Raw genomic sequence first — 72,089 nt, 5'->3', positions numbered from 1 at the left:
TAGCATTTAAGTTCATTCTGACAACAGAATTTTATATTTGACAAGCATATATATGAGAAAAAAAATGTATTAATGAATGACTACGTGAAAAATGCACACTGGGCTTAGTTCCCATTTCCTTTTACCGATGTGTACCCTAATATTAACGTGTTTGTAGCTTTATTTATTTATTTATGAGGGTGCTGAAAGCCCTCAGGCATTAGAGTGCCAGGAATTAAACACAACTTAAAACATAGAGTAACATAAAGAAACAGCACATCCTCTCCAGCAACACAATAAATACAACACAATAAAAGATAATCTTAATAGAGCCTTCTCAACAAGAGGTACAAATCCCAAGAGCTAGTCCACTGTGAGTTTCAGGTTCGATGAGCCCCTGGGCAAATACTTGCAGTTACTAAGTTAGATTGGATAGTTACTGGCCCCATATCCAACCAAAACACAGTCCCTGTTTTCCTGGGTACACCACTCGTTAATTTCAAAGCTACGAAAAATTCTCAGATCTGTGCATCTAACCACCCCTGGCCCAGTTCTTTGACAGAGCCAAGCCAAAACTTTGTTCCCTATTACATCTACCGGTTCTTTCCCAGCTGGCTTCTCAATGTCGGTGATAAAGAAATACCTATCATCCATGACAAAATCTCGTAAAGTCTTGGGCCTTAGCCCTGGCATTGAAGACTTCCTCATTCAAATGTTTTTGAGGATAGATGAAAAAGTGCAACCTTCCACAGGTCGACCCGCGCCAGTAGGGCCTACCGTGGACTTCCTAATATTCATCAATAGTGGAGGGTTTAGACCTCCCAGCCTCTCATCTACTTCAAATAAGATGAGAGCCAGTAACAGGACACGCATCATTAGATGTTAACTGTGCGATTAATGGAGCCCGGTCCTCTTCATCGATGGAGAAGCAGACTGGCCAAGGATATCCGGTTTACCTAGATGTTGCTGCATCAACGCAGGGATTAACTGATCTGTTTCACAAAGTGTATCCACCTTAATCATGTGACAGTTCCCTACACAATTATCTAAGGAGTACATCCAAGTACTGAAATCAGCAAAGTTTTGACACAAGTTAAATTCTTTAATTATGTTGGCCTTTACCAACAGCCATTGCTCAGGGGTGGTTGGCTTCTGGGAGATATCATCCAGGTTATCCAATGCTGAAACTGCAGGACGGCATGGGTCCCCAGATAAATCTCAACTCCCTCTGTGTTTCATGGATATTATGGACGGGGGAGGCACATGAGTCTCCCCTGTATTTGTTTATGGGTTTACAAAATTGGCAACCTCCTCTATTGTCAGGCTAACCATGTCACAAGCCAGCTCATTACTTCCTTTATTCAAAGCACTGGTATAGCTGACATCTGGGGACAAATCCACCCTCTCCAAGCACAGGTTTTGCCTCCTGCGTATGCTCAGTGCCCGAACCTTGGATAAATGGTTCCCCTGAAGAACCATGGGTGAGGCCCTAGGAGTAACCACTATGGTTTCCATCACCCTAACCCCATTTCCAACTGGGGAAGAATGGTTGGGGATACATTTCCCAAGACCTGCCTTGGGAGTGGGGGGGGGTCATAGTACATATACCATTAGTCAGGAATGCTGCTGGAATTTTCGGAATACCCTTTTTCTTTCCCCTGGGCATACTATGTTAAAGGGAAAAGAACACTTACTAACAAGCTCTCCGTTACGCACAAAAGGACTGCCTAACACATTTTCGACAGATATCAGGCAGCTGATTGTCGGCACACTGTCCTGGGCAAGACCCCCGCCGGCCCACGCACCCAGCTTCCCCTGGTCCTCCGACACAGCCCCCAGCAGCCACAGCCATTACCCCCGTGCTTAGCAAAATATTAGAGGAAAGGACCCAACGGTTGAAGTGGAAGGCATCAAGCTGCACTGCTGCCTAGAGCAACAGCTGCCTCTGATGCATGTAATTCAAAGAACGATTCATTCCTATAGCCTCAGTATTTGGGTGCAAGGATAAGGTGACAGTGACAGCTGCTTGTACCTCACTGGGTTTGGGAGCCCTGAATAATTTAGGAATAGGAGGGGCTCAGAAGGGGAGCCAGGCCTCATGGTAAGGTCATTGGTTCTTTTATGGGTTGTATGCATGTGTGGTCCCCAATGCAGAGACAACTGATTTAGCATTTAAAAAATGTAAAATTCAATGGCAAGTTTATCCTGGTACCTGTTAGAGGTATTTTGGTGGTATTTTTGATTGGTGGTATTTAGGTATTTCGTGGTTGGTGTTATTTTGTGGTATGGTGATGTGCCTAACATAGAGTACCACCTAATAATTGTTTTTATACCGGGGCCACTAATGGTAATCAAAGACTGGACTTAGTACACTCTAAATAATGAATGAATGCCCTTGCAGTATTTTATTTACAATTCCACATAGGGCCCTTTTGGCTTGCATCTCAGAATACATTACCATGTACATGAAATACTATCAATCACTCAGAGCCCGAGAGAAGAACCGACTTCACAGTGATCAGTTTGTTTTATTTTTTAACACATATGATAAATGAATTTCCGCCTGCGGTAAAATAAATGTATCACCTGCTCTGTATCTATCTGTATGCTAACCCAAAAAACCTGAACACAGAATAAGTGCACTAAGGCTATTTCACTTTTTTCTTGGTTCTTTATCAGAAATTAAAATATTCAAAATACAGAATGACATGTGCAGCGCACGCTATTCACATTACATTTTAAACCTGTTTCAATGATGAAAAAGGAGCATATTAAGCAAATCTCATTTGCAGATACTTTCCCCTTGATGAATGATGGGCTTCAAAATGCTCTGCTGTATAAAACTAAGCCTTTCTTGCAATAGGTTTCAAAACATTCTACCAACATTAGCCTTGAACTTCGCAACTAATCTTGCCCGAGTACGAGCTTCTGTCACATCTGAATTTTATTGCATTAATGGTGAAACATGAACACAGCCATGTACGTTTAAAATGTACAGTGCAGTACCTAAAAGAAAATGAGTTACCTACCCTACATTATCTGATGACAAATCATTCCCTCACCTCAATTAACTGAAAAATAAGTTGATTGTGTGTGTGTCCTGAACTGCTCACAATCCCAGTGTTGCTACCGGACAGAAGAATTCTTTATCTGGTTCACTCACTCTTTCTGTGCTTGGAAAGAGCCCACAGAGTTCTCTGCCAGCCTTTCTGCCACACGCTTCTCCCGGAGCCAGCCAAAGAATAAGAGTGCCCGTCACTGCAAACTCTTCTGAGACAACTGCAAGTCCTGGAACCCGAGAGAGCCTCCTCCCTCCTGCAAGCCTTTTTCAGCTCTCCCAAAGCCAGCCCATGTGCATAAGATGCACCAATATGACATGTAAGCATGCCAGCCTTTTTCTGTGATGCAAAGTGTCAGTCAGAACTTCATCTCTTGAAACTCAGCCAACCCTATCAAAGTTATCACTGTGTTCATCCTCATTGCTTAGAATGGTAGCAACGGAAGCAAACAGCTACATCTCAGTGCTGTTTCCAGCACTGACAGTCTTTTAAACAATAAACTAGTCTTTAGCAGAATGGATTTCACGTTCCACAATTATGGCTTGTCACGTCTTCATTCAAACACAGCGCAGCCTTAATTCTGCACATTTTATTTATATCATTTCCAAGTTAATTTTGCACAGCCCAAATGCACTGCATACTGGATAATCAATCTGCACCAAATTTTTTACACAGCAATCATGAACTGATTTTCTCAGAATGTCGCTAGGAAATATGTTATAAGTTAGATGGATAAGGTACATTAGATGTTAGTCTTATGGCCCACAACAATTCTGTCCATGACTGTGATGTGGAGTAAAATCCATGGTGTGCATTATCAATTTCAAATTCATCTTTTACCTGGAATGTGCTTTATGTATTCACAGTATTGACATCTACTAGATTCAGCATATGTCTCACACATAAGTCTCACACTCTTGCTCACCACAGGGACCTATCTGCCACACTTGCTGAAATGTGGAGCACTAGCTAAAATGTGTAGTCACCACTGAAATTCAGAGTCACCTCTCCCTACATATTTCACTAAAACCATGTGTTTATGAAAGGTCAAAATTTAGAAAATACTTAAATAGTTAACCATTAAATTGGAGTAAAGAATTATGGTCAGAACATCTTTAGTTCTCTGATGATTTGATATTTAGAAACACTTAATTTCACACCGACAAGTGAAAGGGGAACCTTCATCAGACCTCAGGTGTCTTGGATTGTATTCCTCCTTCACAGGGCCCACCTGCACTCTCTTTCTGTGGTATGCAGAGATACAATTTAGATATGTATTATTCTAAGCATGTTACATGGTAAAACATCTTGTAATTCCAATTTTAATCTGTGAAATCCGCTGGTTTGTCAGGGATTGCAAGATCAGTGCTTCTGTGATGGCTTGGATTATTAATCAATATTTTTCTGTCTACGTAGGTAAATACCACCAGAATGTATTTAGATTCTAAAGGGATGTACCATTTAAACATTTGGCAATTGCCAGTTTTAGTCAAAATTAATCAAATTTTTTAAGATGAATCACTGGGTTATTACTTGTGCCATGCAATGAGTTTTTAAGATGTGGGTATTAAGATAACCTTAATTGTATTCTTTCAGATTTTTAATGGCTAGTAATAAACTTGAAGAAAGTTGTAGCCCCAATGGATCACTCTGTTTATGTTTTCAGTATCTCCTCCACTAATTTGTTGAGTAAAGATCTTTAATACTTTCAGTGCACTCCACACGTTGCATACATTGCTTGAAAGAAAAAAGAAACATCAAAACATTACTTATTTTTGTTCTTTAAATTAAATTTTCCAAAAGTGACTTTATACATGAAATGGTGATGTTCCATTAGTTTCAGGAACGTGTAATTTAACTCAAATGTACAATATTAAAGGACTTCATTGTACATAAGATCCCTAAAACCCCGCTGGAAACCTACCTCCATGGTCCGAGGCTAACCATAAATATTTGTACACAAAGGAGAAAGGGTACACAACTTTTAATCTATCAGATTGCTCATCTGTCTGGACGAAGATGATTATTGATAACCCATACCTATTAGTCCTGAGAAAATGGACTTGGTGTATAACACAGATGTATAGATTGAACCATTTTAATTTTTATATTCAAAATTCAATAAGACATTATTAAAACAACTTGTTTTAAAAACACATTGCGTAACCCAAGATTATGTCCCACATAGTGGGTATAGCACCAATCTGATGGAATGAAAGTAAACCACAACATTTACAATAAATTCACAGACACAACAATTAACATCCACTAAACATTAAACAAGGTGTCGATTAACAACATACCCCGACATGTTTCAGTTCTTCAGGCTTTCAAATGCTAGAACTTTCTTCAGGGGAGAAAACCGTTTTTTTATCAATTTTCACCACCATGTGATCCAGAATCAAGGGGTACGGTAATCCAACACATGGGTAACCTAATAAAAAATAACAACCAACATCACCATATCAGACAGTGAGCCATAAGATTTTCATAATCACAAAAAAGACTCTGTACACCATAATATTGATGTCCAAAAGACACAAAAGCAGGTCTAAATTAGACCTGCACCAAAGAACAAAGCTACTATACCTCTATGAGTGTAAGTACGTAGCGCTAAGGACACTGTCCAATTGATTAGCAAAAACTTCTTCAATCAAGTTTGTTTCAATCGTGGGATAATTCAAAGTCATACTCCTGGTTCCAAAACCTGCACATCAAATTAAACAGAAACATAACATCTAATAACTAACACAGCACCTTGTTGATACAATTATTCTATCCTACCAACGAGATGTATACTCCACCACGTGCCTTAGGTTTGTATAAAGTCGAGCTAATACCAGTGTAAATCGCATGCTATCACCAACATCACAATAAACCAATGTGTGTGCCATCACCTTTTAATATACCTCTGATCTTTATTGTGGCAAAAACCCCATCAGAGTTTCACAATATGAATCTCATGTTAGCCAAAAAAAACTCGCGACCTTGCCTCAATGCTACACATAAGGGAGAAGAGAAAGGAAGCAATATTATAAACACGCGGTCACTCGCTAACCAAGACAAGTCACAACATAATTCCCATACTGATGGCACACACATTGGTGTATTGTGATGTTGGTGATAGCATGCGGTTTGAGGTTTGAGATAAAGATGAAGCATAAGTGGAGAAATTGGAACTCCTTGTGGAAGTCTACAACTCAGTGGTCAGGGGTCTGAAGCAAAAGGTAGAAATTATACTGATTGGGCTTGTTTGATTGAGTTTATGAGATACAACTTAAACCTGAGCCTTGTATGCCATGGATATATGGACAATTCAGGGCATTCTGGTGATCAGTGATGTTGAAGGCCCATGTCAGCTATTGGCTGCAGCTGTATCAAGAATGACTGAATAGCTTAATTTGGGACACTTTTTTCAAATGTGCTTGAACGGCTGCTTGCTCCTAAACATCTGGAACCAGGCTGGAAGAGTCAGAAATATTACATATTTCTCAGACACCGAATGCAATACACAGTGTGATTGAGGGGAAGATGCTTGGCTCACATGGATTCAGTGAACTTACTTGTTACGTACCACAGTATGGCATTAGGGTAGAGATGGAAACATGTCCCTTATGTATGGAGTATTACAGTTACAGGTGGATTTGGTAATGGGATTATGACCTGTTGCGTGACTTAATCCTAGACAAGGGGTGCACACTCTGGCCTTCGAGGGCCACAAACAGATCACGATGAAACAATATTCAGCATGAATATCCATGATACACATTTGCAAAATGATGGCAATCATTTACATATTAAATGGTTATCCTGAAAACCTGATAGGTTTGTATGCTCAAAGGCAAGGTGTGACCACTGTCCTAGCCGACTCATCCTTGCATGTAAAACTGATTTAGAGCAATTCATATGGTGGAGGCTTGAAGTCAGCACTTGTCCAACATCCTGTAATATCCCTATGAATTCTAGCCCATCAGAGATTATTTGTTGCTATCCAGAGCACTCTTTGACAGAGTATCTCAGAGAGAGCATTTATGGGGGTTTATTTCAGTTACTTCCCACTGACACTTCAGTTTATTCAACTGTTACAAAGGAATGTGAGTTCATGAAATTGACAGCAGTACAGTATAAAGACTTCTGGGGTCATATCAGAGATGCAATTGTTATTTCAAGCAGAATAAAGGGATGATATCACCTAGATATACCTGATTTGAAGCATTTAGATGTGCTAGACATGGGTATGCATGCATAAAGTGCATGTGGTTAGGAAAATGATGAAGTACAGATTTGAAATGAATAATTATTACACACACTAGTCCTGTTGCTTAGATAACTTAGTATTCAAGAAGGCTGAATATGTGTCTTCACTACACTAGGAGAGTAAAGACAATTACAGCAAATACAATTTTTGCAACATCAAGAAGATGACATGGCAGGCAGAAGCACACACGGCTACTCTCTAGGGATTTGGTAACCACCTCTCACCCTGAGATCTCGGAAAGTGTGAGAGGTCACATGATGACCCACGAAGACATTACTCTGCAGTTTGTCAAATGCAATGGTGAGTTGTGTTCTGCCAGATTAGGGGGTTCTAATGATGAAATAAATAAGTTCTTAGCATTAAACTTTGAAACAAGGAAACTGCTGCCATATCATCACTAAATATGTGCACAGTATGTGAATACAGGGCATTGTATTCCATCGCCCTACTGTTCCATTGTAGCACCCATCTATTAAATGTATAAAATATATAGTGTGAGGCACGTGTGTCTGGGGACTTGACCTTTCAAGCTGGGGTCCCTTATGGCGCTTATTCTAAACCCCAGGATGTTACAATTCTATCTCCAATTCTAAGCCATGGATTGCAGGCCGTACCACCTGCAATTATAAGGCCAATGCAGAGTCATTCTGGGTTGGGCATGTCTTCTCTTTATACAAACTATTCAAATTACATTACTGCAACTGGCAGCACCAGTGTATGACAGAAACCGCTATGTAGGACACTGAAAATGCATTTGATTTCTGAGATTGGTCATTCATGTTTCATGTGTTGATGTCTATGGGATTGTACCCTCATTAGGTACCCTGATTTGGTTCCTCTGTGTCACCATCTGCACTGATTGGATGAATTAGGGGGCTGTCTTGGTCATGCTGAGCTAGAGGTATGGATCCCCACCAGCATATTCACATACTCACAACCCTATCATTCAACAAACAGATACCGGACACTCACATAACACTGTCACACATTGTAAATGACCACACTCATACAATCATCACACTTCACACATCCAAGTCAGAAACAATCAAGATATATATTTATATAATCTGATTGAAGACATTAAGAAGATTAGAAGAAACACCAAGACTTGGTACATGGACAATCTCTCTCGAAAAAACAGAGGCATTTTAAGTGAGTTGCACAACCTTCCGGAATGTATTATAAAACCCCTCTGACAAAGGGAGAAACATTGCTTTAATGAATAAAAAGGACTACATCTGAGAGGCTGATAGACAATTGAAGATGCAACTTGCTATGAAAAGTGAACGACAAGTCCGATGAAAGAATTGGAATGTACATTACAAGATTTCATATAAGAATGGAAGAACAAAGGCCTTTTGGAGGAAGATGATGCAAAATTACTATAACCTCTACATTCTGTTGTTCCCACCAAATATTTTCACCCTAAGCTCCATAAGAGTACAAACAGACCCCAGGGAGAGCAATAGTCACATTGGTGGGATCTTTGTTGGAGAATATGTCCAAGTATATTGATGAGACTATGTTCCCATTTGTTAATTCCCTGCCATTTTACCATAAAGGCACAAATGACGTTTTACATAAAAATTGATGTCCTTCAGGGGGAACCATAATATATTAACAACCATGGATGTTGTGTCATTATACACATCTATTGAACACACATTCAGGAATCAGGCAAGTGAAAATGTTCTCAATACACGGTCCTTGAAATACTTATGCCATACAGAAATGATTTTAGCTATGATTGATTTATGTCTAAAGAATAATGTATTTTTATTCAATAACAACTTGTTTAGACATTCTAAAGGAACATCGATGGGCTCTAGGTTTGCTCCTGCATATGCTAACTTGACAATGGGCTATTGGGTGAAATTCATGGTATCGGCGTAGGCTAATCACGTTTTTACAGATACAACTGTGCTGTGGGTTTCCTACATAGGTGATTTTGTTATAATCTGGAAAGGTAGTGAACGGGAATGGATGAGTTTTGTTGAAAATCTAAAAAAGTAATGATAACAAGCTTAAATGTACAGAAACGCACAGTAAAAACTCATATCAGAAGGCTGTCGGATAATAAGTGAATAGTACAGAAAACCCTATGGCTCAGACACTCCATTACATGCCACAAGCAGTCACCCCAAAAATGTTATGTGGAGTATTCCTTATGGGAAATTCTTAAGACTGTGTAGAAACTGTTAACCATTGAGGCTTTTGATAGAGGGAGCAACATTACAGTTTGGGGTTTTCAGCAACAAGCATATCCCAAAATGATAATTGAATGATCAAATATTAAAGGTTGTCTGATGAACAGAGAACATCTACTAGAAGAGAAGAGAGGAGCTTTGGTCAACAAACAAGAGAACGGGGGTACACGCCTCATCCTTACATTTGGAAATAATTTGCAGCAAATTCGAGATGCCTTGAAAAGACATTGGCGAATTTTAAAAGTAGATAAGGATTTGAATGCCATTCTTGGTAATTTTGCAGATGTTAGTTTTCGTAGATCATCTTCTTTTAAAGATTTCATAGTCTCTAGTTTTATGGAATGTGATGAAGGTACTAAAATAACCAGTTCTCTCACAGATTCAGTAAAGGGATTCCATAAGTGCACCGAATTCAAAGTATGCAAGTATGCAATTAATGGCAGTACTCACATACATCCCATCTTAGGTCACTCTGTCCGCATTCCTACCAAAATCACATCTGATACTGAATGGGTAGTGTATGCTCTCACTTGCCACTGCAGTATCGGTAGCACAACATGTAAATTAAAAGTGCAAGTTCTTCAGCATGTTAGGGATATAATAATTTGGGACGCAAATTACCTTATGGTTAAGCACTTTTATGAGTTCCGCAATGGCAAACTGGATGGATTAGGATTTTTTGGATTGCACAAGATAGTAGTGGGACCTAGAGGTGGGGATAAAGAATGCTTGCTATGACAACAAGAGATACAATAGATTCTTGATTTTGAAACACAATGGGCACAATGTTGATGAATAATTGTATATTATTTTGGGGACGTAAGCAATACCTACCCAAACCTCATCCTTTTGCTTCTCTCTGATACAGATGTAATGCAATGGTTTTATGCAATATTGTGAACATGAATTTAGTGTATAAGGTTTGTTTTTTGGGAGCAGTTTATCGTTTTATAGATGTTGGTTTTAGTATGATTGAGCACTGGTGTTGGATGATGTTGGAGGGTGTTTTTTTCCATTTATGGTGTACCCAATCACCCGCCATTTGCCCTGTTCGAACGTTTGATTATATGTAATGAGGAATCATGGTGGTTCTACATTTTTGCTTCCCTTTCTGTTGCACAGCACGTTTTACTTTATGATTGTCTAGTACACCATAGTTTGTTTACAATCACATTATTTGCACAGCATTTAGCACCTTGACGTTGCCTATCCTAGTGGAACAGATGATGTGGATTTCCACAACCAGAATGGGATGGCAGAGTATTGCATACAAATGTATTTTATTCCCATCCATTTAGTCTTTTGCTTCCCCTTCTGTTGTATAGCACTTTATGACTGTCCAGTATAATATAGTTTGGTTACAATTGCTATATTTGCACAGCACTTAGCACCGCTGTGGTATTTATCCTAGTACAACAAAAGATGTGGATTTTTATAACCAGAATGCAATGGCAGAGTATTGCACAACACATAGCACATTACTGGAGTATGGGTTTACATGGGCAGTGCCTAATAAAGGTCTATGATTATCGCTATTTGTAGCTGATAGCATTATACTGGCACTGAACATTGTAAACTAAATTTATATGTGTGCTACTATGATTGTTGAAGGTTTTTTTAAACATTGTTTTTCATTTCTCTTCTTCTCCTTTTTTACTGCTTTGTATGTTTAATACTACGTACAGTATGGGGCACTCCATACATAATATACTGTGATTTTCCTATACGAAGGGGACTGTGACTAGCTGATAGAGCAGTTTCTGATTGTGTCTTCAGATATGTATTGATACTTGTCAATATCGGATTACAGCATTGTATTGGAAATAGTTGTGTACCTCTGTCATGGCTTTTACAATGGTATTATGTTTCGCAGTGTGCAGCAGATTATGTATACAAGCTGTGGTCCTAACTATATGTGCATATCATCTTAAATGCAATGTGTAACAACAGTTGGCCATTATGTCCATTTAACATGTGAAAGTATAATACATTTTCTATTGCTAGGAATGAATGATGGAATGTTCGGCTCTGCACTTTCAATGTGGGTTCCCGGTTAAATGTTCGCAAACATATTTTCGAAATGCCATTTAGTTGAAATAAATGTGCCAACATTTTTGTTTTAAATGTTTTTCTTTGAATTTTATGTTTTATTTTTGTTTCGTTAGTAAAAAAAAAGTGTCAATAAAAATAAAAACAGGGGGTTGGGGGAATCACCCCATTTCAAATACAAAATAAAATAAAAAAAACATTCGAAAACATTTTTTTTGCCAAATTTTTGTCGACAAAATGGCATTTCGAAACTATATGGCATTCGAAAATGTCACTATAAACCTTCAATGTGAGCTTGATTTCAAAGTGTTGTGTATTATTCTGTGCAATAAAAAGAAAGGGTATCTGGGGATTTCATGGCCCATCTATGTGTCCCAGAATGGGCCTGAATGTAGGTGCTATTTTGTAAGTGGCCATGTGAGCATTGCTGCTCTATTCCTAAGTGGGGGAACTTCTGTTAATTTGCATAGGTTCCGTATTTTGTAAATCTTGGCACACACCTTGTTTGGTAGATAATAGGTTATAATTCAATTTTGTCATCGTAATGTTTGCTTTGCTTTCTTTCACATATGCGAGTGACATATGCCAGAAGAGTACAAAATTAAGGAGCCCTCTAAGTGAAAGCATCTGTCTTTACAAATGGCTGGTAGGACGTCACAACTTGGGACATATGTGGGCTGTCTATGCCCTGGACACATGGAAACAAAGAAAGGACAAACAAAAAAATATGTGTTTGCCTCGTATAAAAATCATCATGTTTTTTTAATGTAACTTTATGTGAACAAGCAACTATGAAGTTGTGAAACGCGTCATGAAGCCATGACTGATAGCCTGGGCAATGGAATTTAATAATAGTGGAATTTTATTCATAGAATGTGGCTCCGGGTATAAGAATTGTGTTATTGGTGTCTGCCGATTGGAGTGCAATTTAAAGTTTCCTGTGTTCGTTCACATGGATTACTGAAAGGATATGTATGTATATATATATATATATATATATATATATATATATATATATATATATATATATATATATATATGTTTTATGTTTTATTGTGTTTTGGTTTTCACATTTAAACCGTACACAAATGCAAAGACATTTACATAACATCTTCCATTAATAAAACTCACATAATAAAATGTAGCAAAATATTAATTTAAAAATAGAAAAGGAAAAGATGAAAAACAGTTCCTATTCAGGGTTCCTAACAACGAAATCTAAAATCCTTTAGCAGCATTAATTAAACTTTGCCCCACATATTGCCCTATTAAATACTCAGTTATAAAGTGCATTTCTTAAACTACAATTCATGCATCATTTCTTCATCTCCATAATCAGCAATTTCAAGATTCCATCAAATTTATAGAAAACAGTTTTAGGTTAGTTTACTTGCAACATTTCGAAAAGATCAATAAAACATCTATAAAGTGCTAGCAAAAGTTCAATGCTGTTCCCTTCCATCAATCGATACTAGTCCAACAGCCTATACCTACGAATGCAGGAACGCCTATTAAAGAAACGTCAGCATATCAAAAATGTAGCCTCGAGACTGCTGCTCAAACTACCACGAAGAGAACAGATTACTTGAGAGCTGAAAAATCTACACTGGCTACTGATAAAATAACGAATAAGGTTCAAACAATGTGCATTACACACAGAGCAATCCACGGCCAAGGCACAGAGTTCCTAAATGTGAAAATGCCAATATACCACCCGGCAAGACCACTCAGATCAAGCAATGACATTCGCCTAGAACCAAAAACATACAATTAAAGAAAATTTGATGGATCATTTTTCTCTCACCTAGCATCAAAAACCTGGAATATCTTCCAAAAAAACGTACGCAACACAAGGGACCGCATGGAATTCAGAAAACTACTCAAAACATGGCTTCAACCCCGAACCAGAAGGAAACGATTATGAAACACACCGAGCTGGAAACAGGAAGCCTAGGGAGGGATTCATAATTTCAAAACCAGGATAAAGCACCCCCACTAGATGGCCAGGGAAGGACCTTAATAATCCCCCAACCTAACCATCCAACCCCAGGGAGAGAACAACACACCTCCATCACCCATCTCCACATACCACGAGAAGTCTACAGAGGAAAACTACCATTCCACAACAGGCATGCCAACTAAACTGCCAAACAAGATTTAAAAAAGAGTTTGGTCATTAATGTTGAGTGCAGAAACCCAATGCAAAGAAGAAGGAAAAACCTGCTAACCCAACTCTAAAACCTCAATTTTCGACATACCGTTTGCATACAGAAATTCACACACCCACCTGTCTGCACACCAATCCGTCCGTACTTCTCCACACTGCAACAACATACAAACATCACATAACCTGGCACAACAGCACATGGGAATCGCACTGACAAGGATACCGCACCTATGCTCAGCGAACAGTGAAAACCAAACTGAAGCTGCCAACAGCACACCACATCTCTCACTTTTCTATTCCCAGTATACCCTACTAACCCCCCACCACCCCTGTTTTCACACCCTCCTATCAGATCCACCAGAGCACCTGGGGACCACTCCAGAGGTGATGGTGCGCAGTACAAATACCCATTAACGTTAACATTAACTTTCACAACCTTGTTCAAAGTTGTAGTATACCAAAGGATTAAAATGCAAAGAAGTGGCGTAACAATCTTGATAAGCCATCCAGATTGTATTAGTCATCAGTGTGGTCAATTTCCATATCCATTTTTGTATTGGTGTTTATAAAAATTGCTTCCATTTACCTGAACTTGCAAAACTGTAAAGAGCCTAGAACCCTGCTAGCTGGCACATCCTTGTGTCTGGTCTGTCTATAGGACGGCATTATCCTTCATTGGTTCCCAAATTAAAGTGGCTACCCGCAGTTTGGGGCATTAATGATGCTTAATTGACTAGAACAAGATGGAATGTCCCCCTAGCAAAATGAGAGCTGTTAACAAAAGGTTGATGCCAATTAAGTCCTGTAACATGACAACCTTCCCCCTTTTTAAACACTTGGTCAGGCGCTACCCCATCTCTTCAATGAGTCTTATGGGTTTAGTCTTTGCGTGCACAGGGCGGCTCACCCTTGGTGGTTCTGGGCTTTGGGAAGGTGGTCTGTTCACAGTCCACTCACCGTCATCGTCTGCAGCTTCACCACACAAAACATCTTTGTCTCCCCAGTAAGGGTCGTCGGAATCTTCGCACGGTGTCACTCTGCCCGAGCACTCCTTGCAGTGGGACACATTTCTTGCCTGTCCCTCATCGTCCACAGCTGTGACCATGTTGCCTTTTACTTTTATGACTGTGAGAAGGATGTGTGCGTAACGGAGTCTCCCTTTCTTCTCTGGATCTGACACACCGGCACTATGTCCCCTTGCTCGAAGCTGAGCTCTCATGCTTCTCTCCTCTCGTCTGCGGCAGTCTTCATTTTTTACTTCTCTTCCACATTCCTCTCCCGAGGTTCCTGATCCTTCCGGGTGATGTTGCCCTCCGTGGGTCCTTGTCGCTGTCAGGTCCGTAGCTTGCAGCCAAATAAGAGGTCAGCTGGGCATTTGCCCGTGGTGCTTTGAGGGGAGTGCCGGTAGTCACATTGAAGTTGGTACAACATTTGCTCAAATGTTTTGTGAGACAAGTGCACCACTATAGTGCTCTCTTCAAGTTCCCCATAAAACGCTCAGCCACGCCATTGGCCTGGGGCCAGAGAGGCGTGATTTCTCTGTGTTTGAAACCTGTGTGCTGGGCAAAGTTAGCAATGTCCAAGCTGGTAAACGGTGGGCCATTGTTGTACTTAATTGTATGGGGGATGCCATATGCCATGAGTATGCAGTCCAGGGCTGGAATGACCGCTATGGCTGCGCTAGACGGCACTACTTGGACCTCGGGTACCTCGAGTACTCGTCGATCACATGGCAGTACCAGTCTCAACTCCTTTATTAATCTAACAGACACCTGTCCCGAAACCTTGTCACTTCCTTTCCCCATGGTCCCACCCCCACCCTAACCCGCCTTCCACATAGCGATGTGAAAGGAACATTATCTGAACTATAACAACATGATAGGTCTCAAGAGGTATCTGCTCTTTGGATGTCATGTCCACGCAGGGCCTCCACTCCTCAGTTTCTTCTGAGCTGATGGCCTAATTGCTTGCTGTCACTTGCCACTTGCTGGCCGTCACTTATTGTTTATCTATTCCCATGTACTGCACTGTCCCCACCCCCTTCCCACGCACTTGCGCAATCTGAATGACACCTGGCCTAGTAGGATCGTTGTCCGTCCTCCCTTGTTCCCCTCCTTTGCCTCATCGCGCCTTGAAACACTTGTGTATAGGCGCGTTATACATGCCATATCATATCATATCATTTCAACAAGTCTTTTTCGTGCTTTCCATTATTGCGTGAAATGTAGGTCTCGATGGACAGGTACTGCACTTACCGGTCACCTTTTGTATGTTCTAGTGCATGTGTAGCACATTATGATTGATTGCATTGATGTGCACGTTGTGCTGGCTGCTGTAACCACAACAGGTGGGGGTGGTTCTATTGCTATTGGGTGTTTCAGGGGTTTGCTCGTGGATCTCATCAGCAGTAAAGTGTGGTCTTGCATGTAGCCATAAGCTCATATCTAGAGCCCGGTGCTCATTGCCAGGTAGTGGTTATTGCTGTAGTATATTGCATTGTTGCAATACTGACTTGGCAAAGATGGCATGGCTGGGAGGTTGTGTGCCACTGGTCCTGAGACTTCCGAGCATCTAGTCCCAGTTGTCTTGCAGGTATAAGAGATACAGTGATGTGTGTTTGTGACCAAGGAAATGTTGTTGCATGGTCTGTTGGTGTGTGATCAGGTGGTTGTAGACTAATACGAAATAAATACTTTAAATAAATAATGACGACTGGAAAGGTCACCTACAGCTGCATGAGGCATTGATTGTTGGCGGGAGTAACTGAATCTTGAGAGGCTTGCATGGTGGGCACAGGGGGGTTACGGGCATGTGACCTGCTGGGTGGATCATGCCACCATGCAATCTATTGCAGTCCATGCTACTTCAGCCTTGCAAGAAAATGCATGTGTTCTGCATGTTGCAGGTTTTGTCTTAGCCATATAACGTTACCACTCTTTTGTAGAGGGCTTGGCCTTGTGGGAGCATAGTAAGTGTGTACTGTCGGTGTGTAATTATGTGTTTTGACTGATCATATTTGATGCTGGCCGCTGTGGTGTGAATGCGCCATTGTTTTCAGGAGCATGTCATTGCTAAACGGTCAGCCAATGAAATGAATGTGTATACATCTAGAGTGGGGACGTCGCAGCTGTGGTTTACTCTCTGCATGTGCAGTACTGTGCTGCACAATGTGTTGCCTGTGGATGTTGGTTTCAAGTTTATAGTTGCTCAGTGGTTTTTTTATGCTGTTGTTCCATGTTCACTGTGATCCTTCAGCTGGCAAAAGTCGTCATGTGGCAGCACCATTGCCCCTGTATTGCTGTTTGTAGCCTTGATTGGTGTAGCTTGTAGGCAAAGTTTAATCTAGTTCAAAGGGTTGGCAAATGTGATGTTCACCTCTTGTAGTGACATTGAACTCTAAGTTGGTATCTCCTTAATCAGGGACTATACTTTAATAGAACCTTGATTGAACATTTTGTATTTTGGTTATTACCATGCTCTTATTGTTTGAAAGATTCGCTGCAGATTTAAACCACTGGAGGGCATTAGCCCTGCCTTTGGCCCACTTGATCAAGTCGAAGGGTGCTAAGCACTTACAGATGTTTTACCTGTATTAGTGAATCACCTTGGAGCAGAGTTGCGGCATAGGTTTGGGCATAGTGCCTAGAAGCCCTATCTTCCCTTTGTACTACTTTCCATAAAGTTATTTTGTCATAATCTTTGGGAGAAAAGTCACACCCCATTTGCTTTTTATCACATCAATATTTGTCAGCAGCATGGCATTGCACAGATGTCAAAGGACACCGTTTCTATTGAACGAATGCATATCTGTGCAAAACCTTGTCCAAGCATATGGGTGTGGCAAAAGAGAGGTATGTGTTAAGCTTTATATTTTTGCTTCTTTTAAACATATATTTCTTTTAAAGAGCGATTCAAATGAAAACAGTTAACACTGGCGAAGTAAGACAAATGCGTTGATTACATTCATGTCTGCACTGCAAGGCGGGCTTAATCTGTTTGAATGTTCTGGCAGTGAATCACTGTTTGTATCTGATGGCAGGGGCGCTCTCTCCAGGGTAAAGTCGTCAGATGTCCACACTGGACCTCCCCACCCAGGATATTTTATTTCTGGACTCCGATGTTTATTAGTGATAATCTGTGCTCAGTGTTGCTCCTTTTTTTCTTATCCAGATCTGTGTCTCTTGTTTCTGCCTTCTCGCCTGTCAGATTGCTGATTTTGTGTGCCCTGTGGGTGCAGCCATGGGTCTTCAGGGCTCCTTTGAAGTGAGATTGGTTGTGGCATTACGTGGCTGGCAGCAAGCTACAGCAGTAGGCAGTGTGTGCACAAATGAATACACTCAGGAGTTGTTAGCATTATATATTAGAAGGGTGCGCATTGGCGGTTTTGAGTGCTATTTAACATGTTACGTTATCCTTCATAAACATGTTCAGTTATTTATGCCTGTACATTGTAATGGGTTTCCTTGTTATTACCCTTACCTCTCATGCATTCTTATGGAGAAGTGCCCTTCCTTTACTGCTCTACCCCACAGCAATCCAATTGTAATCGCTGTTACAATGACCACAGTTTCCCAGTGGATACGGTGGTAAAGATGGCGCCCGCAACGAGCCTGTGCGTAAATTGCTTTTCTTGGAGACAGCTTGAGTTTTGATTGGTGGTGTACACCGCAGTAGTATTAGGTGGCGGTATAGGAATGACGTATGACCTTGTCAATTTGATCTAATATAGGAATGCTTTTTAGTGCATTCAGAGCTGCCCCCTTTAGTACGGATCCGTACAAATAACCTAATACAAAAATATCGAATGAGAAATGACTTAATTTATTTGAACGAAAATAGTAGATCTTTTGGTATATGTATGGTAAATAATGGGTGGTCGGTGGGGTAAGGGTATAAGTTACGGTAGGAGGTCAGGAGGTCTGTGGGGGGACTCCCCCCGCATTATAAAAAATAATAATAATTAAAAAGCCTAAAGTAATTTTCGTTTTTCGGTCAAAATAATTAGGTCATTTCTCAATTTGGTTAGCCCCTTTAATAGCATTCATTGTAATGCCTTCTATTGTCAATGGGATTGATAGTTCAATATGAATTTGGGATGTGTACAAGATCACAGCACATATCAGTGCACACATCTGGGTCCGTGTTACAGGAACTATTTATTGACTGGTACAATGACATTTGATTGTGCCAGTGAAGCAATTGCATCACTGCAAAAATGCATTACACTACTGCAATCAGCATTACACTACTGCAATCAATGACACACAGGAGCAATAGCACAAAATAGACCATCAAACAATGTATTACATGCACTATTCCTAATGTAATTTATGGTGTTCCTGGACCCTGCCAATAACAATACGGTAGGTCCACAATCTGGTCTTTGAAAATGTGCATTTAGGAGCATGTGTGGGCCATTTGAAAAATAATGACTGCCTAACCAGTGATAACCCCTTTTTGGAGTGCCATGGTTGTTTTTTCGCAGGTTTCTAATTTCAGGAGACAGGGAGGCCATTGGATACTAAGGCAATAGGCCCTGAGCAGGCGGGCCATTACCGCATAAGATAATGCTCCTGGGACCCATAGTTACAAGCCTGAGCGTAGCAAGGGCCTAAACGAAGCCTTACCAAACCTTATTTGTTAATGTCCCTCCGGCGAGGGGCTTATTGCCATTAGTATTCTGGGGCTTAAAGCCCCGGGATACTAATGGTGGTGGGTTTTTTTGTCCAGCATTTCTATGTGCAGTTTATGAAGGTGGCAGTTGCAGTGTGCGCTAATTGAAAAATGACTAGAACACGCCTACTGCTTCATTGCTATGGAACACAAGGGTGCCATTTTGGATTCCAGTTGTTCTATAGTAATGAATAGGAACTGATATCATATGCAACGCATAGAACGGAACAACACCGGCGCGAGGGGCACGCCGCTGCGTGAAAGGAATTACACTACGGTAAGGCTTGGAAATTATCCAATCCAAAGTAAGAGTTTCCCGCAGTGTTTGCACACCGGGTACTAATAGATTATATGCTGAACAGCCTGAAGGTTTAAACCCTGATGAAGAGATAATGTGCTTTTTTAGGCTGACAGTTCTTGATTATGAGTTTCAGTGAGGCCCGGTGTTTTTCTGGATAATCGATTGCCTGGGACATGATTGCTTTATGCATTTTGAAATCGCTCTGATGTGTTTAATGATTTGGGCATATTTATGACTCTTTACTTATGCACTAGTATGGGTAAAACATTGTTTGTGGTTATGTGAAATTGATGACATTTGCCACCATGTGTGTTTTCTCTAGCTGGGTGTTTTTTCCCTGTTCTGCCAAATACTTGGGTGCTTTTGTTTTTGATTGGAAATTTTAGATTTCCATCAAATTCAATTTTTTGGGTCCTGAAACACACACAAAAATTTGATTTTTGAAAAAACGAAATATATACGGCATCAAAACATCTGCTGATTGATTTTTCACAAATACAATTTTGAAAAAGGTAAATTTTGGCCAGGAAAAGGGCAGTAACATCTAATTTCACTTTGGGTCACAGCAGCCTGTCACAGAGAGGTGCAGTCAGCAACTACCAGCATCTTGGCAGGCAGCCCTGTGCCCCGCAGTCCTCTCATCCACTGGAAGATTCCTGCCAAAAACACATCTGCTGCCACTACCAGAGAGGCAAATGGCTGCACCAAGCAGAATGCCACCACTGCAGAAGTTGTTGCACTAGACACCACCACTACAGACACTGTCTCTGATGCAGCAGCTCCATCTGCCACAAGCACCACCAACCTGCACATCTCATTGAAGACCAGTGACCTGTGGACCATTCCAGCAGCCACCCTTTGCGGCTACACTGCCCACCAATCTATAGGTCCCTCCTGACCTCTCCTAACCTGCTTCACTGATTCAATGCCAACTGTTTCAGGACACTAACACAGGAACTGATGGTGCTGACATCGGGCTGGGGAATGCCAGTGGGTGGGGAGACAGTTGCTTGAGTGGCACCCCCAGCCCTCTCTGAAAAACTCAGGACTGTGTCCCGGTACATACTTTAAGAGATCTACCACAGACAGAACAATATTGAGCCGCACCAGGAGTGCATTGAATTCATAGCAGAGCAGCAGCTGCACATTTCTGCAGGCTGTTAGGGATGCTCTTCAGGGCTCATCCCGATGTATGGCTAGGGCAATGGATAGGCACTGCCAGCAAGTAACAGTAGTGACAACATCCAATTCAGTGGCAGGCCAGAATGTAATAGAGCTCATGGAGAAGAAGCACTGCAGTTTATCTGAGGACAAAATGTTCCACTTCTGTCAGCCCACAGGAAGCTCGCTGCCTAGCTGAATTGGTGCAAAGCCAATACTGATCTGCAAATCCTCACTTTTTTGGCTAAATTAGCATTATCATCAGGAGATTTTTTTGTATTACTTATATTAGGCTATCTTCCCACTCTTACAGTGAAAGGCGCAGAGTTGAAAACCTCAGCTGAAAACAGGACATGTAGTATTTGTGGTATTAAGAATATGGCAGCTACCAATCGACATGTCATGACTACCTATAAGATATTGGGAAATCTCTATATGAACACATAGGGGCTTCTGTATATGATTATGAAAATATAAAGTCTAATGATTTTAAGGTTTACTGTCTAAATGCCGGTAGGATGCCACCAAAATGATAATGCCGTTTCCGCCACTTGAAACTGCGAAATATTCAGTATATGTGGCAGAAATGCCGGTAAATCCATATTCCATGGAGTACCATAGGACTCCATGGAGGGGATTTCCGGAATTATTGACACTGGAATTACTGGTACTGGTTAATCTGGCAATTTGGCTGGAGGTAAATCAATGCCCCCACTGGCAAACTTCTGTTTTGCCAATGGGGTAAAGGTGCACGTGTCAGAATTACGGGGCTTTTTACCTGCACTTTTAGAGCACTAGCAAAACTGTAATGAGGCCCCATGGCTAATAAGATAGCACGTTAGAGGATTTGAAAACAGGTGGAAATGATGTTACACAGTCCTGTAAGCATGATAGACTATGAATAATTGAAGGTAGGGAGGTAAATGTCATGATGCCTACCCCCGGGGACCCAGACCAAGAGCAGCAAACCCGGAACCAGACATCAAGTTATTCCAAGCAAGCCCAACAACCCCTCCCAGGGGTTATTTGGGTGCAGTCCTGGCGTCTATGGCGCCAGGATCATATGGAGAGTCAGTCCTGGTGCCATAGGCGCCAGGCTCATAGATTAAAATTTACCTGATGCAGACCATGCTGCAAACTTACCTGATGTAGACCATGCTGGAAGAGCTCCAAGCCAAAAGAGACTTGGAAGGGACTACTTTACCTAGGGACTATTTTTTACTCGGGTGGGGCTGGGGAGGAATATTTACCTGGGACTACTTTGGAGGCTATTTAAACCACGCCGAAGAGCAGCACACGCTTCGCGTTATTCTGCATCCAGCAGCGAGCGTAACGCTCACCGTGCCTGCAAGTCTGCATCCAGTCTTCTGCCACGCCCGCCTCGAGTCTGGAGCTCCTAGAAAAAGGGAGAAAGAAGGAGAAAAGGTTAAAACAAGAGCAATACCTTTGATCCTTACCTGAATTCTCGATCCATCGCGCCTTCGAGCTGGAAGAAAGAAGTTATTTAATGCGCGTTGCCTCGCCTGCTGCAGCGCCGTGCTGAACTCACCGGCCTTCGCAGCATCTTCACATTCCACCGCATCCTTCTGCATGTTCCTGCCGCACTCCGGCACCTAAGGGGAAGACAAGAACAGCAAGGTGAGCCAAGGGAATACACAGAGGCAATATTAGTTACCCCCCATAGACTTACCTGATTTTACCACCGGGGGTACTATTCCTCTTCACGGGTCGGCACAGCTTCCACTGCATCCTCGCCAAACCCCGGCCCCTAAGGGGAAACAAAAGGACAGCAAGGTGAAACAAAGGGACAAACAAGGGGAAACCTCCTCACCACAATAGACTTACCTGATTTTACCACCGGAGGCATTATTCCCCGAGACTTCATACTTTCTCTCAGCACCTGAATAAGGGAGAAAGCAACAGGTTACATATTGACATTATTTTATCGAACTGTGTTGGATAATACAAATCCTTACCTGAATATTACCGGTTGCCACGAGGAACTCTTCGCTAGGGTGAAGCTGTAACCTGCAAGGAATCGGACAGAGTGAAAGTCAGAGATTTGAACTCTTACGAACTACATACTTACGGCGTCTTGCCGGGAATCTCAGAGTCAAAACCACCCAAGAAGGTGGTAGGAGCTGCTGATAAAAGCCATATGGAGTCAGACTCAGGAAATGACCACGCCCGTCAAACGTAGCGGTCCGCTTGCCAAGCTTGAAGAAGGATACTCAGACCTTGCATTTCATCATACCAATGGTCCTCGTAGATCCAAGGCAGCCATTGCGTATGCACGCAGTAAGGGCATACATTGATAGAGGGCCATAGGAAACTATGTGGACTACGAATTGGCTTCCAGGATGAATCTAACTCTCTGCCAAAAAACCTCCTCAGATGTCCTCACACAGTCGATGGAACTGAAATTGCCTCTGGGCCTGTAATTCATTCCACCGCAGAGATGACACTATTGGGTCAGGATGGGCATCGAGAGACTATTGTGTTTGATCTAATCAAAACCCTGCAGTTCCAAATAATACTGGGGATACCTTGGCTGGAAACACATATTCCTTGTATTGATTGGCGAGAGAAGAGAATAACCTTCCTGGATTGTGCACAAACCTGTTACCCAAAGAAAAATCTGAACGCAGGCCTGGCCACAGTAACCACAGCAGTCGTGCAACGACCTCCAGAATACCAAGAATTCCAGGATGTCTTCCAAAAAGAACAGGCAAACACCTTACCACTTCACAGATCATATGATTGTCAAATCGATCTCATACCGGTGCACAACCCCCTTGTAGCAGGATCTATGCCCTTATGGAACCTGAGAACCTTCACCTACGACAATACTTAGATCAGTACCTTGCTAATGGCTTCATTCGCCCATCCAAGTCTCCTGCATCTTCAGCTTTGTTCTTCGTGCCCAAAAAGGAAGGTGACCTCAAAACGTGCATAGACTACTGCGCATTGAACTAGATAACTGTTAAGAACCGATACCTATTGCCTCTGATCCCTGAACTACTAGACCAAGTGAAGGACGCTTGCATAAACACTAAGTTAGATCTCCGGGGGGCATACCATCTGGTACGTGTAAAAGAGGGTGACGAATGGAAGACTGCTTTTCGCACTAAGTATGGGTTATTCGAATACCAGGTGATGCCTTTCGGGTTGTGCAATGCACCAGCAGCCTTCCAATGCTTCATGAACGATGTCCTTCATGAACTCATTGTCGTTTGTGTTGCCGTATATATCGATGATATTCTAGTATACTCCTCTTCAGAATCTGACCATGTGAAGCACGTCCAAGCAGTCTTTGAGAAATTGCGCCAGCACAAACTATATGCAAAACTGGAAAAATGCATTTTTCATGCCACAGAAGTTGAATTCCTTGGGTTTATCCTGACCCCAAAAGGAGTCCGAATGGACTCACGAAAGGTGGATGCAATCCTTAAGTGGCCATCACCAAGTACAGTTAAAGGAGTACAAAGCATGCTCGGCTTTGCCAATTTCTACCGCAGATTCATCCCGGATTTTTCACATGTTGTACATCCCATCACAGCACTCTTGCGAAAAAATAAACGCTTTATGTGGACTGACGAAGCTGAAAATGCCTTCCAAGCGCTGAAAGCGAAATTCACGTATGCACCTGTATTAAAGCACCCGCGCCCTGAACTCCCATACATAGTGGAAACTGATGCATCCAGTCTAGCCATGGGAGCTGTCCTGTCTCAAAAGGACCCTGAAACTGGCCAGCTTCACCCAGTAGCATTTTGGTCCAGAATGTTCTCGGCACCCGAGTTAAATTATTCGGTTACCGACAAGGAGTTATTAGCCATTAAATCCGACTTCAAGGCTTGGCGACACTATCTTCTCGGTGCCAGGCATACCATTACTGTGATCACCGATCACCGGAACTTACAGTATTTAAAGACAACCAAGGCCCAATCGTCACGCCAACTCCTACGGGCATTGTTCTTTGCCGAGTTCGATTTCGTGATAACCTATCGACCAGGTTGTAAGAATGGTAAAGCAGACGCCTTATCCCAAATAGGGATGGGAGAGGCAGAAGTGAACCCAGAACCAGTACCTATAATTTCCAAAACAAAGGATTCTTGGTAATACTACTCTACAGACACTAGAGGACATTCAGGTAAAGATCCAGCAACTCTTTGATTCTACAGCCCTGCAGGACTGAGTAAAGAAAGGCCCGGACTACTCTGTCACCAATGACCTACCTTATTACCAAGGGCGGCTATTTCTGCCAAACAAGGAACTACAAGAGCTAGTCATTTCCTGTTATCATGATACCCTAATGGAGGGGCACCCAGGTATTTCAAAAACTGAAGCTAAAATTAAGAGACAATTCTGGTGGCCCACCTGGCGAAAGGATATTAAATCATTCATGATGTCTTGTGGCATTTGCGCCCAAAACAAAAGTCAAAAGAAAAAAACAGCTGGACTCTTTAGACATTCCGCTTACACCATGGCACACCTTATCGTTAGACTTTATTACTGATCTACCCCCATGCAATGGATTTAACACCATTCTAGTTATTGTGGATATTTTTTCCAAGATGGCCCACTTTATTCCTTTAAAGGGATTACCTTCAGCTTCAATCCTGGCCAAGGAGTTCCTCGAAAACATTGTTCGCATACACAGATTTCCGTCCGTATTGGTCTCTGACCGGGGCAGTCAATTCATTTCATATTTTTGGAAAAAATGTTGTCAATTGGCGCAAATCGATGTGAGGTTATCGACCAGTCACCACCCCCAAACCGATGGTCAAACGGAGAGGACCAACCAGACTCTCGAACAATGCCTGCGTTGTATGTTACATCAGAATGAAAGTAATTGGAAAGACATTCTTTGGATCGCTGAATATGCATACAATAATTCAGTACATTGTGGAACTGGACAAAGCCCCTTTTATACCTTATATGGGCACCATCCTCGAACCTCAGACCTTGACTCACCCCAAAACTTAGAAATGCCCGCAGTGGACCATCTGCACGCTACGATTACACAAGCCTTTAAGGAAGCAACTGCACATTTAAAACAGGCAAAAGAAAAATACAAGAAAGATGCTGATTGGCATAGAAGTGATACTCCACAATACCAGATAGGGGACCAAGTATGGTTAGCCACAAAACATATACCTCTAAAGGGAACACGGACCTTTAACCCCAGATATTTGGGACCTTACTCTATTAAGGCCATTATCAACCCGGTGGCTGTCAAGTTGGACTTACCTGCTAATATGCAAATTCACCCCGTCTTTCATGTGTCACTTTTGAAGCCAGTGCAACCAGGGACAAGATTAACCAAGCCACCAGACCCCATCCTTGTATACGGGAAACCCGAATTTGAAGTTAAGAACATCCTGGACTCCAAGCTGATAAAGTCAAAACTTTTTTATTTAATCGACTGGAAAGGTTACGGACCACAGGAAGGGTCATGGGAACCTAGTGACCACATTCATGCACCCCGATTGGTGAAAAAATGTCACCGAAATTTCCCAGACAAACCGAAACCACAGGGAAGAACGACTTTAGGAGGGGCCTTGGGGGGGAGTGCTGTCATGATGCCTACCCCCGGGGACCCAGACCAAGTCCAGCAACCCCGGAAGCAGGCATCAAGTTATTCCAAGCAAGCCCAACAACCCCTGCTAGGGGCTATTTGGGTGCAGTCCTGGCATCTATGGTGCCAGGCTCATATGGAGAGTTAGTCCTGGCGCCATAGGCTTTGCGTTATTCTGCATCCAGCAGCGTAACACTCACCGTGCCTGCAAGTCTGCATCCAGTCTTCTGCCACACCCGCCTCAAGTCTGGAGCTCCTAGAAAAAGGGAGAAAGAAGGAGAAAATGTTAGAACAAGAGCAATACCTTTGATCCTTACCTGAATTCCCAATCCATCGCGCCTTCGAGCTGGAAGAAAGAAGTTATTTTATGCGCGTCGCCTCGCCTGCTGCAACGCCGTGCTGAACTCATCAACCTTCGCAGAAGCTTCACATTCCACCGCATCCTTCTGCATGTTCCCACCGCACTCCGGCACCTAAGGGGAAGACAAGAACAGCAAGGTGAGCCAAGGGAATACACAGAGGCAATATTAGTTACCCCCCATAGACTTACCTGATTTTACCACCAGGGGTACTGTTCCTCTTCACAGGTCGGCGCAGCTTCCACTGCATCCTCGCCGAACCCCGGCCCCTAAGGGGAAACAAAAGGACAGCAAGGTGAAACAAAGGGACAAACAAGGGGAAACCTCCTCACCACAATAGACTTACCTGATTTTACCGCCGGAGGCATTATTCCCAGAGACTTCATACTTTCTCTCAGCGCCTGAATAAGGGAGAAAGCAACAGGTTACATATTGACATTATTTTATCGAACTGTGTTGGATAATACAAATCCTTACCTGAATATTGTCGGTTGCCACGATGAACTCTTCGCTAGGGTCAAGCTGCAACCTGCTAGGAATCGGACAGAGTGAAAGTCAGACATTTGAACTCTTACAAACTACATACTTATGGTGTCTTGCCGGGAATCTCAGAGTCAATATTGTTCTGGAACTCACCAATTCCTTCGAGCCAGTGAAGCAACTGGTTATCTACGCGCCCCTGCGCTCAATGCAGGATGGAGAGCCCATCTTTCCAAACCATCAGGTGAGACTATAAGAGGGGACATCAAAGGCGCTCAATGCAGGATGGAGAGCTCATCTTTCCAAACCATCAGGTGAGACTATAAGAGGGGACATCAAAGGTGATCAGTGGGGAGAACAGCGGGAGTGGGGGTCAACGCTCAACTCCACGGGTGGTTAATTCCCTTTCTCCATTTGCAGAAGAATATTCTTACGGGCCAAGCAAACGAAGCTAGGTGGGCCAGTCCAGTCCGTCATCTCGGCACTACGCGTCACATTGGTGGAGACCGCAGCTGTCCAGTTCAGATCGACGCCCCTGTGGGAGCCAGGTGAGCGCAACAGTAAAATAATGTACAAAGCTTCACTGACTGGTGTTGGGCACTGTCCAGGCGATTCTAGGGATGCTGCTGCTATGAGAGAAGGTGTTTTATATTATTATTATATTTTATGTATTGTAATTGTATGTATAATATTTATATTTGATTTGTGAAATGCTCTATGAACTGTTGCACATTAAATATTTTTTTTACAAATTATCATCGGAAAAGTGTGTGAATTACAGAATGGTAATTTCACCAGCAAAATTAGTAAAGATAGCACTGAGCAGATGACATGTATTCCCCATGTCTGCCCATATTAGCATGTGGTCTGAACCGCAGACCGGGCCTTCTTGCTAAAAGCACAGTGTGATAAAAAAAGCACTTTCATTTTTAGTGAAATGCAAGACGCAAGATTTGCTTTTGCATCTTGCAATGAAGTACAGTAGAGGTTTTTCCAATAGCCGTGGCTGCGCGCCAATGGCCTTAAACCGGGTGCATCACACACTTGTGTAAACATTGCCGTTCATTGCAATATAGGCTTTTTCTGTGATGGAGGCCAATGTTCTCGCAAAGTACAAAACATAGATAACAGCAAATATTGGGAACTACAAAATGCATTCCTTGCTATAGTTTTATTCTGTAGTTTTAAACAGGGTTCTGTAGTTTGTGGACAAATTTGTTGGAACAATTCCTGGGGCTTAATGACGACATGTCCTTGGTCACTATTAAGACAAGAAAGCTGCTGTCAGCTAAACATGTTTGTTGGCACAATTCCCATTAGCTGATGATACTTGTGTCCTTGATATTTTGTTTAGAAAAATGTTCAGTGCTGAACGAAGTTTGGGGCTTGTAGGCGTGGAATAGGGACGGCCTGAAGAGTATATTCAAAAGAAAGCTCAGCCCCTGCCCACAGCTGTTCAGGGTGACTGAGCAGGAAGACCAACAAGGTTTTCTAGATGGGAGGGGTCAAGCACCTCCTAATTCTTTTACTAGATTCTGGACGCCCCAAGATGGAATCTGTCTATTTTGAATTTTCTTTTAAGCAGAACTTGAAATCTTTTTGAGCTGCTTGGTGAAAGATCTTTTCTTTTTCCCCCCAAGCCATTTCAGCTCACAGCCTAAGAGCAGACACATTATTATGGATTGGCTATATGCTGGCACCAGTAAGTCTAATGGACATTTAATTCTTTTTGAAGCATTGCATCCTATTTTTGATGCAATGTTGATGAAAAGCTTGTGGTGCAGTAATAGGTGGCTTTTTTGGATTTTTTCAATTTATTTTTCTTTTCTTTTTTCTTGAATTTTGGGTTTTCAAGGCATCCAATTCTGTCCATCCCATATCTTTTTACCCTTTACAGTTAGTGATTTTGTGAGGCAGGTGCTAGGTTGCCTATCTTGATTTGTGAAGTTGCCTATCATGACCCGGTAAGGCAGTAGTTGGTTTTTAAGGTGACTGATTTCTTGGTGAAGGTTGATCAGTCTTAATCTTGTGGCAATGACAATGGTTCAGATTTACCATGAATGATTTTCTTCATTTTCAAGTGTGTGGTCTATAGTGATGATTATAATGGAAATGGTTCTTTATTAAACATTTATCATAATTAAAAGATACATTTTCTACATGAGAGTGTAATAAGAATTCATTCAGTGTTCATTACTGAGATATACGTATTTGAACATGAACTTAAGGAGTGGGGCATCCATCTAAATCCATTGTTTTATTAATGTGCTTTATATGGAACATGTCTTTTAATACACATATAAAGAGTTACTGGACTGTCAATAAAAATATATGTGGCATTGGTAAACCTCACCTGTGTTGGCAATTGAGAACAGTTGCCTACTGCAGGGGTTATTGCATGCTCTCGTTACTGTTGCACAATGACAGGTACATTATTTTTCCTTCCCTTACTCATACCACAACCCCTGCTGGGGGGGATAGACACTCCCCTCGGGGTGAAGGGAATGCTCTGGATAACAATCATATCAATAGTGTCTTTCGGGAAATGGTAAACACAGTGGTGAGCATTGTTGAAAACTCAACCCAGTTACAAACACCCATTTCCTTTTACCACCCAACTCTACAAGTAGTGCCAAACATGCTAGGGAAAAAAGGCAAAGGGAATGTGCCCGAAATGCAGCTCAGAAAAACAAAATTCAGCGTGGTTGAGTTCCAGGGTCTTGCAGAATTGGTGGTCAGCCATGCTGGTTAGCTGGTTGGGGCACAGCAATAGGAAATAACTCTCCAGAGGACGAATGCCATTTCACAGGCACATGTGACAAGGTGGTTGCTGTTGGCACAGTACCCCAGGAAAACAAAGAGTGCTGCAAGAGGAGAAATGACTTGAACATCTGGGTGTGGACCCTAATCTCCTTCCTCCAATGGGAGACAGCTGCCACATTAGGTGGCACAATCGAGGCACTCACTCTCACATACTGGGAGGAAAAGACCAGCAGTATCTTCCACATGACTGGCATAGAGAGAATTGGAAGAGCAGGGGTTGAAATAGGCAGTCAACCTTAGCATGATGAGTAGGAATGTCATCTCTGTGATTTGAATGCATAACCTGTCTCCCTAACCTAGCCATATGACAGGCTGCAGATTCAGAAGGCTACAATTCTGTGGCTAAGGCCACAATCAAGAGGCCATGGCAATAATGCAGTGGCAACAAAATGCATTTGTAACCCATGGATGGACACCATGGCCAGATGATGTGAAGGCACAAATGTATTATTGGATCCAGGGAAATGCGACCTCATTCAATCTGGTGATACAAAAACTGACCTAACTCATCATAATGTCATATTAACAATGCCTGTGCCAATTAACATTGTCAAAAATGACAGGCCAAGCCATCATGTCTCTTTGCCGTAGTCCAACCTTGCAAGTGTTGTGTGGGGCACATGGAAATATATGCTGAGTCCTCTGAGTAAACAACAAGGTGCACATGACAACAACAAACACCTGACACAAAATTACATTGCCACCGCCAGCTAGGTGTGTGCATATCAGAGGCCCCATGATCCCCAATGATCAAATAGACATCTCCCTGCACACAAACCTACCACTTTCTCATTATCCTTTGCAGTCGTTGATCCTCTGCAATTCATGAGTGTTTTTTTCTGCCATATACCATTCACCACACTGAGTGACTGCATTCCATTCATCCCCCAACAGGTTCACAGGATACCCAGGGAGAGGAATCTGGGTCCAGTACAGTACAACAGGGTCACTGAAGCCTGCCACGAAGAGGGTCAGTCACCAACTACCAGCATCTTGGCATCCAGCCCTGTGTCCTGCAGTCCTGTCATCCACTGGAAGATTCCTGCCAAGAGCACATCTGCTGTCACTACCTGTGGGGCACCTGCCTGCACCTGCCAGAATGGTACCACCCCAGCAGTTGGCATGCCAGAAAACACCTCTACAGACACTGACTCTGATAGAACATCTCCACCTGCCACAAGCACCACCAACTTGCATGTCTCATGGGCTACTTCAGCAGCCAACCCTGGGGTGACACTGCCAACCAGTCTTTAGGCCCCTCCTACCCTCTCCTAACTTGCTTCACTGATGCCAACTGTTTCAGGACACTGACAGAGGGACTGATGGTGATGACATTGGACTGGTGGGTGCCGCTGGGTGGGGGGACAGTTAGCTGGGTGGAACCCCCAGCCCTGTCTGCAAACCTCAGAGTGTGCACCACTACATACTTGAAGCGATCTGGAGCAGACTGAACAACATTGAGCAGCACCAGGCGTGCATTGATTTAATAGCTGAACAGTCTCTGCAACATGTGCAGGCTATTACGGATGCTCTTCAGGGCTCACCCTGATTGTGGCTAGGGCAATGCATAGGCAGTGCCATCAAGTAACAGTAGTGACAACTTCCAATACTGTGGTAGGCCAGAAGGTAAGAGTGTTGATGTAGGCTATATCATCATGCGCTGACAATCTGAAGAGGAAGCAATTTAGCATATCTAAGGGCAGAATATTCTACTTCTGTCTCCCCACAGAACGCTCACTGCCTGGCAGCCCCCACTGTCAGTCCCAATGCTCTGTGTCACACATACACAATGAACAATCTGACTCTGTCACGTAAATAAGACTGCAAACCATAAGACACCACTCTTGGGATAATGGAAGAATGTGACCATAGTTGTTATGGATAAGGGGAGAGATGAAAGGCTGGGGCGTTGGGTGTGACATGAATTAGTCTATTTCAGCAATTCATATTAGTATTGCAAGCCCCACTATCTGCATTCAACAACTAGTATCTAATATCCGTTTGTGATTAAAATTAAGTACAGCAAATATGAGTCACCTCATATGATTTTGAACATGAATTAAATGGCAATGCCCCTTTTGAACTGTACAGTCAATATACTTTGCACTATGGAACTTTTGAGCAGATTCATGGAGATTTATGCATTCACTGGAAACATGTATAACATAATCAGAGCACTTAGAAACAGTTAGCATATTGAATGTATCAGCTAGAGACATATATATTGGATTTATGGTTTAACCATGACCATTATATTTATTTTTCGTGCCTTTTAACACTTGTGTATAGGCGCGTTATAAATGCCATATCATATCCTATCATACCATTGTAAACTGAATAGATCATGGTCGTAAAACAGTACATCTATAATTGAAGTCAGGAACGTCCCTTCTCTCAGCTGAGAAGGAATTAGAACAAGGTCAGAAATAGTAGCAAATATTTCAGCAAGTTGGACAGGAAGATGAGTCCACTTAGAAACAAGGAAATGTTGCATTGCGTAAGGCAAATTAGGATGAGTTGATTAACAAAGGCTGAGGCAGAAAGCAATAGCTAGGGCCACACACTAGAATAAAGTTATGTCTGGTTTTCTAATATGTTTTAATAAAACAATACATCAACTTGTAAATTACATTAGATAAAGCCACACATGCAATGTATATCAAGGAATGACAGAGGTTAGGATTAATTTCAAACCTTCCAGCCATCACCGTTTTTGTTTTGCAATGTGTTTATCACCTCCTGACCATTTCTAAATTCATATTACAGTGGTAAAAATGATTTCCCAATGACTCTTTCTACTTCTTCAAAAATAAAGAACCATTACTATCTTGCTAAACACGCTTCGAATATTCATATATTCTTCATCAGGGGAACAGTCCTGTATTTTAATCCTACAACCAATGAAAACAAGATTTAATACCTTCACTTGAGATAGGTTGTAAGTGATTTCAATCCAGCACTTCACCTACGTCAACGCCTAGTGTGTAATGCAAAACTGAAATCCTTATTTGTTTGTGTCTAAATGTTCTTTTATTCTGAACGATGTACCACTTATATCACGCCCCTCTCTTGGAACCCTCCCCCCCCCAGTCACACTGAACCAGGAATCAGGCTGGTTTGCAAAGTCAAAATATTTATTTATGTAGTTCACAATATAATCACACTGGCCCTCATTACGACCCTGGCGGAAATCGAAAAACGATGGCGGAAATGCAATACCGCCATCGAATAGCGCTCGGTGCGATTATGACCCGTCACCGTAAAGTACGATGCCATTAGTGACACCGTAGTGAACGCCAACGCTAACTGCACCAAGTACGCGCACGCGCGCCATGCGAAACCGTAATTACCACCATGGCGCAACGGTACGCGAATTCTGACCCTAGCGGACATTTACCTAACGCCATCAAGCATGGCGGAAAGTACCATTCCGCCATGGTGAGAAGTACGGCAACGCGAACCAACCGTAAATGGCCCTACTGAGTGCCTGTACACCACTCCCTGGCCACATTGCACAACTCCTCGTAGGTGCAATGAAGTCACACAATGCAACCAGTGAAATGTACAAGTCACCCATGCATGCCAACGAACAAATGAATGTAGGGGCTCCAAGTGCCTTGTGAGTGGCCATCCATATTTGCCATGTCACTATTGCCGTACTGATGCAGCACAGGCATGTGAAGGTTCAAGTACAGCAATATGAACTGAAATATGAGACAAAACAACAACAGGCCCCCATCGCTTGACACCAGTGTAAGGCAACATTCAAAGCAGTAACCTGAGGGAGACTGCACCAGCCCTGTACTCTTGCTAGTAAACAAACCAACCATCAGCATAAGCATGTACCACACAAGTTGGCAGAGTGACTGAGCAGCCAGGCCCATCTCAAGAGGGGCCAATGGGAGCTGCAGGGCACAGATGGCACGAATACAGAAGCTATTCCAATGGACATGACCTCAGTCTCCCTCCAAGAAACGCACGCAAACACAGGCACCTGTGACCAGCCATATTCTGATAATCACATCATTCCACCAATCCACCTGGCTGACCGGCATCTGTTACACAAAAGCTAATCCCCCGCCCCTGAGCATGACATCATTAAAACAGTCATAATGGCAGCCCCTATCCCTGACCTCACTGGGCTTCGTAGGCAAACGCGCCAAGTACAGTACCACGCAACTATACTCAGAAGCCGGAACCCAATGCAGATCTTCTCACAATACATCGCTCCACAAATAGGAATATGCTACATTACTTGCAAAGAATAACGCTACACGGTTAATATCATAATAGAAATTTAATGCACAACAAAATCACCAAGCCCATACAGCTATTAGGTCATGAACTCCAAAATATATTTCATTATTGTGGGCTGCATCCGCAATAAATGACCAGCTTCTTCTTGTGTGACGCCCTGTTCCTTCATGGTACACAGGGGCTACATTCACGTTCAAAAAGGCAACATGGAAGCGCCTAGAACCGCAGGGCCGTCCCATTAGGTAGGCACTAGTCCAGCTGAAAGGTCGATATGTTGCTCCTAGCCACTAGCACTGCGTAAGGGCATGTGGCCCATTGACGATCGTCCCATAAGATCGTAATGGTGCTCCACTGATTAACACGAAGCAGCAGGTGTCGGGAGTAAAAGCCATCTGCAGGAGTGGCATACAGATGGCAGCGGCAAAAGGGGAGGAGATACCTGTCACCCAAATGAAATGAAAAAGAATGGTATGGGCATCAGAACTTAATTTGAATCACTCACTTCAATGATCACACTAAATCTACAGCCATATGCATGTTAGCCCACTCAAAAGGATTATTCCCACCCAAAAATCACTTGCGAATCATAACTATATAAATCGAGGTGAAAACACTATTACAAACAAGTCTTTGTGTGCATGCGTCTGTTAAAACAGAATCCATTAGATGAGATTAGTAACGTGCATAGACACAAGTGTTTGAAGGCGCGTCGAGACAGGGAGGGTTCAACAAGGGCAGATAGACGATGGTCCCACTATGGCAGCTCTGCATCACATAGCGCAGGGGAAGGGGATAGATTCCAAAAAGCCATGTACATGGTAAACTCCCAATTAAATCATCTGTCCATGCATCCATACATCATTCCCTCATCCCGGTATGAAAACGCCTGATTATTTACTCACATAACATGTGAAATTTCCATTGAGTCTGTGCGTAATGCAGTCTGCAAAATCCACTGTGCTCCAGCCCGGAATTCTAGTGTTGTGAAGTAACATGTATTTGGGAACGTCCTGCCTTATCGTCCACTACGCTATTGCGCATCCCATACTATTCATATCAATCATTGCATTCTCGCCATGGCCCCTGTCCGAAGGACATTAAACAATAGAACCTTATATCTGCAGTCAGACCTGTGGGCGTCTCCTCGCCGCTAGCTGAAAACCGAAAGCGCTGTCCTTCGAATTCCTCATTTGCAACATCACGTCGAAAAGGCATCTGTGACCGCTTGAAATCACAAATTCATCCATGTAGTGCGGCAGTGTGTGCAAATGGCAACTGCCTCCACTCACAAATGGGACGCCCCGCCCGTCGGTGAACCTCGGTACAGTGTTGCATGAGGGTCCACCGTTAATCGAGTACTACATTCCACTGACCCTTCACAAGTTTGTTCACGACTGTAAAGATAGTATGTGAAACAATGGGACCATAGCAGAATGAACATATGAACCCATATTCCACTGCCATCGGAATTTAATACATGATTGCAATAGCAAGATGCCATGCGTCGAATTGCAGCGTTGTGTGCGGGACGTGCTCGCCCAAAGGGGATTGCAGCTTGCACAGGTGGAATGAATCACCACAGGTGGAGGCTATACTGCCTGAAAACACATAAATTGCACACCCAACCCCCTCCCACAACCACACCCACTCCAAAATGCTACCGGCAGGACTAGCGATGTTGGCCCTGGGGGACCTGATAGCACTGCAAGTACTCCAACTTCAAGAAGAAGACGAACACCAACTACTACAACAACCGGCCGCACAGAGGAGACTCAGGAGGAGGAGGAGGGCAAGGCAGGGCCAGCAAGGCCCACCAGCACAGCCACTACCACCACGCAGGCAGCCCGCAATCCCACGCCTCCGAGCTCATCCGTTCAACCTCACTGATGAGCAGATCCACACCCTCTACCGTTTGGACCGGGACACCATAACCGCCATTGTGGACATGACACACGCTGACCTTGCCAGCATGATAGATAGCCCAACTGCCATCCCACCCCTACTGAAGGTGGTGTCTGTACTCCACTTCCTGGCCACAGGCACCTACCAGCACACAGTCGGACAGTTGCATGACATTTCACAGCCACTGTTGTCACGGACACTATCGCAAGTGCTCGATGCCCTCCTGAAGCACGCAGACGACTACATCTCTCTACCACGCTCGGAGCAGGAAATTACGAACACAAAAGTGGGATTCCATGCACTTGCCGGCATACCGGGTTGCATTGGTGCCATCGACTGCACCCATGTGGAATTGGTTGTCCCACATGCCATGGAGGCCCAGTACCGCAACCGAAAACAATATCATTCTCTTAATGTACAAATGGTGTGTGACTCCAACAGGATCATTACACATTGTTGTGCCCGATTTCCTGGATCAACCCATGATTCTATGGTCTTGAGGAACTCTACAATACCACGCTACATGGAGCGACACGCAGGGAACAGATCCTGGCTACTCGGTGAGTCTCATTTCATGCATGATAATGTGGGGTATGTGATGCGGCAATGACCTGGCAGGAAGGGGGGGGGTGCGTACGTAGCAATGTCATTCCACAAACATCCTTTATTGTCCACATACAGGTGATGCCGGGTATCCACTGAAGAGATGGCTCCTTACACCACTCCGGAACCCACAGAACCAGCATGAGGAGGACTACAACCATGCCCACTCACGTACCCGTGTAGTCATAGAACAGGCATTCGGCCTACTGAAGGCTCGTTTCCGCTGCCTCAGCAGGTCTGGCGGGGCACTCCTGTACCGCCATGAGAAGGTTGCAAAGATGGTCATGGCATGTGTCACGCTACACAACATGTGCGTACGTAGAAATGTGCCCATGCCCCCTGACGCAGAACTGCAGGCACCTGAAGATGGTCATGATGAGGTTGGGGATGTGGCAGCACCTCAAGGAGTCCGCGAGGCACAGGAGGGCCGTGAAATTCGTCAGATTATCATAGATTCATGCTTCTAGCACTCACGCCTGGTGGCTGATACATGGACACGGGACTTGTGGCACTGTGTGTGTCTGGAACATGCACAATATGGACTGTACGCCTATAAAGGCCTCGTACACAAAGATCAATGTCCACACATCTCATTGGATGATTGTGAAATGTTTATAGCATATGTGAAATTATGTTACACACCCCATCGACCCGCCACCCAAGAAAGCCCAACACACCCCCTCCACCCTCCTACCTCCCCCCCGAACACCAGTGTCCAAAGATGCTCATTGTCAGTGGGCAGACGCTATTGCAAGCCCCCTCTCCGGGTATCAGGGGCACCCCTGCCTGTGGAGCGCAGGTTCCTCCCAGATCTACGTTGGGGGCTGCCCTGGACGGAACTTGCAACGGATGATGTCTCTGCCTGCTCACGTCCATGCATGTCCCTAAGGGTTTGTGAGAGCTCAGTGAGCACACGGCATACAGCGGCAAGTTCAGCACATACGTCTTTGGACGTCGCATGCAGTTCCCCCCTCAGGCTCTCGGTGCTTCTCTCCATTTGTACCCTCAGGCTCTCAGTGCTTCTCTCCATTTGTGCCCTTAGTGTCTCTGTACTTCTCTCCATTTCTGACCTAAGTGTCTCAGTTGATGTTTCTATGGCTGCCTTAGTACCCCCACATTCATCAGCATGCTCCTTGAGGAGCGTGGCCAGTTGCTGCTGTTGCACGATCACCTGGTCGAGGGACTGTTGCCTCTGCTGGGCCATGCCCATTTGCGGTGGTGTCACAGAGGGGCTGATCACCTCATGTTGCCTTGCCACAGGGCTTGTGGGGGATGGCCAGTCGTCGTCTTGTGGGTGCCCCTGCGTGGTATCCTCATGGTGTACGGGATGAAACAAACAGGGGGATTGAGACAGGTCATGGATGGATCCTACATCGACAGCACCGTTTTCTGTGTCGGAGCATGCTGCCATTAATGCAGTGTCACCTATGGTGCTGCTGCCACCAGAAGCAGTGCCTTCTGTGGCATCCATTGGGGGGACCTGTGGTGCTGCTGTTGTGGGCATGCTGGCTGCTGGGGTGCCTGTTGCAGTCCCCTCCTGTGTGCTGCCACTTGATTTGTGCTGCTGCCGTGTCTTGATCCGTGCAGCTGAGGTGGAGGGTCTTTGGCCGTTGGTCTTGGCCCTCTTTGCAGGTGTGCTGGTAGGGGTGTCCTGAAGCTCGTCGTTTGAATCGGACCCTGTGTTGGAGTAAAGGAGGGCGAGCGTTATTTATGGGTCTGTGGAAATTGGAATGGCAATGTATCACATGCATCGGGGTGGTACCTGAGGGTGATTTGGGTCAGGGCCTTGGAGGTGGTTTCATTTTTGTGTGGATTGAGGATGCAGTTGTTTTGCAGCCTGCAGTTAGGGTGTGCATGCTGCACGTGTAGAGGGTGTTTTTAGGATTTTTAATTATTTATGTATTTAAAGTGACTTTTAAAGTGCGCTATCAGGCCAATGCATGTGGACGTTCTCCTGGACATGTGTTTCTGTTGCACTATGTGGACACATGGTACTTCACATGATTGGACATTGTGGATTTAGCATTGTTTTATTTGGCCCACCTACCTGATTCTTCGGATGTCTGCACTCCTTTCTCCATCCCTCCGACTCCCTCTATACTCTCCATTCCAATGGTGGAGGCACAGATTTCTTCCCAGGGGGTCAACTTGATGGGTGATTCCGATCCTCCCCCGGTAGCTGTGGCAATGTTACGGTTGGCTGATAGTATGCTCCGTACGCGTATCCGCAAGTCGTCCCATCGCTTTCTGCATTGCTGTGGGTTGCGGGGTGCGGTCCCCACCGCACTTACCCGCTGTGCCACCAGGGCCCATATGGCCTTCTTGTTCGCAAGTGCCGTCCTGGTCATTTGCGTCGAGAAGACGACGGCAGCATTCTCCTGGAGGGTCTCTGTGAGCACGGTGAGTTCCTCATGGGAGAAGTGGACCTGCCGCTTGCAGTTGCACGCTTTTTTCGCAACTTTTCCCATTTTTATTGTTTTCACTAGGGTGGCTAACGGGTTGGGATGTGTCTCAGGGTAGGATTTTTGATGGTTGTGTTGGGATTCTGATTTTATAGGTGTACGGCGTGCTGTTTCCCGTTCCGGGCCCATGTTTTTACTTCCGTTTCCGTATATTTACGGTCACCGTATTTTGCGATTACCGCTCATTACGGTGACCGCTATGATGGGTGGCGGAATTGCACCTAGGGAGCCGTACGACGGCGGTGAGGGGCGTTTTGGGGACATTTCCGCCATCGCGGACTTTGCACTTCCGCCATGGCGTAGTGCTCGTGCCCGATGGGTCAGAATTAGCCGCACTTTACTCCGTCGTGCAATGGCGGAAACGCTATTTACGCTATGGCGGTCAGGTCAGTTACTTTCCGCCAGGGTCGTAATGAGGGCCACTATGTTTAATGGGTATACAATGATCACCAATGGGGTGATGTAAAACTAAGCAATCTCTTTAATCACAAGGAGTAATAATGAGCAAAAACAATTCAGCACAGAAATAATACTTTTGTGTGTGTGCTCAAATCAAATAGCAGTGTAGTTACTATTTCCCCCTGCCCACCTCCAACCCCCCAATATGCAATATGAAGAGATAAATGGAGAGAGAGCAGGTATTCAGGAATGCAGAATTCAAACACTGTCAATCCCAATTTCCCCCCAGCAACACGAGAGAGAAAATAAATGATTGGCAAACTGTCAAAATGGTTTAAAGTAATCTGAGAATGGATCTGGTAAAACAACAAATATGGACTAAATGACTGAAATTGTTTAAATTCTAATGGGTGCTGCTTTAGATAGTTACAGACAAACACTATCAATGATTTGAGACTAATAAGCAATGTGAAAACTTAAAACTGAGGTCGGGTGCAATCAAAAGCTGTTTTACACATGATCGCAATTTCCTAAAACAAAATTTGCGGCAAACTTTTCCATGTGCGGTAATTGTGATTGAGGGTAAACTATATGGATTTGAGATGTGGTTTTTGGTTCTATGGAAAGCAAGGGTGTTAGCTACAAGCAGAAGTTGAAATCTCGTTTCTAGCATGTTAATTAAATTAAGAAAGTTATACACGTTTTAGTGGAGGTCGTTTTTCTGAGATAGGCGCAAGAAAGGAAAAACAGGGAAACGCTTTTAAAGACAAACGGGATTTCTTTACACTAGGCGATGACTATCAAGAAGCAAATACCACACGGAAGCACAGCCACTGGATCAGGGCGACCGCCATGCCGAGGAGCTTGCCTTCTTCAGATGAAATATATCAGCGCAAAGATATTTTTAACAATACTAGGACAGGAGGAAGATAGTAGGGATGAGATAGAGAGTTCAGGCAATCCAAAAAAAGATTTCTAACAATGCAGGTCTGAAGACAAGATAGGATGGATTTGGATAGGGATAGACTACGGCTAGTACATATGCTAGTGACACAGTCCTATTCTATGGATACTCAATATATATGTTTGAACAGAACCGTCAGGAATTCTGATCTGTCAAGATATCTGGACAGGAACTCTGCTGGGCACACTGGATTGGGCAGCAAGGCGCCCTGGTCTGCATGGCAAAGCACAACTGGACTCGGTCTGCAATGGCTCTCTGGTCACAGCACAGCACATCATGGCACAACTGGATTGGGTCTTTTGATTCTGATAATAATTCTTTTAGCAGGAACGCAGTTACAGCACAGCCCGGCAGTTTATTTTGTTCCCCTTAGGTTTCTGGGGGGGGGGGGGGTAGAATTCTGGTTTCTGGAATTCTAAATTCAAGGGCTAGCTGAAAATGGTTCAGCTATAGAATGGGCCTTTCTGCAGGAGCAAGGAATATGGGTGGTTCTGCTTCAGGGTGCTCGCCAAGATCAGGATAGTGGGTGAATCTGTGTGTCCTTGTAAGTCCTCAGCTTTCTCTATTTATGCCTATGATAAAGGGGTGTGTATGCTGGATTATCCTAAACTCGCCCCCTTTCCAGGCTATTGGTGAGAGTCTCCTCTCTCCCTTGATTGGAGGAGACAACAGGGTGTCACCATGATGATGTGGGTTTTATGAGTCAGAGAATCCTCCCCTTTGCTCTTGAACATAAAATCTATTTTTAGTACAATGCATATTTACAATAGTGCAATATTTCCAACAATAACATATATAGATTACATATTTTGTGGCGTAGATCCTCTTCGAAGCCCCATCGCTGTAGGATCTTGGGTCTGCTTTTGACAGAATTTCGCCCTTTTTATCCTGAACACATGGTCCAATTTCGGGGCAAATTTCCACAAATGTGCGCATTGTATAGGGGCATAAACCCATGAAATTTCTTGCTTTTGACACAAATACATTTGCTGCAAAACCATAATTTCCACGGTTACTTCCCAGAGCATAGCACAGAGTTCTGGCACCTCTTAAAATTATCAGTCTTTTTAAAATGTGCTTTTTGTCCTTGTGAACCAACAAATGGTCATCTGTCCCCGCCTCCTTCCTCTTCTTGCCGCTCAAGAGCAATCTCCTTCCATTTCCTTCTGGCAGAGGCCATTTATGATCCTTCCTAATTTGCATCTCCTTTAGCTGGTGGAAGTCCATTGTCCCCTTCCCACACTAGCCCAAAATCTCCTCCCACCCTTAATCATCACATGGGTGTGAGTTCCTGGTGGAGAGAGGGGCCTGGCCTTTGTGGGGGGAAGTTGTGGAACTAGGCAGGCTTAATTTAAATGTCATTCTGTGACAATTTTTTCTTGGTTTAAAACATACTTTCAATTTTCAAACAAGCAGCTAGAACACTTATTCCAGCTTCGAAACCATGAAATTTAAATAGTTACAACCTAGGTTAATCTCAACAACAGGTCACTTAGTTTTCAGACATTAGATTTCATTTGTACGAGTTTAAATCCTTATGATGCAATCCACTGACAGCTGTCATACAGGCGGCCGCTGGTACTGCGCCCAGATTTTGACAGATTTCACAGGCAGCCACATTTTTACTCTGAATGTTTTGATGACAGATTCTGCTTTTCATGACATTGTATGTTCATAATGATTTCTTGAATGAAATGTCTTCTAACACCCAGCAGGAATATTGGATGTTTGATGATGTTTTGGGACTGGCATTCTGTAATTTCAGCAACCAAGAAAAAAGATATGAGAACAAAATTCTGGATTCCTTTCAGCAAAACACTGCTTTTCATGCAGTCTCCATTTTTACTTGTTGGGCAGCCCAGTCGCATGCTTCAGGAGTGAGGTCTCCATTCCACCACTGACAACATGCATGGTAGATTAGACAACCAGCTTTTTGGGCTTTGTAGAGCACCATTTTCATAGGTTTTGGCACGCATAGGGGTTTTGCAGCCATTTTGATCATTCTGGCACCATCAGCACACTGTGATGCTGCAGGGCTGAGCATAAGTGGGTTACTACATCCCACAAAGCCCCCCCTCACGACTTGAATTTGACTTTCTGTCAAGGGGAAGTCGGGTGATTGGGATGTCAATCTTTCTTTTTGGTCCAAGTGGAAAATTTAATCTGCTTCTCCCATCAGTGCTGGATCGACAGGTTCTCCTCGCCGGTTCCGGATTGGAAGTATGGACACTCTGAGGTCCTCTTTCCGTATGTTATCAGTATCCATCAGGGGAAAGTTCTCAGGGTCCTCAATGTGTTGATAAAACTTAACAATTATTGGATCCCCTTTTTGAGCCGTAATCAAATCAGCACCTGGGGTCTCCTTACTCCATTTTGCAGTTGAGAGTTCATTGTGAGCATTTGTCTGGGACCTAGTGATAGCAGTGACCTGGATTTCCCCCAACAGGGACTCGATCTCAAGTAGATCCCCTTGGATGGCTCTGGTTTTGGCCAGCTGATCAGCTAGGTCATTTCCAGTTTTGTCTGGTCCCTCTACTTTAGAATGACCCTTGATCTTTTTCAAGTAGATGGTCATCCCATTCGAGGTGACAAGATCATCAATATTCTGTATTAATTTTCCATGTTTCAATGGTTTGTTATTAGCACATAGCATGCTTCTGTGATTATGACCAGTTTTTGGAGTTGGTGTTGGACAGCAGTGAGGATGGCTTGATGCACAGCCATCAACTCTGCCACTTGACTACTTCGGGGAGCGATTTTGTACCCAGCGGAGGGTTCTGGGGCATCATTCACCCATGCATTCCCTACGCCGGCCACAACTTCTATTTCCCCGTTGTTGTCAACATGGTAGGAGCACCCATCCACATAGACAGTGGGCATTCCATCACACTGGTCTTCTTCATAGACTTTGTGTGGGGAATTAAGGTATGCCTCCATGTTGTCCTTGATTTTAAAACTTTCGTCCTCAAGACAGTTTTCACTGGCACAATCATGCAAGTCAGCCAGACCTTGCGCGAGGGGACTCTTCTTATCTTGGCCATATCTGACCTCCACAGGAAAGCCTTGCATTGACAGAATCCAGGAAGTAATTTGGTAATATTCACAACACTATGATGTGTTCCCCCTGGACAAACAGGCGTTAATTCTTCAATGCCCACACCGTTGCCAGGAGTGCCTTCTCACACTCGTTGAATTTTTCCTCCTCAGAGGATAAAGTCTTACTCACATAGGAGATTACTTTATTGACCTTGTCATGATTTTGATATAATACTGCAGTCAAGCATGTATTTGAGAACCCTGTCTCCAAGAAGAACTCCTTGTTTTTGACAGGGTAAGCTAGCCAAGGTGCTTGTGAGAGGCTTCTTTGGAGCTGTCTTACTGCCTCAGCGTGTTCTGGACCCCACTCCAACTTGACCCCCCCTTCAAAAGATGGATCAGGGGTCTTGTGATCTCTGCGTAGTCCTCAATGAACTTTCTACTGTAATTAGTTAGTCCAAGGAGGCTCCTTAGTTCCCACAGAGATGTGGGGTCTTTTAATTTCTGGAGTGCTTCTTCTTTCTTTTCCTGGGGACAGAGACCCTGAGGAGTTATCTCATGCCCGAAGAAATTGACAGAGGTTCTGCACCACTGTGCCTTTTGAAAGGAGAGTTTTGCTCCGGCAGCCCTCAACTGTGTCAGAACATAACAGATCTCCGCTATGTGTTCCTCCACAGTTGAGCTTTTGACTAAAACTTCATCCACATAGGCCAGGGTACCCCTTTCACCCAAGTTGGGCATGGCCTAGTGTAGACAAATGTTAAATTCATTGCCGGAGTTGATGTATCCGAAGGGAGTTCGGGTCCATGTATACTGCTGCCCCCCGAAGGTAAAGGCCAGCTTGTATTGGTCCTCCCTACTGACAGGTACAGTCCAGTACCCATTGGTCAGGTCTATTGCAGTGAATACCTGTGACCCCTGGATCTGGGCCAGCCCTTGGTCAATGTAGGGAAGAGGCCATCGGGAAATATGGACCCGTTTGTTGAGCTCCCTAAGGTCAGCACAGAGTCTCCACTGGCTGTTTGGTTTTAAAATCCCCAGCACTGGATTATTGAAGGTGCTGTGGACTGGACGAATTATCCCACGGGACTCAAGGTTCTTAATTATTTCAGTAAGGGACTCCATTGAAGCGCAAGGCAAGCGATATTGCTTCACAAACACTGGAGTTATGCCAGGGTCCGTGGGAATTGTTGTTGTGTGGATGTCGGTGCGACCACAGTCATATGAGTCCACTGCAAAGAGATCTTGAAAATCTAAGAAAACTTGTTTCAATCTTTGCCTTTGCTCCAGAGTCTCACAGGCATCAGCTAGGTTGACTCTCTCTTCAACCATCTGCCTGAAGCCTGGAAAGACTTCCGGTTTTGCTATCTCAGTGGCCTACTCCAGCTGAGTGAAGAAGTCCCTGGCCAAAGTGCTGATTTGGACTGGTGGCTTCAGGTGCAGAAGACAGTCCTCGCGGACTTGACAGATCACCTCATCCCTCCTGAAGTCACAGGTCACATCTTCCTTACCACAAGAGCAGGAAGTGTACACCAGGAAATCCCCCCCATGCTGGGTGAAGATCCTGTCTGGTGTTGCGTCATCGCCGCTATCACTCTCAAAACAGTCCTTGGGGATTGGTCCTAACAGTCCATTACCTAAATCTATGGAAAAATGGCAGTCATCAACCACCATTCCAATAATGGTGCCTGCGGCCAGAGCGATACTCGTTAGGTCGCTGTTATCCACCTCTATTGGAATGGTGTTGTGTTCTATGTTGACTAGTGGTGTTGGGTTTACCCACAACCCTTGCTGTTGGAAGTGGGCATTAAGCTGAATATAGCCATCAGCGTTTTTCAGTTTCTGTCCTCTTTTAATTTTTACTTCCAGTGAGAATTGTCAGGTCCTTTCTGGGATGGTGACTTCCTCTCCAATCAGAATTTCAACTGCATAAGGCAGCAATTGAGCTGACCGAAATGCTTTCTCTGGGTCATCAAAGTCCATGGGATTACCCGCTAATCGGGAACAAGCTTTCAAGTTTATTAGGTCCAAACTATTGGCAAAGTGATTGAGAAGGCCACTGCCTAAGTAAAATGCGGCAGGGATATCTCGCACGAACCAACAATTATGGACTATGCTCTTGTTGCCTATGGACATTTTGAGCATACACCTGCTAAGCAGGAGATGTTTGGAATTGGGTGTTTCAGGTCCATTTCCCATTTGTCTAACAGTTTAAATGTGGGAATGGCTAGATATTTTGGGAGTTTGCGGAACATGGCTTCACTGATGACGCTCTTACTGTTGTTCACACACTCGGGCGGGAACAGAGTCCTTCCCTTCATTTAACTGAATAGGGATGAACAACTGCTCTCCAATTTTCTGAATGTCAGCCAAGCTTTGTGGTGATTTCTCATCTTTCTGGACTATAGGAGTGGGATTTTCTGATTGTATTTATTTTTATTATTTTTTATTGTTTTTTACAAACCTTTAAAATGACAACATATGTACAAGTAACAAAACAATATGTAGACAAACAGACAATCATCAGTTGTAGTCTTTTGGGCAATCTCCATCCACAAAGTTATCAAACAGATTATACTGTGTCAGTTTTTATTAATTTGTTTCTCTACTGGTGCCAACATCAGACATTTTTCAATTTGCTCCAAAAAACGTGTTAATGGAAATATCAGTTTCAAGTCGGTTCCTTGGTACATCTGATTCCACCAGTCATCAGCACATAAAGATGAATGGATTACATCCATGGGCCCAAGTGCATTGATCTTTCAGATTTTAGCTTGGGGCAAAATAGCACTAAGTGTTTGAGTGATTCTTTAGCTAGCAGACAAAGTCTACATTCAGGTTTTAGGTGCTCGTTACTCTTCCATAAGCGAAGACGTTCAGTAGTTTTGAACAAGTTAGCCTAAACAGTAAGAACAGCTTTCGTGCTTGTGGGTCTGGAAACAGACTGGTGTAACGCTGCAGGGTATTGAAGGCACGTGCCTCCAATGGCACATCACACATTGATTTGGTAATCGCTCTCTTTGTGCATGTTTGATCCCAGTCAATGCGCCAGATTTTAAGCTTTGCCGCATCCGGATTTTCATGGAGCAACTCAATCTTTATGTCGTAATTCTGTAATGATACTTCGCATCTGTTTGACCACATTGCGATGACATTGGAGTTACCAGCTGAACCGTCGTAGAAGATGTCCAATTGAGGGATTTGTGCTCTAGAGCGTGTTTTACGATACAAATTTAGCAAACTCCAGCTAATCCTCGCATGGATCGATATTATCGATAATTCGTATTTTATGCAGGCAGTCTTCACGCCTTTCGGGAGTGCTAAGACTTTAGACCAAAAGCAGTTCTCTAATGAGTCCCAAATTTCATAAGAGCAGCCGAAGGCATTTTCAGCCCTGTATGTCAATATGGGGATTACCTACTGATGGTAGAAGGCCAGAACAGGTTTTAACGAAAAATTTACCATATCTTTTGTGGATAATTAGTGCCTGGTTTGCAAGTTGTTTGCATTTTCTTCTTGTGTCGGCCTGCCACGGTCCATCCGTTATTGATGAGCTTATGAGCATTCCCAGATATTTAAAACTGGCAGATATTTGCAGAGGTTCATGGCCTAGCGTCCAATTAGGGGTGCGTTTCAGCGCCACCCATCCGCCTTTTAGGTTTTGCAGGACCAATATTTCACATTTTTTTGTGTTGATCAGTAATTCATTTTATGTGACATATTGTTGAACCGCATTTAACTTTCTTTGTAACCCAATGGGCGTCCGGTCCAGAATGATCAAATCATCAGCATATAGAAGCCAGTTTAAATGTGATTTGGCCACTTTCGGCGGAAATGATTTTGTTGCCACAATTGCTTCAACTATGTCCGATATAAAAAGGCTGAATAGTACTGCAGCTAACGGGCACCCCTGTTTAACTCCTTTACAGGTGTTAATTACTTTGGATAGTTGCCCCGATTGATCCAGCCTTACTCGAATAGAGGTGTTCGTGTGCAGTTCTTTGATTGCCGCTATTAAGTCTGACGGGCATCCCCAACGCTTCAGTTTTTCCCACAGGATCGCTCTATTGATGGTGTCAAATGCATATGAGAAGTCTATAAAGGCTAGATAGACCTTCGTATTTGATTTTATCGCTTCCATTTTGATAATGATTAGCAGGAGTAAATTCAGCGAACATCCCACCTGTTTCACGAAATCTGATTGGCGCTTATCCACGTGGTTCGAAGTTAGGGACCAGGCTACGAGTTATTGTTGGAGCATGGTGGCATAGATCTTACCTAGGACGTCTAATAGAGCAATTGGACGATAGTTTTTCAGGTTTGCTCTGTTGCCTTTTTTGGAGATAGGTACAACTATTGCAGTCTTCCAGGATTTTGGCATCTGGCCACTTAAATTTACTCGATTAAACAACGTTACACAGATCTCTGCACATAGCTCTGGGTGTCGTTTAATAGTAAAATTTGTCAGGCCGTCAGGACCAGGTGCACATGAATTTTTCGCTTTTTTAATGATGGTCACTATTTCATCTTTTGGGTAAAACAAGGCCCATGGTTTAGGTGTTGGTTTAACTGGGCCGTCAGTTGAAACAGATGCTTTTTATAAACCTTCGAAGTGAATTATCCAATCTGATTCAGACACCATACAGGCTTGGATGGCTTTTTTTGGGGCGTGCTGATTGTTCATAAGCCTCCAAAAGTCTCTAGTGTTCTTATTTTTTAGGACCATCAACATCTGTTCTGCATCATTTTGGGACATAACATGCTTGTGAGCTTTTAGCCACTTTTTGTATCTTTGCTTAACCGCCTTTACGTCACGTGAGTGTGTTGAGCCATTTGTACACTTCAGCCTTCTGATGTCTTGATGCATAAGACGCTTTTGTATCAGCAATTCCCGGTCAAAGCTGTGTTGGCGTACAAAGGCCATATTCTTGAAACCCGTTTGCTTGGGCTTATAATGTGTCAAAAGGTGGTCATAGTCAACGTTTGGGCAGGTCTTGCAGAAGAGATTTACCAGGTGTTCCACATTATGTGTTTCGAGTCTCAATCTTACTCTATTGGAATCCACCTGGATTTTATGAGGCCATAGCTCTAGATTCTGTTTTGACACAGTTATAAATTCTGTTATTAGCATGTTATGGTCGCTTTCAGTCTTTTTAATAATTTTCAGTGATGTTATCCGTGGGTGTAGGGCTTCTGACACAAATATATAGTCAATTGTTGACCTTTGCCCATCACGATGCCACGTAGAGGCTGGCGGCATATCATCACAAGTGTTCCCATTTAAAAGTAGTACGTTTCTTAGGGTCATTTCTTCCGACCAAGACTTGGCCAAAGAAGTTTTTTCAGGGCCAGATGGTTTAAATAGGTCGATGTTTAAATCACTGCAGATGAGAACATTCGGCCAGCCATTCGTTTCCAACAGTTCATCAACTATTTCCATGATCTGATCAATGAATACCTGTTTTCCAGCATTCGTGTGGTGCCAGTACAGGTTTACAACACATAACATAGCGTCACTTCGTGTTTTGGTTTTGTCATTAAGGTTATTTGGATGAAAGGGGAGTAGTTAGTCGAACTCGCAATCCTCCAGCACGAGGATTTCCTAACCATGGTGGCCATGCCCGACATCGGGCATCCTTTTAAAGACTTTAGAGCAGGATTTAAGGCCACCTCAAAGTCGTCCACGACTGGGGTTTCTCGTAGCCAGGTTTCCTGGAGACATGCAATATCGATTGTTGCAAGCCAATTTGATTTGAACAGGTGTGAAAATCCGCAAGTGTTCCAAGAAGCCAATCTACACAAAGATTTGGGTGCCTCGATCCGGCATTATTGGGGATTTTTGCTGCATAGGGCTGCAGACAACCATTGCCACTCATGCTTACCGCCACTTGGGCTGAAAGATTTATTACTAGGAACACTCAATCCATCTTGTTTGACATTACAGAGTATAGTGAATCGTATATTATCTTTTTGTTGCTCCATCTCAGAAACCTCCAGTATCTGGTCATGGCAAGGGTTTTCCAGTTGTTTCTGTTTGTTTCCAACCAAGGATGCCTTCTGATTTGATGAACAAGGGGTTGTTTGTACGTCGATGACACTCTGATCCATGGGTTTCAGCGTACTCACGCAAGAGTCCTTACTTAGGACTTCATGGCTGTGTGGGACCTCTACTCCACTAGGTATTTTATGAGATGTTTCAGAGTATTTAAAGACTTCAAAACCTAGGGAAAACAAGGCAATATTAGCGTCCAGTATTGTTGAAGCAACAATAGGCGACGAGACATGAAGCACCACCTTATCGTTCCTTTTTTCATTGAAAAACTCCACGATCTTCAGGTCGTTTGAGTTTATGGCCCGTAGGGCTGGCACGAGGTGTAAATGCCTGATTATGTTGCCTCGATTCAATATTAGATTATCAGAGGAATCTAGCCTTTCAATAACAAGTTTGTAAATAGGGCACATCGAACTCGAGCCTCTCGACGTTCTGGGCTGAGACATTCAAACGTCATTCAGGGAAGCCTTTGAAATACGTATTTGACGATCACCATGGTCAATCATATCAATGGCTGATATTTTTACGGTATCGTTATGCAGCATTGCTGCCGCCAGATTAACGGGGACATAAGGATTTGTCTAAATATTTCCAGGGGCCAACGACCCCTGCTCCGTAGTGACATGCATCCTTTTTTCGTGTAGAGTCATAAACAACGGACTATCCAACGATTTAAGATGCCCCTGATGGGCTTCCTTTTCATTGATTATTTGACAAGTTCTTCTTGCAGAGGACAATACATCTTGAGTCGTTTGCGTGCCAGTCACGGAACAAGGGCTTAAATTGGTGATACCTGGAATGATTTGGACAGCAAGAGGTTCACTTCCAGGGCCATATGCCAAAGCAACAATGTTAATTTGGTTGACTTTCTCTACATCTGTCAAGGTAAGGACGACCTCTACCTCTTGATTTTCGTAGGTAGAATCAGCCTCCACGTCCTGAATATCGTGTCTCACTTTGTCGTACGTTGATAAGTTCAACAGCTCACTTGATAGGTCATGCTTTGAACCTGACGCAGCCACCGCGTCAGGTGTTACAAAAGTTTCTGTGTCTGAGGGTTTTTTTTGCGGTTTCCCACTGATTGAAGAGGCTGCCTTTAGACACTTGTTTATGTTACTTGCCACGTTCTGGACCATGTTTATGTTGCGTAGAAATTTCCGTGCACCATGTAGTGCCTTGTTTCTAAGTCCTTTTTGATTTTTAGGTTTCTTCGCCTGTTTTGAAGGTAGATTGGCTAGGGGCTTAGAAGTCAACACCTTCGGTTGTGGCACCCTATTGAAGACTGAATAATTGGGTACTGAATCCACTGCAGATATTGCAGAGGGGATAATATTGGAAGCGTCAGCGCCCAAATTTCCCTGAGAGGAAGATGCCACCTGGGAGTCACGTAATGCTTGGTTCAGATTCCCCCTCGCCTGTTCAAATGCAGTGTGGAATGAAATGTCAGGAGTGGTATCTTCGGAAGTTGTCGTCATTATAGGCATGGTTTCTGAGTCTTGCATGGGCAGATTCCCCGTTATTGATGTCGTGCTTGGGGGAATTACCGCACTTATAGTTGGCGGTGTCGCCAGCTTTTTCAATATAGGATCCGTCGAGGCCGACGGGCCTGGGTGCACGTCTTCATGGATTACAATCACGTCTAAGTGCTCTTGAGTATTTTGATTTGGATCCCCTGTGCCGCGTTCATTTGAAGACTTGTTAAATCGGGTTGATAACTTGCTCACAGTTGGTGAGGTGTTTTGATGCTTTTGCAGGTTTGAGGTCATTCCATCGTATTTAAACAAAGCTAGCACCTCTCTCGCTACTTCTGCCAAGAGTTTGTTGTCAATTGCATCGTTTTTCCTTTGCTCATTTAACAGAATACATGATCCGTCTAATCTTTTCATTCCTTCTTGTTGGTCGTTGTAAGACTGATCACAGACTTGTTCAATCCAAATTAATTTCGAATGCATTAGAGCCACAACAGTTGTCAGATCCTGAGTGGCTTCATGCATGGCTCCATATAATTTCATATAAGGGGCCATAGACATCGTCATAGATGAGATTATTAAGGTTTGTAGCTCAGCATGAGGCATAGTGGGTCTGTCTTTGGCACTAAACACTGGTGGTTAAAGTCGATTAGCCGTTTCTGACTTTTCTCTAGTGTGGCGTATTTTCGGAAATGGACGTTCCATCAACGAGGAGTCTTGTGAGTCTTCCGACAGACATTCGTTGGTAGCAGATCGCTGTGAGGTATGGGTAAAAGACATAAGGGACCTGTTAGAGTGTTGTTGCGTGGTCAACCTTTTCTGAGAGGTCAACACATTTTCAAGGCCCTCGTGTTGTTCACGATTACTTGGAGTGTGATTATTAGTTTTGAAACGTTTGTAACACACCTTAGACCATATGTCTTCATTTGAGCCGCTTAGTTGTGATGTTTGCCTTTTTGTGGTGTGTTTGTCAGGTTTCAACGTAGGAGAAGTAGGACCTTTATTGGTGTTTGCAAGACACTCTTTATTCATTGCTACTAAGTTTTCCAGAACCTTAGTCACGACACTCAAGGAGTTTCTCCTGTTTTCAGTGAACTGTGCACTTGGGTCCACTTGTGGCAGACACACAGATCTATCAGAGTGGGAATCCTGTGGACGTGGGGCACAATCTTGACCTAAGCTCATCGCTGACTGCATAGAGTGAGCAATCTCATCGGCTGAAAAAGTCGGACAGAAGGCCGTGCGGGACAGATGAACAGGAGAACTGGAACTTATTGGAGTAAGCTGGACGGGGCTGCTACCAGGCTGCAGCATGCCAGGAGTCGCTGCAAACAACAGAGGAGCGCCGTCTCTCCATCCATCTGCCTTGCTCGCGCACACAGCAACGAGCACACCGCTAGACCCATCGGTGCACGCGGCCCGCAGGCACCATCCCCAGGTTAGCCGCCGCAGGAGAACCTACAGCGCTCCCACCAACACCGCCAGCTCCGGGGCCCTGCACCCCCGCCAAGGCGGCCAACCTACCGCCACCACCCGCCTCGTCCAGAAGCGGATCAGCATACAGCCCAGCGTCAGGTAAGCCAACCGATTTTTCTAAATTCCCACACGCATCCTGAGCAACTATGCACACATTACCTTCACAGCCGCTGGTGTCCGCGGATAACAGTCCCGCCTGTGGAGCTACTAAGGGGACATCGACCCTGATCATGCCCTCGTCCAACATGCTAACATATGGTAGGGGGCAAGCCGCTCCACAAAGTTTAGAATCAAACGACACCACGTCTGGATGAGGTGTGCGATTTTCAGACATGCAAGTAGAATCCCCGGCGTCAGGTATTTCCTGACAAACATAAATCTGCTCATCCACAACAGAGTCAGGATTTGAGGAACATGAAAAGAATCGGCTTACTTTACTTGCAGATGCGTGAGGAGTGATTTCATTCTGCGCCTTCGCCTCGCGTCGTATTTGCGCCCTTGTTCTTCGGGCAGATGGAATGGAGTCCGACATTATCGATGTATCTCAGCCCTTCTCTCCTCAGGGCTTAACGCTGCAAGGGCGGTGGAGGCGGCCACTTGTAGTCAGCTGCTTAGAGCCAGCTTAATTAGTTAAAGGCACATGCACCTCCTCTTCTCTTCTCTGCGTCCAGGTAACAGCCAAACAGCGAGATATCTCAGCCCTTCTCTCCTCAGGGCTTAACGCACAGAAATATGAAAGAAGCAAAAGAGATGCCGGATACACCTGTAACTGTTGCTCATCATAATAATTTCAGAAATCGTTTTAGCCGAACGCCAGGTATGCACTGTTCCGTGACGATGGTCGGCTGCTAAGTCCGCTCGTTACGCTCTGGGTGAATTTTCTGATTGTGAATTTGTAAAGAATTTCATAGTGTTTGCCTCCAATGTGGAATGCCACCTTCGACTGGAAGGAAGGTTGATTTTCAGAAATAGAGAGGCCTCCCCATCACCAGTTTGTTGTCCTACTGCAATTACTGCCACATCTGGGATTTGATTATTCTGGAAGTGAAATTCTATTTGGTCAGATTTTTGTTCAACCATGTGGCATGTGCCGTTTAAACTAACATGGTTGACACTATGTTTCAATTTTATTGGTCGGTTAGTGTGGGTCCAGAGGACCTTGATTACACAATCTATGAGGGGTGACAACCCACGCAGGATGTCATTCCCTATAAAACAAGGTGTGCCCCCTGGAGTCACAACTATGAACGGGTGCTTCACCTTGTGTCACCCAATTTTAATGTCCAAATCTGCAGTCCCCTCGATGTGAATTTCCTGCCCGTCGAAGTTCAGAAGTTGTCCAGGAAGAGGAGTGAGAGGAATTTGGTATTTCTCCCCCCCTTCCCAAATTCAGTTGGACAAAGGCCCTTTTTGACAGAAGGGTAGCTTGGGATCCAGTGTCTACCAGTGCCAAAATTGTACATTGCCCCTGTATTTGGACCAGGGCATAGAATCTTCCCTCCTTCTCCTCAAAGGGGCAAAGATAATGTACATTTTTGGACAACTGGTGGGTTAGTTTCTTGGATTTGGACACTGACAGAAAGGTGATTTGTGCAGGATTCTGTTTGGAGTTTTGGGAATCTGGAAGAAAAAGGTGACAGCTACATATGGGGGACGTTTCGGGTTCCCCTGGTTCTGATTCTGCCCCTTTTTGGAGGCAGTCACCAAGATGGGTTTGAACCAGGGGATTTTCGTGCTGGTGATTCTGGGGTTTGATGATGGGCGGTGCTAACTCAGTCCCCACATCTATCCAGTCTGGATTTGGATCCTTTGGGACCCATTTTTCTTTGGGAGGAGCTCCCCCATCCCCGAAGGAGAAGATCCTTTTCCCAGGATCCTCTGAGGAACCCTCTCCTTCAAACTAGAAGACTTGGACCTCCTCCACAAAATGGGTCTTTTTGGGCTCTTTATTTCTCCTACCCCTCCTCTGCTCCTTGGAAGGCAGACTTACGGGGGCAGGAGATTTTGGTTCCAGTTCCTGGGTTTCCAGGGGTTTTCTCCAAATGCGGAAGGAAGCTTCCTCCAAGGCTTTACACCCCTCTTCTCCTTGTGCCTCCTCTTTGGGGACCGGTAGGTTGTCAGGGCTCTTCCCCCGTCATTGCCCTGGAGCAGCAGATCCTGGATTTGAGGCATTCTGAGCCACCATGCTCATCTGAGGGTTCAGCATGCGACCCAGATCCTGCGCCATGTTCTGGACCTGGCGCTCCGGTTGGGACACCCGCTCTGGCTGGTACGGGGTCCTCATGTCTCCCCTGGGCTGATCCCGGGAAGGGTAGCTATCCCTTCTCACAAAATACCCCAGGTTGGGAAAGTTTGGGTACCCCTACAACCTTGGCCTCACCTCTCCCAGATTGGACTATCTGGGCTCAGGAAGGTGGGGAAAGAAGGATGGATTGTTTTGGGGGTTGAAATTTTGTGGGTACCTAGGAAAGACATTTTGTCCAGTATTTGGGGAATTTTTGCCCTCCTGGGGTAAGTTAGGAGGGAAGTTCCCTGGGTTTCCTACTGTCTGGTTGGTCCCCCCCTTGTCCCGGAGGACTCCACACATAACCCAGGATGGGTCTATTCCTCTTGTAGCGTGGGCCGATGTAGTCAGGGGAGTTAGAGGTCCCATTTGTAGGGTTGCCTCCCTGGCTCCCTGTTTGTGACTGGCCCGAGGGCCTTCTGGGTTTGGGATTGTTTGGATTCTGTGCGGGAAGGTTTGTAGGCCCCCCAATCTCCAAATCTAAAATGGGGGCAACCTTCACCTCTGCCACTTTAGCAGCAGCAGGGGTGTTAGTTGTTTTGGGGCTTTTGGGATTATTTTCGTTTTCCAACGGCTTCTGCACCTCATAGAGGTGTTGCTTGTTCGATGACCCAGTCTAGTGATCTTTTCTTGTGAATGTCCCTCACTAGCTGGGTCATAAAATACTTGGGGAGAGCATGAAAGAAAGTGTTTACAAATTCTTTGCTGTCAGTGCGCACCCTTCTAGTAGTCTGTGCAAAGGCGCGTTTCAATTCCTGAACAAATTCTTGTGGCGCCTGGTCTTCCCCACATTGTAAGTTATAGGCTGCCTTGTGAGCCTCTTGAGGATTCCTGTGAACGGAAACATGTTTCAGGATGGCTGCCCTATAGGTGGACCATCTGGAATGATTCTGATCCTCCAGCCCCGCAAAGAAGCTGGAGTACTCAGGAGAAAATGTCCACTCACATACTGAATTCAGCCTTGGCTGTCCTTCAGATGGAAAGTGTTCATCATCTGTTCAAATAGCTCAAGGTGCTCCCAAACCGAATATTTTGCATTCTTGTGATAGGGCGTGATGACGCTCCTAATGGCTTTTATTTGTTTCAGGGGATCCTTGATCAGGGCCCTTTTGACTTTATTGGCTTTCTTAATTCGGGTCACCCTGGTCCACTCATCCTCTGACTCAGAGTCAGTGCTACCAGAGGTGCCTGGATTCTGCGAGCTTGGGAATGGCTGGAAAAATGTGGGGGCCTAGTTTCTTGGGTCCTGTGGTGCTCAGAAGAGTCTTCTGACTCTTCCTTGCTCCCAGGATTGGCTGAGTACCCCCCCCCCACTGTCCTAGCTGGGAAGAGGTTTTTAATATACTCTTAATGGGCCTACCCTCATGGAATTCACCACTAAATTTTACTGTCTGATATCTGGACAAGTGGTATTTCAGAGGATCCATTTCTCTGATTCTCCCTTCATTGGATTCTGCCTGATCAGAGAAGATGGCCTTAGCACTTGGGAACCCATACACAGATGCACGCCCATCCATTTCTGGGAGGCGCTGACCTATTGGTCCCATATTCCTCATCGGATGAAGTCTGCCATCCCTGTGGCCCTTGGCTCATGTGAGCCAGTGGACATGGGGAAGGCAGAGTCCATGGAGTTGAAGAGATGAAAGTCTCTGGTGCCACGGTTCCTGAGGTTATGCTCAGGTGTTTCCCTCTCCTAGCTGACATCATCTCTCTCAGCCCCTACTCCTTGTTGCCATGCAAGAACCTGAGCCTTTTGTTCTTCTATCAATGCCTTACCAGTCTCTATGAGTTGTTCCTGCATAGCTACCTGTCTGTGGAGCCTGTCATTTTTCTCACAGAGAGTCTCATTGTCTCTCTGTGCTTCCTGTGTAATTTTGGAGTGGTCATTCTTTGCTAGAGGAGCTCACCCAGTCTTTGAAGGGCCAGGTGGTTTTCTTCCATCTTGGTTTTTAAATAACCAACCTCCTGGCCTAAGGTGTCCCTTTCGTGAATTAGAGTACCCCTCTGTGCAGCCAGGTCGTCCCTTTGTTTTTTGAGTGCACCAGCTTTCTGGCGCTCTTCAGCAAATTCTGTCTGGAAGTCAAGGTCTTTGAGAATTAATTTGTTATTTTCCTCTTTTATCTCATCAATCTGATTTTCCAGGGCAGTTATCTGCCCTGTGCAGGCCCTATTATAGCTTAACTGCTGCTCCAGCTTTTGTTGGCTCCGTAGTAGAGAGTCCAAACTTTCTTGGCACTTTTTTTGCAGCGCCAGTACTTTGGTATCCTGCTCTACCTTCTCTTGCTGCAGGATATCCAGATCTCCTTTTACTTTTATCAAGTACTGTCTGGTTTCATTTTTTGATTCTTGGCTCTTTTGTAGCCTTTGCTCTGCAGAGACCAAATCAGTTTGAATTTTTTCTAATGATTGCAGTTGCCGGTTTGCCAGATCTAGGTTTTCGGCATATTTTTCCTGCATTGCTCCAATGTGGAGGTACAGATATGCTGCTATTTTGGCAATTTTACTTTGCTCTTCTTTTACCTTAGGGGCCATGTACAATTCACTAAGTGCCACATGTAATGGACGCTGATTCTGCCATATATCTAATCCTGTGGCAGTGGCTTGTTCTTCGATTTCCTGCAGCCAAACATTCTGATCCTGCATTGTCTATTCACCCCTGACAAATAATTTGTGCAGTAGGTGTTCTTTTGCCATATTAATTTCTACTGGGGTCGCCATTCCGGAAACATTAATTTCCTTTCTGACTTACAGGAGTTATTTTATTTTTGCAAAACCGGCCAAACTCCTTAGAGAGTTTCTATTGAAGGGTGTTTTTACAGTGTAACAAAGTTTGGTAGCCCAACAGGGTTTATGTACCCCGTCAGTTAGCACGCTGTCTTAGACTGTCACAAGTGGTATGTCTAATTCAGAAATCTTGTGACGAGCCCCCAATCTGTAAGTGATTTCAATCCGGCACTTCACCTAAGTCAATGCCTAGCGTGTAATGCACAACTGAAATCCTTATTTATTTGTGTCTAAAAGTTCTTTTATTCTGAACAATGTACAACTTATATCACGCCCCTCTCTTGAAACCCCCCGGTCACACTGAACCAGGAATCAGGCTGGTTTACAAAGTGAAAATATTTATTTATGTAGTTCACAATATAATCACACTCTGTTTAATGGGTATACAATGATCACCAATTCGGTGATGTAACACTAAGCAATCTCTTTAATCACAAGGAGTAATAATGAGCAAAAACAATTCAGCACAGAAATAATACTTTTGTGTATGTGTTCAAATCAAATAGCAGTGTAGTTACTATTTCCCCCTGCACATCCCCCAGCACCCAATATGCAATATAAAGAGATAGAAGGAGAGAGAGAGTAGGTATTCAGGAATGCAGAATTCAAACAACTGTCAATCCCAATTTCCCCCCAGCAACACGAGAGAGAAACAGAAATGATTGGCAAACTGTCAAAATGGTTTTAACGTTATCTGAGAATGGATTGGGTAAAACACTAAATATGGACTAAATGACTGAAATTGTTTAAATTCTAATGGGAGCCGCTGTAGATAGTTACAGACAAACACTATCAATGATTTGACACTAATAAGCAAGGTGAAAACTTAAAACTGAGGTCGGGTGCAATCAAAAGCTGTTTTAAGCGTGATAGAAATTTCCTAAAACAAAATTTGCAACAAACTTTTCTGTGTGCAGTAATTGAGATTGCGGGGAAATTATATGGATTTGAGATGCGGTTTTTGGTTCTATGGAAAGCAGAAGTTGAAATTTCGTTTCCAGCATGAAAATTAAGAAAGTTATGGACGTTTTAGTGGAGGTTGTTTTTCTGAGATAGGCGCAAGAAAGGAAAAACAGGGAAATGCTTTTAAAGACAAACAGGATTTCTTTACACTAGGGGATGACTATCAAGAAGCAAATACCACACGGAAGCACAGCCACTGGATCAGGGCAACTGCCTTGCTGAGGAGCTTACCTTCTTCAGATGAAATATATCAGCGCATAGATATTTTTAACAATACTAAGACAGAAGGAAGATAGTAGGGATGAGAGAGAGAGTTCAGGCAATTCAAAAAAAAGATTTCTAACAATGCAGGTTCTGAAGACAAGATAGGATGGATTTGGATAGGGATAAACTATGGATAATACATATGCTAGTGACACAGTCTTATTCTATGGATACTCACTATATATGTTTGAACAGAACCGTCAGGAATTCTGGTCCGTCAAGATTTCTGGACAGGAATTCTGCTGGCCACACCGGACTGGGCAGCAAGCCGCTCTTGTCTGCACGGCACAGCACGACTGCACTGGGTCTGCAATGGCTCTCTGGTCACAGCACAGCACAGCACAGCACAACTGGATTGGGTCTTTTGATTCTGGTAATAATTCTTTTAGCAGGGAAGCAGTTACAGCACAGCCCAGCTGTTTCTTTTGTTCCCCTTAGGTTTCTGGGGGGGTGAATTCTGGTTTCTGGAATTTTAAATTCAAGGCCTAGCTGAAAGTGGTTCAGCTATAGAATGGGCCATTCTGCTTGCCAAGTTTCTGGAGTCTGGAGCAAGGAATATGGGTGGTTCTGTTTCAGGGTGCTCCGCCAGGATCAGGATAGTGGGTGAATCTGTGTGTCCTTCTAAGTCCTCAGCTTTCTCTATGTATGCATATGATAAAGGGGTGTGTTTGCTGGATTATCCTAAGTGCACCCCCTTTCCAGGCTATTGGCTAGAGTCTCCTCTCTCCCTTGATTGGAGGCGACAAGAAGGTGTCACCATGATGATGTGGGTTTTATGAGTCAGAGAATCCTCCCCTTTGTTCTTGAACATAAAATCTATTTTTAGTACAATACCTATTTACAAATGGGCAACCTTCCCAACAATAACATATATATTACATATTTTGTGGAGTAGATCCTCTTCCAAGCCCCGTCGCTGTAGGATCTTGGGTCTGCTTTTGACAGAATTTTCCCCATTTTGTCCTGAACACATGGTCCAATTTCAGAGCAAATGTCCACAAATGTGCGCATTGAATAGGGGCATTAGCACGTGAAATTGAATGCTTTTGACACAAATACATTTGCTGTAAAACCATGATTTCCACGGTAGATTTCCAGAGCATAGCACAGAGTTCTGGCACCTCTTAAAATATGTAGCCAAAAATTAAATTCCCAATTCTGTGTTTTACATATTTTTCACAATTTTACACAGTAAATTATTAGTCTTTTTAAAATGTGTTTTTTGTCCTTGTGAATTAACAAATGGTTGTCTGTCCCCGCCTCCTTCCTCTTCTTGCTGCTCAAGAGCAATCTCCTCCCATTTCCTTCTGGAAGAGGCCATTTACGATCCTTCCTAATTAGCATCTCCTTGAGCTGGAGGAAGGCCATTGTCCCCTTCCCACAGCAGCCCAAACTCTGCTCCCACCCCTTAATCATTACATGGGTGTGAGTTCCTGGTGGAGAGAGGGGCCTGGCCTTTGTGGGGGGAAGTTGTGGAACTTGGCAGGCTTAATTTAAATGTCATTCTGTTACAATTGTTTCTTGGTTTAAAAAAAACTTGCAATTTTCAAACAAGCAGCTGGAACATTTATTCCAGCTTCTAAACCATGAGATTTACATAGTTACAACCTAGGCTACTCTCAACAACAGGTCACTTAGTTTTCAGACATTAGATTTCATTTGTGCCAGTTTAACTCCTTATGATGAATCCACTGACAGCTGTCATACAGGCGGCCGCTGGTACTGTGCCCAGATTTTGACAGATTTCACAGGCAGCCACATTTTTACTCTGAATGTTTTGATGGCAGATTCTGCTTTTCATGACATTGTATGTTCATAATGATTTCTTGAATGAAGTGACTTGTAACACCCAGCAAGAATATTGGATGTTTGATGATGTTTTGGGACTGGCATTCTGTAATTTCAGCAACCAAGAAAAAAGCTTTGAGAACAAGATTCTGGATTCCTTTCAGCAAAACACTGCCCAGTGACATGTTTCAGGAGTGAGGTTTCTATTCCACCACTGACAACACGCATGGTAGATTAGACAGCCATTTTTTGGGCTTTGTAGAGCGCCATTTTCATAGGTTTTGGCACACATAGGGGTTTTGCGGCCATTTTGATAATTCTGGCACCATCAGCACACAGTGATTCTGCAGGGCAGAGCATAAGTGGGTTACTACATCCCACAAGGTAGACACATAAATATGAGTTCAAATGAATACCTATACTAACATCTTTCCTACACTGCTCACTGGTGAGGCCTATATGAGTTGTTTGATGATGTATTTACTTACCAAGGATCTGGGTCCGTTGCCCTCTGTGGGTCTCCATGTATGCTGGCAGTGTATTGTTATGCAATACTATGCAATCAAGTGTTGAACCTGAGAAATCGGCACAGCAATGGGTAACAGTCATGTAGACATCCAGATCTCCTGTACATTTACAGAATGTACAGTTCCAATACACCTCTCTGGATGGCTGGAAGGCCACCAATATGGCATGCATCCAGTCCAGATCCGCAATGATGTTAAGGAAGTGGGCAGCTGCATCGAATCATGTCTTTGTTGCATTTACCTCTGCTGGGGTGGTGGCCTGGGAGATGTGGTGAGGTATATGATGCATGAGAGTGCACAGCACCCAAGCAAGCACTATTGAAAACATGGGCGGCAAAATGCCATGCATCATGCCCACAGTGTGGAGCAAAAGTGCTTCACCGATTGAAGTACCACCCACAGTGGGGTGGCTGACCTTTTGTTGATCCTGCATTATAGATCTGCAAGTATCAAGGTAAGTAGCTCATTTATGGTGAATGTGTTAAGGTAGTACAGCGTAATGAGCTCCCCATCAGTGAGTGACCAGGGTGCTGGCCTGACCCTGGGAATGGGCACTCTCCTTTCAAGCCATCTCCTCCACATTTCAAAAGGTTGTATTCTGTGATGCTCCTGCTGCCCGAGCCTCTCTATCTCAATGTACAGCAAGAGGTTATGAATCACAACTTTTGATACTGCTAGTGGCTGCACATTGTTAGGATCTGTGTTTGGAGAAGGTATATGCCTTCAATACTCTTTCACGGCTAATTTGGTGCACCTGCGGCTTTATTTCCATCACTTGGATGGATTTACTTCAACCTGTTGGGTGGATGTAACTACACCGGGTTTTCGTTGATATTCGAGCCCATCTTTGATGCTATTTTGATGGTATTTCATCTTGAAATATGGTGTAATTAGCATTTTATTTTCCATCACTAATACCTCTGGTGGAATTAGCTCTGGGAGAATTACCACAGGTTCTCTTCGATAATTCAGTCCAGTGGAATTAGCGTCTGGGGAACTACAGCCCATTTTCAATAACCCTTAATCCTGCAGAGTGGTAAACGTGTCATACATTCTTACCCTTACCACCATACTCTTAAGGGGAAACAATGCCAATTTAATTTTGATTATATTTAGGACAGCTGTTTTTGTCTAAGTGCCAAGATGAGTTAACAAAGCATGCATCATCCATGCAAAATGCTGAAGGTGTGGGTTGACATATTTTTAATGTGTAAGGCTGGAACCCAATGCAATTTAATGTTAGCCTGGTCAAGTGATCACCCTTGATGGTTCCTGTATGAACAGCTGAAATTAGTGTCTCTAGTCGCGTTGTGCTGAGCTCAGTGTTGCTCTCAGCCCAGTTGAAGGCCCTTGTGAGGATGAAAAGGCCCTTTAAAGATCGCAGTTTGGGGATCAGCAGTCATGTGATCAGCCCATAGATCTACCCTGGGTGGTTCTTGTAGTCCCCTGACAGCTGCAGGCAGCCTCATGTAGCTGGAATGAGTGCCACTGGTGGTGTTGTGCTAAGCTTGGTGTTGCTCTCAGCCTAGTTGAAACCCCTTCTGCTGATGGAAAGACCCTTCAATGAGAGTTGGGACATGAGTCACGTAATAGAATGAACCTGGAGGGTTCTTGTTGGTCCCCTGACCTCTGCAGGCAGCATCAGGTATCTGGAATGAGTGCATCTGGTGGTGTTGTGCTGAGCTCAGTGTTGCTTTCAGCCCATTTGATGACCCTTCTGAGGATAGAAAGACCTTTCATAGATAGTGGTTTTGGGGTCAGGGGTCAGGTAATCAGCCCATAGATCAACCATGGATGATCCATGTAGGTCCCCTTACCTCTGCAGGAAGCCTAAGGCACCTTGAATGAGAGGCCCTGGTTGTGTTGAGCTGGGCTCAGTGTTGCTCTCAGCCCAGTTGAATCCCCGGGGTGTTGTGGTCAGACCACTTTGCAATCCCCTTCACACTCTCTCTACCACATAAGAACCCCCACCTGCCACACATCCCCACCGCCAGCCAGACAAACCAAACACATTACAGACACAGACTTAGTACCACTCATACCACCCCTACTCCCCAAACGGACACCCCTCCACTCCCCTCAACAATTACAACACCATCATCACATAGGCATTCAACAAAATCGCCCCCCTCAAATCACAAAAACCCTGCAGCCACCAAAATAAACCATGGTTTAACAACACTGTCCAAGCAAGAGGTCTGACGCCTAGACAGAGCTTGGCAAAATAACCTATACCCCGCCAGCAGAACTCCACTCAACCTCTGCTGCAACAAATACCAAATAGCCATATGCAATGCCATAGACACACATTACCTCCAAGGACTCCAATCCGCCACCCGTCGTACAGAGAAACTATTCAACTTTGTTAAATCCCTTTCCAAACCACTAGACACACCTTCCACACCCCATCCACTGCAGTATGCAACTCCCTCATGGACTACTTCACCTCCAAAATACATCACATTAGGCAAGTCCTGCCCTCTGCTCTCCCACCCCTGCTCCCAAACATTCTAACGCATGGGACACCTTACACCCTATTGACACAGACACCCTCATCGCCTTTACCACCAAAACAAAACCTACACACTTCCTGGATGATGCATGCCCACCCCATGCTGCATCCAGCTGCATCGCCACTATCACACTGGCTCAATATCATCAAGTCCTTACTATAACATGGTACTATCTCCTCTGCTCCCAAAACTGGACAATTCTCACACTCCTCAAAATACCATGGGCTCTATCATGAGTTGGGCTGCATCCCAGCTCTAATTGCGGCAGAATACCGTTTAATGCAATTAGCATTACCACAACTCCGTCTGGTTCAATTTGCCTTGGGTTCGGTAAGTCACCATTCACATTGGGTCCGACAGCGGTAATAGCGCTGAAAATTGCCTTAAATGCGGCGCATTCACCTCCATCTTAGATCTGGAGGTGAATGCCCCAAAACACAGGATTGGGCAGAGCGGTAATAGCCTTACTGATGCATTTTCCCACTTTGGCCAATTTGTGATGACCCCCCCATATCTCAACCCCACACTCCCTAATGAATACTGCTCCATCACTATCCAGACATACCTCGCCAGATTCGTGGAAAACTCCACCTATACCCAACTGCAACTATAAACCCCCACAAACAACCTACTCAGCTGCTTCCAATATGGCTTTCAACCTGGATACAGCACTTAGACCGCTACACTTCACAACCTTGATGACCTCCACAACATCACTGACAATGGACACAGAGCATTACTCATATTCCTTGACCTCTCTGCAGTCTTCGGCCCCATCAGCCACACCATTCGACTCAACATCCTATCCAACAGGATGAAACTCTCAGGCACTGTCCTGCTTTACTTGTGAGGAAACAGGCATTAGGTGCTATGCAAAAACATTATACTCAGGGCCTGATTTAAAGAAGCATTTTATAACAGCGCAATCCCATTGGAAAACGTTCAGTGTATCAGGCCCTTAATCTTCTTCATCAAGCCCAGAAGAATGTGAATGTTTTTTTTTTTTATAAAAGACAAACTAAAAATGTATGTATTTGTACAATGTTGGTTAGATTTAAATTGCAGTTTTATTTCAAGGGAATAAATAGGGAGTAAGCAATCTTCAATGGGTGATAACTTTTGTGTGCTATCAGATGGGTATGTCGTTAAGCGTTCAGGGCAGCATAGATCGCTTTTTCTTTCCTTTCCAAGTCTACTTACTGTTTAAGTTAGTTAGAAAAACAAAGCACAGATAAGCTCAAGCAATACTTGCATCTAATAACTCAGACACATTTTCCTAAACATACCACGAAGATTTCAACCAATCATATTCGTCACACAAAGCTTCCCATTCAGGCAACATTTTCTGTTTTCTTTTTCTTTATGTTATGCTACAAAGTTGTATATGTTGCCACACCACCAGAGTAGGCTCCTAGTGCCCAGGCACGTCATTCTGTACGAAATATTTAAGGACATGAGCCCATATTTGCCTCAGCAGTGGTCAGGCTGCTAAGACTTGCACAAGGCCCTGGTCTCATGTGTGCCTGCCATAATCCCTTAGGCATGCCATTTCTCAGGATTATATCATCCACATACAGTTAAAAAGATTGGTCAGGGATATATTGCATCTGATCACAAATGTTGGTATTTGTCTGTCAGAAGGAGTGCAAATGAACAAGGAATTGGCCAGTCCTGTTTTGCACAGCATCTGACATGAAGGCTCCGACACACTCCTCTGCTTTGCCTACACAGTTCACAATTGGAAGGTACTTTCACATTAGTGCTTTTAGGATGATTGCATAATCCAAGGTAGAACACCCCTTATGTACTGTGTTGTGTGGGAGAGAATGTTCTTCTCATAGGCCATGGCTCTATTAATGTTCATATGATTTTTGTTCTTTAACATCAAGTAATGTGATTGGCATACAACATTTTTAGCTAGTTGCTCTATTCCTTGGCCTAATGGGGGTGCCATGGCTACAGGAAATTAAGGATAATCATTCTGACAGCGAAAGAAAGGGCATTTTGGGAGCATGGATGTGTTGGACATTGCAATAACCCTACCTCGCAAAGTTGCATTATCTCTGACCTCTTAATATTGTGAAGAATCTGATCGGATTCTCCTCATGTGGCTAGTGAAAGGCAGACGCTTTCTGATCCCGACCCTGCGGGTGGTGTACTGCCGGGGGATCAAATGGGGGGAACAGGCCAGGATGACTGGGATAAACACCTTTTTAACTTTCCCTGTAATCCTGCCCTTTTGATGGCTTTGTGCCAAACTAAAAAAGTGGAAAAACTGAATTTTGATGAAACAAACTACGTGTCCCAGAATCCCATAGGGACTGAGACGAGGAAGATGGCTGAAGAGGCATGTAGATGTAGTAGTCCGGAAATTAGGCCTAACAGCCGTTACAGGAGGCAATTGAAACTAATGGCTCACACCTGAAGCTAATTGCCAAACCTTTGATGCATAAAAGGCTGCAGCAGGAGAGGAGAGAAGGAGAGAGAAGGAGCAGGAGTTGGAAGTCTGGCAGTAGAAGTATTAGTAGTAAAAGAGCACAAGGTTGGAAATTCATGAGAAAGTGTGATCACAGAAGGGACTCCAGAGCGTGCAGACAGCAGATTTCACCTGCAGGTTCTGAGAGGGTCCTGTGTTCTCAAAACCTGTATTGTCATGGCTGCACTGAAGAAGACATGCTGAGAATGGAGTTTTCCCCATGTGTGCCGAGTTTCTGTGAATTCAGAGCCGTGACCGTGCTGAAGTCCGAGGCCTGTAGCAAAAGGCAAGATGAGGGACTGAGGAGTGAAGGAGACTCCCAAGTGGTGTGGCCAGACGGGAGACACTCATGCTGCAGACGGGTGTGGGTCCCAAGTGTGCCCAAAGCAGTAGTAGAAGTTTAGGAAGTCAGGAAAGTGAAGCATCCCGCAACCACATTGTTCTGAAGCCAGTGAGTGAAGCTTGGCATTCGGGTTCACTCAGTAAGCCTTGTTGGTAACTGTATCCAGCTCTAAAATCACTTGCATATACTTTGATGCAGGTAAAAGCTGTTCGTTGTTTTAAAATCCTTTCTAACAATCAAAATTTAGCACGCGCACTAATAGTGGAAACCGTAGTGTTTGCGTAAGGTGTCGTTAATTGGGAAAGGAGCGCCTGTGAAAACCCTTCCGAAAGCTTAACGTTGACTTTTCACTAGAGGTACAAGTGAATGCAACATCACAGGGAGTTTGCATGTGTCCAATTGTGTTTCCCAAAAGTCTGAAATCACCTCTGTGAGATTGTCTCGGAATACAATAACTTGCAGTCCAGGTTATAGATCTACCTTAAAGCATGGTAGCGTGTGTTAAATCTGTGTTCCCTTTAAAGACTGAACCTTGTAGTGTTCTGAACAAGCATTCTTTAATTCTAGAAGTTGTTGTACTGACGAGGAGAACAAGCATTACCCAAGCCAAAAGGCGAATCCTTTAATAGTGAAACAAGTCATATTCATATCTATCCACCTGATCTGTGAGGTTTTTTAAGGTCCAGTGTCCTTGTAGCCTGAAGCTGGAAGAGCAGCAATTCCACTTCTGTATAATTGCTGGAAGAAGGTATGAGCAAAGCTGGGGAAGGGAGCTGGGTGCTTGTAAAGAAGAGCAAGAAGATAACCTGTAATGTTGATGACTACTGAAGTTGAGAGAAAATCAGTCTTGGGGCAGAGGAAGCGTATACTTGTGGCAGTAAGACAGACAGCCACTTTTCTTAGAGCATAGGAAAGAAGAGTGCTTTGCCTATGTGTAAAGGTGAAAGTGTATTGTCTTTGTATGCCTAACAATAAGGACGTATAGCATTAAGCAGAAATACCTATGATTTGGTGGTGTATAAAACTGTCAGTGGATGTCACATTGAAGTTGTTTGGAGTATTGGCATACCGTGGAGCAAAGAAGACTGTTCTCATGGTAACAGTAGTAGAAGGGTGGTTGTTAAGAGGAAAGCAAATGTACTGCAGAGGTCCTAACCAATTGTAAAGTTGTAGAACAAAAAGTTGTTTACCTATTCCTTAAACTGTGGTGAATAATCTTGGAAAGAAGATATCCAGGATTACCATTGGAGCTATTGTCTTGACTGAAATGGAAAGGGGGATCTTTTCAATGGAAGCTGGAGAATTTTTACCAATAGATTTGTGTTTTATGAACATTTAATTTGACTTGGAACTTACAAGAACTGGTTTAAGACTTTTATTTTCATAGTTGAATACTTTGAAGTTGACTTTAAAACCGTTGGGAAGGGATTTACCGAGGACAGGTGAAGGTCATCAAAATATTGTTTGATCATTGTTTATCGTTTTATGTTATTTTATGATTTTCCTTCAATGTTTTGTTGTTTAGTGTGAGGGATAGTTTGTCTATGTTAGGAGTTATTCCCTAAGTCTTTTGACTAGGCAGGGAATTCCCTTATAGAGTACGGCAAGCAAGGATTTATTTGCAAATTATTTCTTTAATAACATTTTTAATCTTGAGAAAAAAACAATCAGTTGTCTGCCTCGCATTACTGACCCCTCACAATATGTACAGTAGACACCTTGGAAAACAGTGGCAAGAGCTAAATAATGAAACCAGGTCAAATGCAGGTGATCAGTATTTATCTCATTTTAGCAGTTTTCCTTCCAAATATGGGGAGGGAATAGCAGGAATTTTCACACGCCCAATGTGTCAGCTGTTCCCATACAGTGACTATGCTGGGCAAATGAAGCCATTACTTGAAGAGGGAATTATAGACTCTGGGACAGATAGATATTTGGATTGCTGCAGAGCAAATTGGTAGTGGTACCAAGGCACACATTGCTCAGTCTATCAAAGCAATGAGAGAAGATAAAATCTCCATAAAGCGGGTGCGCTCACTAGCCAATTTCCTGGCTATTGGCTGCTTAAAGGGATGTTGGGATTTGAGGGCTATTTAGATAGCATGCAGCTCAAGCAGCTGAGAGCCCTGTTAATGAAGGCGAGGATGGGTATTCTCCCCTTGTATCAAAGACAATGGAATCACAATGTTTGGCCATCTGGTTCTTTTTGTATTGAGTACTCCAAAGACCTGCTCCACTTTCTTGTGTTCTGCCCTTGTTACAGTGACTTGAGAAGAAGCTCTTTAAAGCCCTTATTTTATTCTCATGCTGTCAAAAATACCCCAGAGGCCAAGGACTCTTAATGCCAAGGACTCTCTGGTCACACATGGGTAACGTATAACTCAGGGCATGGAGACAGAGTTCACAATACATCTCAAGTGTGAGGACCATGGATGCTTTTTGGGCTTCCTGGTGCATCCTAGATGTAATGCTTCGCTTTGTCTCCCGCCAAACAGAATGGTGAAACTCTCTGTTTCTATGCACGGGGACCCATACCCAACATCTTTAAAATATTAGATGTGCTACTCCTTCTACATCGCACCCAATGTTTTTAATGCTTTTAATGTTTTAATGTATTTATACTGCAATTTTATATAGCATGTTGGCTGGAAAGCTTTTTGTGGTGTTTGCTCCTCTTACTGTGTGCTTAGTAGCGTTTTTATCCTATACTCTACCTCAACACAATATCATTTTTTATTGCCATATGTTTGCTTTATTTTGTTTGGGTTTTAACTATGCATTGAATCTGTACTGTACTCTCTACTTTTATGGCATGCTTGCCGAAATAAAGTATGAACGAACAAACGAACGAATGAACGAACGAACGAACGAACGAACGAACGAACGAACGAACGAACGTACATACGAACGAACGAACGAACGAACGTACGAACGAACGAATGAACGTACGAACGAACGAACGAACGAACGAACGAACGAACGAACAAACACAAACAAACAAACAAACAATGCCTAATTGGGCATTTAAAGCTGCACTTTGCACATGTCTGACAAAACCTATTGACTATGCCACTGCCTGTATCTTTAAGGTGTATTTAGAAGGAACAAAAGAGCAGGGTCAAATTGGTACTTCAATTTACAAGAAGTACATTCAAAGGTAATAAAACTAATCACAAGGAACAGTAATCTTCACAATCTAACCATCTTTGTATAAGAGTACCTGTTCTGCCCAAAGAGAGATGTATATCTTATACTACTTATAATCATGTACACCAGGTGGTAGCTTGAGACCTGGTAAAAAAAATTAAGGATTTACAAGACATCAAAACATTTTGAGAGCACAGTGATAGCGAGACATCCGCAATCATGTTGACTCACCCATACATTTCAAGTAAAGGAGGCCTGATATCATTAAAGGTGTTGAGTACTGGCTTCGTAAATGGTCTTGTCCAACGTGAATAGTGTAAGAAGTGAATTCACCCAACCTTCGATCCCTTGGAGAATGCAAATGATCCATGTTGCAGACCTCATTTGTCACAGATGATAAAAGTCATAGGGTTCATTCAGAGCTCCATTCCTAAGGTTGGACTGAGTCTTGCTGAGATGTGTTGTCAGAAGTCCTTCGATGGATAGCTATTAGTCCTGTCTTGAAAATCATCAGTATTTCCTCTAGGTTCGCGAGGGAGGTCTTATTAGTCTTTATCATGTGTTCAGAGGCACCTTTCATGAGGTTTGCCAGCAAAATGGCCATTCAAAAATACTTCCAACTTCATGCCATCAAGTCCTACAGAGTCCACTGATTTTGTGGCTCTGCAACAGTTGAAAAAATTAGTGAAGTGACGTGGCTGAAGAAAGCCTTCATGGGAGGTGTGGCAAACACCATTCTGCTTTATGAGATTGGCAGAATATCCACCATTTTCCTACAATCCATGCTAGGGCACTCCGATTCCAAAAGTCTAGCATACTGCTCTTCTCTGCTGTATTTCCATCTTATCAAACTGTATTCTTACGTCACAATTCTTTCACACTATTATTATTATTATTATTATTATTATTGCTATTATAATTACATAACGCAAACCTAGCCTCGGAAGTAGCGGAGTGCTGTACCGCGTGATTAGGGTAACATTAACATACAAGAATGTTGAAGAGAAGACGGTAATGTTGCACAGTACTGTGTGTGTACAAAAAACTATGAACGTGGAAGCACTGTGTTGATTTGCAGATAGTCACCTGGTGGCTGGCAGGTAGCCTTCGAGTCTAAGTAATGTCAGGTGTGATTCAAATAGCCAGGTTTTCAGCTCGCTACAAACAGGAGGAGGGAGCTAGCAGTCCGGAATATTACTGGGATGAAATGCCATAGGACTGGAGCGTATTAGGAGAATGACTGCCTCCTAGTTTTCCCATTGTGGGCCTGTCTAGTCTCGAGTCTGTATGTTGTGACCCCCAAGTAAATTGTGTGCCAGCCGAGATAGCCTTGTAGCTGATACAGGCATATTTAGTAAAAGGATCTTGGCTGGTAAGAGTATGCAGCGCAGCCCAGGTAGGGTGTGGGAGATGTAGTCGAACTTCTGTGCCAGTGATCAGGCGTGCTGCCGCATGGTGTGCTGCCTTAAGGGAGCGCAGCTGTGTGGCCTGGAGTCTGCTAGAAGAGTGTGTGCCCCATCTATATAAGGGAGTACCAGAGCCTGCGCTACCGTTTGGAAGTCTTAGGGCAGCAGGAAGTGCTTGATCTTGCAAAGTAGGGTGATTAAATGGTAGGCTATTTGTGCCTTTTTATCTATGTGTTGTTAAACGTATAGGTTGGTGTCCACAGTACATTTGAGACATTTCACTGAGTTGATGAGTTGCAGGGTAAATTCATTGAGGTTCATGCCATGCAGCCACCTTTCTGCGGGAGCCTTCATGGCTGGTGGGCTCAAGAGGGTGAATTCTGCCTTCGGAAGGTTAAGTTTCAAGTAGGCACTTTACTTACATTTTTTAATGGTAGGAAGGATGGGATGTAGGTGAGCAATGTCCTGGGAACCCCTACCTTTTAGGTAGAGCTGAGTGTTGTCCGCGTTTTGGTGTATTTTTTATAATAATAATTTATTTATTTGCATTTTTAAAGCGCTCACACAGCCCAAGGCGCTGTTACAGGAATTGTTTGTTAGTTGCGTAATTGTTTTTTTGTCTTAGTTGCGTATTTATAACACGCTGAAACACCCAAGCGCGGATCCGGGATCGAACCTGTGTTGCTTCGTGTCATGCTTCCAAGGTGAACACGTTGCGCTGAGCTATCCTCCCGGTATTGAGATGTTAGAATTGGTTAGGAGTGTGCAGAGGGGCTGAATAAGACAGAATAGAGGGGAAAGTCTTGGTAGACAATGCAGGTCATGTGATGGCATGTTAGACTCATAGCATCAATCTAGACATCTGGTGTCTCCCAAATAG

The sequence above is a fragment of the Ambystoma mexicanum genome, chromosome 7p (assembly GCF_040938575.1).
Source record: "Ambystoma mexicanum isolate Mex_15411 chromosome 7p, UKY_AmexF1_1, whole genome shotgun sequence".
NCBI classification, from domain to species: domain Eukaryota; kingdom Metazoa; phylum Chordata; class Amphibia; order Caudata; family Ambystomatidae; genus Ambystoma; species Ambystoma mexicanum.
Note: the sequence above shows the minus strand (reverse complement) of the source record.